This window comes from Scyliorhinus torazame, chromosome 8 (assembly GCF_047496885.1).
Source record: "Scyliorhinus torazame isolate Kashiwa2021f chromosome 8, sScyTor2.1, whole genome shotgun sequence".
NCBI lineage: Eukaryota > Metazoa > Chordata > Chondrichthyes > Carcharhiniformes > Scyliorhinidae > Scyliorhinus > Scyliorhinus torazame.
Window position 1 is genome coordinate 194,784,482 of NC_092714.1, and position 71,938 is coordinate 194,856,419.

General features: G+C 50.4%; 1 protein-coding gene across 2 annotated transcripts; it reads right to left on the minus strand.

Moving 5' to 3' along the window:
* Positions 1-3,490: 3,490 nt before the first annotated feature.
* LOC140428319 (protein-glutamine gamma-glutamyltransferase 2-like) lies at positions 3,491-56,228 on the minus strand. Of its 2 annotated transcripts, none has more exons than XM_072514662.1 (13): positions 56,079-56,228; positions 41,419-41,598; positions 37,534-37,767; positions 34,996-35,114; positions 30,073-30,201; positions 28,441-28,618; positions 19,104-19,239; positions 17,970-18,073; positions 15,831-16,073; positions 15,126-15,398; positions 8,874-9,034; positions 7,142-7,275; positions 3,491-4,558 (listed from the first exon to the last, which is right to left on the minus strand). In XM_072514662.1, exons 1-13 carry the CDS (start codon positions 56,152-56,154, stop codon positions 4,402-4,404), a joined length of 2,124 nt encoding a protein of 707 aa, XP_072370763.1. In that variant the 5' UTR covers positions 56,155-56,228; the 3' UTR covers positions 3,491-4,401. The 2 variants fall into 2 exon arrangements, with proteins under 2 accessions (XP_072370763.1, XP_072370764.1); XM_072514663.1 differs by lacking the exon at positions 56,079-56,228 and adding an exon at positions 47,749-47,840.
* Positions 56,229-71,938: the final 15,710 nt, after the last annotated feature.

Genomic DNA, 71,938 nt, shown 5'->3' on the forward strand with positions numbered 1-71,938 from the left:
CAGGCCGTCACTCACCTCCTCGCTGGTCGGCGTGAGCCTGGAGCACCGGGTCACGCCGATGAAAAGGAGGTTTGATTCACGTCGACGTGAACGGTCATCACGTCGACGGGACTTCGGCCCATCCGGAAGGGAGAATATCGGCAGGCCGAAAATCGGCTGCCTTGCGCAGACCCGTGACATTCTCCGCGGCAGCGGCGCCATTAACGCCCCGCCGACTTTTCTCCCTTCGGAGACTTCGGCGGGGGCGGGGGCGGGATTCACGGCGGCCAACGGCCATTCTCCGACCCGGCGGGGGGTCGGAGAATGACGCCCCCCGTCTCCGCTGTCCTCCCAATTCTCCCGCCCCCCCAAAAAACCGGCCCGGCGGGACTTGCGCCACCCGCCTCGGAGAATGGCGGTATCCGGTGCGACTCAATGGGCCCCAGGGCTGTCCGGATTCTCCGGCCCACGATGTGACAATATGTGGCTGTCCGGATTCTCCGGCCCATTATGCTGGTCCCGCCGGCATAAATTAGAATTTGTCCCTTACCGGCAGGACCTGGCGGCGCGGGCGGGCTCCGGGGTTCTTGGGGTGGATCTGGCCCCAGGAGGTGCCCCACCCCACGGTCGGGGCCCATCGTCCGCGGGCGGGCCTGTGCCGTGGGGGCACTATATTCCTTCCGCACCAGAGGCTGTGGTCATCCGCCATTCCCGGTGCGGAAGTGAATCTCTCTGTGCATGCGCAGGGATGATGCCAACGCGCCAACATTGATGCCGGCAGCCCTTCAGCGCAGCGCCAGGCCCCTATCCCGCCAGCCGGTGGGTCGCCAAGCATTCCAGGGTGGGCCTAGCCCCTGAAGGTGCAGAGGACTCTGCATCTTTGGGGCGGCCCGACGCCAGATTGGTTCACGCCACTCTGTCCCGCCGGGACCCCCCGCCCCACCAGGTACGGGAGAATCCCACCCCAGATTTTTCTTTTATTGAATTCAAACTTCACCATCAGCCATGGTGGGATTTGAACCTGGGTCTCCAGAGCATTACCCTTGGTCTCAAGGCTTATTGTCCAGTGAAATCCCACTATCCCATCACCATCTTCATTTAGGGTTCCAATAATTGGCAGTGAACTTCAGCTCTGCATATTTCATTGACACAATTGACTTGACAATGAAGGGTAGACTAGCATATCAAGCAAATAACTGCTTCTTCTGAGGCACAGCTGATAACAGTGAACCCTGTAATTAGCATGACAAGCCCATATCTAAAGGACACCCTCAATCTCCCATTTCACAGCCCGACACACTAATTCCTGAGAAACAAACCTCCTAGACAAGTGGTATTGAAATTCAATACAGCTTAACCCCTTGGTCCTCAGAGTGCTGCCTGAGTGTGGGGTTCCACTCACAGTTCAGTTGTGCTTCCCCAAGTGTGAGAGGCTTCATTCCTCATGAATGAAGGCAGAGTTGCTACCCAGTGCTGCGAACCCCACACTGCCCTTGCAGTCTGGCCTCTAATGAGACCCTCCCAGGAACCTCACAGTCGCCCCAGTGCTGGCCCTCAGTATTCACATCCTCTTATCCATTTTCCAGCTTCCACTATTGACGGGCGCTCTTTCAGCTGTGAGTTGAGTATAAGCCCAACAAGGAGGACACAGGAAGCAATGCCTAAATGCCAGCCTCCAGACCCCCTTAAATCAAGGAATGCCCCAAAATGAATGGAAGGTAAGGGCCTCTAGCACCCACCCCCCAAGATTAATGACTGACCCCCAGCGTTGGCCCCAAGTTGAACTTTCTGTGTCCCTAACATCCTCTCAGGTGCACTCTGAGTGTAAAGACCCTAGGAAAGCATGGCTGACTGAGCGCTCATCTCCGATATCTCCCCCGGAGGTGAGGCTGCTAGGTTAACATTTATGTAGACCTGTTGCAAATAATGTCAGTGTGACATCATGCCGGGGCCAGGTAAATATTCCGTGAAGGGGAAGGTCTGGAAAGAATGCTCGCAGATGACATACTAATGCATTAAAAGGAGGTTCCTGAATTCCCGCGTCACGATTCGCCCTACTCCACTGAAGAAGGGGGTGGAAATTGCAAAGCCCAATCACATGGAATGTTGGCATTTAGAGCTAAAGGAGTAGAGTAGAAACGTAAGGAAGCATTGTTGCAACTGCACAAGGCATTGGTGAGGCCACACCTGGTGTATTGTGCAGTTTCCGTCCCCTTATTTGAGGAAAGATGTAGTGGCATTTAGAGGTAGTTCCGAGGAGGTTTGTTAGGTTTGTGGTAGCATTTATTTGTTTAGAGATAGTTGACTAATGGAATATTGTTTTGGTTGGAGGTCCTTGATAACTAATGAGACCTATTGTAACCAGGTTAACCAGGTCCTGCGGCATCTTGTGGGGGGAGACAGAAGAATGCCTTATGTTTTGGGTACATATTACGCAATTAAGGGGAGGAGTCAGGTCTCAGTGTAGTTTCAGTTTGCCATAGGATTTTAGTCTGCCAAGTAGTGTCTTTCAGTTTGCTCCTGAAAGGTTCTCTCCAAGAGCTCTGCACAGAGAAAAGCAAGTAAACCTGACTGTTAAATTATTTATAAGTAGTATCTGAACTACATTGGTTTGCTTAATTGGCATATATAGTGACAGATGTAGGGAGTAAGTTAAAGTTTGCCATTTTACTGAAGTACTGTTGTAACTGTTACGTGTAAAGCTATTTTTTTTTGCAAATGAAATTAATTCTGTGTTTAAAATAAAGTTTGTTTTAACATAAATGATAGCTATTGGTCAGTGTTATCACTCCTGTGGTGCAGTCACTTTTCCTTGCAATTATACAAATTGTAAATAGTTGCGTTCTCATCTGAGATCCTAACACTCTTTTTACTTATTTTTCGTTACTTTTTCGATTCTCTCTGGATTTGGAGCCCGTGCCAAGTTTCTCATGGATGGCGCCCGCAGGCTCAAAATCGCTCCCTTCATCTTTGTTTCCCATTTCTCAAGCTAGAATACTAAAATAAATTGTTTTTTGTTTAGCAGGTCATGTTTTTCTTGCATTAAGTGACCCTTGTGATGAATGTAAGGAATTCACCTACCCTGCACATCTTTTTGGGTTGTGGGGGTGAACATGGGGAGAATGTGCAAACTCCACATGGACAGTGGCCAGGATCGAACCCAGGTCATCAGTGCCATGAGGCAGCAGTGCTAACCACAGCACCATCGTGCTACCCCTCTTTTTTAATATTATCAATTATACATTTTTTTAATAGTATAATTATTTGTCAATGTTCAATAAAATTGTTGTTTTGACACATTACTTCTCAAAGTCATTCATTCCGGTTACATCCAGAGTACAGTTCTGTACCTAAGTGAGACTCCAAAAGGGGCTCCTTACAACTTGGGATATTCTTTCCATATTGCAGGTGTTATCTAAATGCAAATGGTTGTTGATTCTCGGATTGTTCTCCAGTTCAACTATATAATTAATGCAAGAAATTGAACCTGATTAATGCAGTTAATCCAGAATTCATTCATGAACATCCGCTTTATTTTCTTCACCAACATATCCATACAATGCCCAGTACCCAGACATCAATAAGTAGTACATATATCAGGAGTAAGCTTTCTGTAAAATGTTCTGTGCAAGTAGGTTTTAAAAATGTAGCCAAGAAATTGCTCCCTCGTTCAAAAGACAATAAACATGACACAACATAGAAAGTGCGCCTGAAAGTGAAGGTTCCCAGAAATTGGGCATTGGTCGTCAATTTTAGGATAGGACATTGGTGAGCTGCAGATGCCAACTCACCAGCTAGGCCTGCTCAAATTGACTGGCTCAGGCATCTGCAGATAAAGCCTGAACAGGATGACAAACAGAGATGGGAAGAATCCCAGCCAGCATTGGTCCACAGGACTGATGTGGAGGGAGGAGGAGAACTCATTCTCCTCTGGCTCCTCAGCAAGGTACATTTGAAAGCAAAAATGTACACTTTCATTCAGTTGCTTGCCTCCAGCAGTCCCCTTTAAGGACTGCTGATTAAGCTGCTGTAAACCATTGAGATAAGAATGCAAAATTCAGTTTTTGCCTACTTTGATATCAGTTTATAAACGTTGGACCACTGATCGGAATATTCAAGAGACCTAATGCCTGTTTTAGACCAAAACATTCTAAAATCACTGGCTGCCTTCTTGGAAATGGGCTACCCTGAATATAAATGGCTTTTGTCCAGATATCGGCCAGGATGGCGCCAAATTCTGCCCAATTAGCCATCTTAATAGAGTACAATCACAATGATTATAATAGACCTAGGCATGTATACAATTTCCACAGCCTGAGTAACTTTGATTAAAAAGTATTTCCAAGTGCGCAGGATACAATACTAAAGCACGGTTATATCATGTAATGGCATAAGTATGAGATGCAGTAGGTAAGAGGTAAATCAGAGTTTAAAACCCTGGACAGTGATGTTCTTGAATCCTTTCACATCCGTCATTTCCTTGCAGTCAAAATCCACCATTAACTTCCGTGGGCCTGTTTTGCTGGGAATAAATTCAACGGGCATTTTTATCGTTTGGTTTGCATCTATCCTGTTGATCCTGAAACAATGTGAGAGAAATGTCAATGTACATAGAAAACGATCTCTCAGTAGATTTTAGAGATCTTCAAAAAAAATTAAATGAATACAAAAAGCAAACCAAAATCGTCCTCAGCTTCCCTAATGGCTGATTTGATAATGTCAGCTTGTATTTTACTCTGCGTGTTTCAGGTCCTCTGTGTGTGCTCATTTGGTTCTGTTGGCCAATTCTGACCACTTCTCAGAATTTATTAATCCAAGAGAGCTTTAGCTTTATTTATCTGTCATGTCTAATGAACAGAGCTATCTTTCCCTTGCTTCTGTTTTGTTCTTCAAAGAACAGGGGAGCTCATGTAGAGAAGCCCACATGCACATTGCACAGAAGCACACATTTAGGTCATTGGTAACTGTTGAAAATAAAGAAATCATCTGAAAAGGAAGAGCAGGGACTTTCCTTTCTGTTGTGCCCACTCAGTTCACTGACATAGGCATAAGGAAGTTACGGCCAGTTAATGTCAGATCTATGCTTCCTCGGGATTTCAGGAGCTGCCTAAATTGTTGTAACTTGGTCAACCTGTAATAGTAAGAAGTCTTACAACATCAGGTTAAAGTCCAACAGGTTTGTTTTGAATCACTAGCTTTCGGAGCACTGCTCCTTCCTCAGGGAATTCACCTGAGGAAGGAACAGTGCTCCGAAAGCTAGTGATTCGAAACAAACCTGTTCGACTTTAACCTGGTGTTATAAGGCTTCTTGCTGTGCTCACCCCAGTCCAACACTGGCATCTCCACATCATGGCAACCTGTAATAGCTGTTGGCCCAGTGTCAGCCTCTCATTATTCCAGTTTCTCATCCCAGGGACAAGTCGAGTGAACTTTTGCTGCACTGCCTCCAATGCAAGTATATCTGCCTTCAGTATCAATACCAATAATGCACACACTATCCCAGGTGTGGGCTCACCAATAGCCCCAATCTTCATTCTTGTACTCCAATCCCTTTGCAATAAAAGGAGAAGAAGTCTGCGAGGAGGTTTGATAGAGATGTTTCAAATCATGAGGGGGCTGGACAAAGTAGATAGGGAGAAACTATTCCCCCTTGAAAATGGATCAAGAACGAAAGTGCACAGATTTAAGGTGATTTGCAAAAGAAGCAAATGTGAAAAATCTTTCTCACACAATGAGTGGTTCAGGTCTGGAGCACTGCCTGGAAGTGTGGTGCAGGCAGGTTTAATAGGAAGCATTCAAGAGGGCAGAAGATGATTATTTGAATGGAAACAATATGCAGGGCTATAGGGAAGGCAGGGGAATGACACTAAGCCATAATGCTTGTTTGGAGTGCCAGTACACACACGATGTGCTAAATGGCCTCCGTCTGCACCGTAACAATTCTGTGATTCTGTCTGATAAAGGTCAACATGCTACTTGCTTTCCTAATTACTGTATTTGCATGCAAACTTTCAGTGTTCCTTACACAAATACATCTAAGTCCTTCTGATCATCAACGTCTTCAAGTTCTACACCTTTTCAAAAATGTTCTGCTTTTCTATTCTAAATACCATAACATTTCCCACATTATACTCCATTTGTTACCTTGTTGCCCACTCACTTAACCTGACTATATTTGTTTCCCTGACTGCTGAAGGCAGAAGAGTGAATATTTCAATGAACTGGATCTCTGGCTTTAAATCGCCATGCTTCAACTATTTAATCGAGGCAAAGGAAATGTTTATTAATATCGCCTAAACACAAGTATAACTTCCAATCAAACATATATTCAAATAAAGCACAAAATAATTGCCTTCAAAACAGTCAGGGTTTTCTTGTAGGTAAATTTGTTTTCTTAATTCTATATGTGTAGTTGTAGAAAGGAACAGGGATTAATGTGTGAAGGAATTCAAGTAATGGAGATTTATGTATGCTAGAAATTAATAATTTGTTTGTCCTGTTGTGTGAATTTTATATTTTTAACAATCTTGGGCTGGATTCTCCATTATTGGGACTATATCCCCATGCCAGCGTCAAAACTCCTGAAAATCCTGGATCAAAGGGATAGGAATTCCCAGCCCTGCAGCGGGCTAGCAAGGACACAAAGTAAATCTCGCAGATTTTGCTGCAGATACGGGCCCCCGCACTTCCGGATCAGAGGCCGCGCACGCGCACGGCGGCGGCCTCCAGCAGCCGCGCCGTGCTCCATGGTGGACTCGGACCGCGGAGCCAGACCCAAGAAAAAGTCCCCCGATCAGCTGCACGCCCAACCCTCAACCCCCGCACGAACATTCCCCGGCTGCCTATAAGGTCCCCCCTGGCCTCCGATCGGCCCGCCCCTGACCAGGGCGGTCATGGACTGAGTCCGCAGCCGCCACGCGAGTATCCCAGCTGGAGCACATTAGTTCCATGCCGTCGGGACTTCGGCCGATCGGGGGTGGAGGATGTCGGAGCGGGCCTCTGGCAATGGCCCCAGGCAGCGCGGTGTACTCCCTGAGTATAGGAAAATCGGTGAACCGGAGCCGGTCCCGATTTCTGCGTAAAACTGGATTCTCAGCCCCGGCACCTGCTGCGATTTCGGCGTCGGGGTGCGGAGAATCCAGCCCCATGTCTTTGTACTTACCTGAATGTTTTCATCCCATGAATTAGATGTGTTCCTTCCACAGTGAAGACACAATCGTTCAGTGGCACTCGCAAAGAGTTTGTATACTGGATTTCTGCTATCAATGGAAGGTGTATGACAGGATCACCACGGATCTAAGGAAATAAATCAGTGTTAATGCTCTAATTCACCCTTATTATCCCTGACTGTTGAAATCAGTCAGACTTATGTTTATTAAAGGGTTGGAGCTCAACATTTGCTGATTTCATGTTGTACAAAATCCCATCGAAACTTCCCCTAAGGTGAAAACTTTCCTATTCTACTTCTCCCTTTCACGGAGTCTTGACTATTATTCTGTCATTAATTTGAGAGCTCAAGACTCTTACCTTGATGTCAACAATTGGCCTTTCAGGTTGGCAGCCATAGTTTGTGGCTCATTTCAGTGTTTTACAACGAACATCATTGCTATCCTTCTCACCTGTTCATGTCTGAGACATGCTGCTAACTTGAAGTGATTCTGGCCGCCATTTTATATTGTAGTTAGGTATTCGTGCAAGAACTGAAACTTCTACATTTAGTAGAAAGTAACCCAGATTTAAGATTGGATCCTGGTAGGAATAGCACTGAGGGGAGATAGAAAGGAGTAAGAAAGGGAAATGGAGGAAAAGAACAAAGAAGGGGGTCACAGGTTTAGCCAGTACATTGAAGAGAGGAAGAAGGGGAGAAGCTAGGAGTACATTAGGGTGAAGGAAGGATCGCTTTAATATTAACTGAGGGTGAAAGGAGAGATTGAAGCTTAAAGATCAGCTTGAACCATGTTGGAAGTAGAGAAGAATGCTACATTGAATTATGGGAACAATGGAAAAGAGTATCAATGCAAACTGAAAAATTGGAGGAAATAAATCACTGAAAATTAGTTGCAGCTCCTCCTGCTCTACTGGAATCCTATTTAAGTTCAGTTTGTTTCCAAGTGTTGAGGGTTTTCTAATACCGCCTTATTCTAGTTCCATTTAGTTATTAATTAAAATAATTCAATTTAACATTATAATTGTTCTAGCGCACGATCTAACCAAATTGCAAAGAAGTCCTGTGTCAAGCGCGTTTAGTTGATGTTTTCCAGCGCTCACAGCACCGAGAAACACCATGCTATCTAACGGGACCTTGTCTAACGGGAACTCCCGCTGGGCCAGGGTGTCACCCTGTCCAGAGGGCAACCACCTGGGTGCCTCCTATCCCCTGGGAGACAGCACCACACCAGCCCCCCCCCCCCCCCCCCCCCCCCCCGAATGCCTTTCAGCCTGGTTCCCTTTTGTGGAGACCAGCCCTGAACAGTGCTCGTCTGACGTCGCATGGCGAAAGGGGCTAGATCTTAGGGCTTTGGTAGATAAGGCGCGCACATATAAGAGTGAGCTGCCTCGCTCTTGATTTACACCTGGATTGAGATCGTGTCATCTTGCGAGATCCTGTTAGATCTCACGAGGCGTGGAGAGCAGGGTAGATCGCAGAAGAGAGATTTCCCGGCATCTACCAGCTATGACATGCCCCCGTTCGGGTGCAATGCCGCCACCACATTGCACCCCAAATGTTATATTGTGTTGGAAGGGAACGTTGAAAAGTCATTCTGGCTACAAATAGAGGGTAGGTGCATGGGGTCACTGAATGTATCAAAAAGTAAAACATCTCCAGAGATTGGCAGTTCAATTAATGGTTTCAATAGTAAGATGCAGTTGATGGAGTTGCTGCAGTTTATTACCTGAATTGTGATTTGAGGATTAATCACAGAAAGATCATTCACTGCCAATGCAATTTGTTTTGTCACTATATCAACTACTGAAGCAGTCAGCTTGATCAAGTGATGGTGTCCAAGGTAATTGCCATAGTCTGAGTAAGGCACGGCAAGAGTCATGGTCTCATCTGAAAAGACAAGAGCAAGGAAATAAAATGTTTAAAAAATCACCATAAATCTCAATGAGATACTGTTTTCTTATACGTCTTGTCCCGGAGCAGTCTATAAAGGGAGAAGGGCCTGGAGTTGGATGGGGCGGTAACCAGGGCAAGGTTGAAAGGATTGGTGGGGATTGATTGAAAGGCCAGTGATGGCTAAAAGCATTGTCACCAGAGATGGTATGAGGAGGACGATTGGGTGGGGGATGGGCATGAGTGTGAGTAGGGAGAATTCATGTTCTAAAAAGTGTAGAACAAAAGGTGAAGTAAGTTGCAAAGATAAGGTGGAGTGAAGCTGTGGAGGGATGTGTAGCAAGGATTTTGAATTCAATGCACTGCAGCAATAGATCTGCCTGATGTATAAAATTGACTTACAATGGGATAAGATGTTAGAGATCTGGATGAGTAATTTCTGTAAAGTGGACATCTAGAGGAAAGATAATGCGGAATTGGCTATAAAACCTAGTTTAAAGACATGGGGCGAAATTCTCCCCAAACGGCGCGATGTCTGCCGACTGGTGCCCAAAACGGCGCCAATCAGACAGGCATCGCGCCGCCCCAAAGGTGCGGAATGCTCCGCATCTTTGGGGGCCGAGCCCCAACATTGAGGGGTGAGGCCGATGCCGGAGGGATTTCCGCCCCGCCAGCTGGCGGAAACGGCCTTTGTTGCCCCGCCAGCTGGCGCGGAAATGACATCTCCGCGCATGCGCAGTGGAGGGAGTCTCTTCCGCCTCCGCCATGGTGGAGACCGTGGCGGAGGCAGAAGGGAAAGAGTGCCCCACGGCACAGGCCCGCCCGCAGATCGGTGGGCCCCGATCGCGGGCCAGGCCACCGTGGGGGCACCCCCCGGGGCCAGATCGCCCCGCGCCCCCCCCCAGGACCCCGGAGCCCGCCCACGCCGCCTTGTCCCGCCGTTCAAAAGGTGGTTTAATCCACGTCGGCGGGACAGGCAATTTATCGGTGGGACTTCGGCCCATCCAGGCCGGAGAATACAGCGGCGGGGCCCGCCAACTGGCGCAGCCCGATTCCCGCCCCCGCCGAATATCCGGTACCGGAGACTTTGGCAACCGGCGGGGGCGGGATTCACGGCAGCCCCCAGCGATTCTCCAACCCGGCGGGGGGTCGGAGAATGACGCCCATGAAGACCACTCCCACCTGATATAGTCACTATTCCAACTTCTTCCATCGAGCAGGAGATACAAAAGTCTGCGAACACGCACTAACAGGTTCAAAAACAGCTTCTTCCCTGCTTTTACCAGACTCCTGAATGACCCTCTTCTGGACTGAACTGATCTCTTCACGCATCTTCTTTACTTTTTTTTATTCGCTCATGGTACATGTGCATCGCAGGCTTTGTCATAAGGGGGCATTTAAGAGTCAACCACATTGCTGTGAGTCTGGAGTCACATGTAGGCCAGACCAGGTAAGGATGACAGACTTCCTTTCCTAAAGGACATTTGTGAACCAGATGGGTTTTCATGACAATCGACAACAGTTTCATGGTCATCATTAGACTTTTAATTCCAGATTTTTATTGAATTCAAATCATCTGCAGTGGTGGGATTTGAACCTGGGTCCCAGTGCATTACTCTGGATCTCTGGATAATTAGTGCAGGGAAAATACTAGTACACCACCGCCTCCCCTATTCTACTGAGAAGTACTGCACTCCTGTATGCTTCAACCGATGCCTGTGCCTATGTATCTACATTGTATATTTATGTATGCCCTATGATTTTCTCATGTATGGAATGTCTGTCTGGACTGTATGCAGAACAATGGGCTGGATTCTCCGATTCTGGGGCTATGTCCCCATGCGAGCCTGGGAACGGTGGCGTTTTACACCAGAAGAAATGGTGTCAAACGGCCACCGATTCCCCATTTTGCTGGGGGCTAGCATGCCGGCAGCTTACAGCACCCAGCTCTAGCTGCCGATACACCCCGGAGAATTGACCATGCATGCGCACGGTAGCAGCCTGCAGCAGCCGCGCCGTGCTACACAGCGGAGGTCGCTTGCCGACCCGGCCTGCAAAATAGTGCCCCCCCCCCCCCTTTGCCTGGACCACCCCCACAGTTCCCCCAGCCCCTGGCAAACCCCCCTTGCCAGCGGATTGATCTTTCCGGACTGTGGCGGTGCTGGACTGAGTTCGCAGTTACCACGCTGAGTTCCCAACGGATGAGACCACACCCGATCGATGCCGTCGGGATCTTGACCGGTCGGGGACAGATCATCGGGGGGGTGGGCCTTAGGCAATGTCCTCAGGCCGTCGATATGTGGCATGCTGTCGGAGTATGCCGTTTTAAAGGGGCAGAGCATCGCGAAAGCGTCACTACCCCCGATTTGGTCCGGAACTCTGATTCTCCGGCCGATCACCGAACGCGATTCCAGCATTGGCGACCGGAGAATCATGCCCAATATTTTTCACTGTACCTCGGCACACTTAACAATAAACCAATCCAAATCCAAATACATAAATACTGCAGCAAAGGTGGAGGTAAGGTAAAGAGAAGAATGATGATTTGCATAAATAAAACAAATTCTGGTTTCTTTGACTGTCTTAGAAATGGTCTCCTGGAGAATCTCAGTCATTATTGTTACTGCTTACAAATATAAAGGACAGGATTTTCCACGCACGATTGGGGTGTGTGTGTTCAGGGTGGTGTTGAGTGGAGATAATGGTGAGTATTATGGTTGCCAGTTGAACAAGACAGTTCAAATATGAGATTTTAACCTCTCAGGAGATTTACATATAAGTTAGTGTAATATTTGGGAGAATGATGGATGTCTATCCGGCTATCTGACAAAAATACACAGAGAGATATGAATTCATGACACATAAGTCAAGCTGCTCTTAGTTTCTAAGTTATATAATTTATTAAGTCTGACAATGCCAGCAGATCACATATAAACATCTTTGCTGAAAGTTTCTGGCTGTTCCCGCTGGTGGGATCTTCCAGACACGCCGATGGTGACGCCCTTAGCGGGTTCCCTGGTGGCGAACAATGGGAAAACCCGTTGACCGTGGCGGGACCGGACAATCTCACCGCAGGCCAATGGTGGGCTGTCTCCTCAAACACGCTGCGGAGTGGGCAGGAAATCTAGTCCAGGTTTCCGTCATCATGGCAGGTATGGCCAGATCATGATGAAAGGCCAGGGAGGAGAAATTTCTACTTGGTTTGTCTCTCCTCAGATGCTACCTGACCTGCATATTTCCAACATTTTCTGTGGGGGTTTTTTTCTTTTTAAATATTTTATTCAGCATGTTCATAAAAAAGAAACCAAAGCAGAAGTAAAACTATACAACATTATAAATTATCAAGACTGACTCCCCACCTGCTTCCCAGTCAGGCCCCCTCCTCCCATCCTGCCTTCCCCATTTTAACCCCCTTACCCCCCCTCCCATTTTGTTGACTCCTCAATCCTCCTTAAAGAAGTCTAAGTGCGGCTTCCACCTCCGAGCGAAACCATCAACCGAACTGCTCAGGAGGAATTTGACCTTCTCCAGCCTCAGGAATTCTGTCAGGCTGCTCACCCACATCCCTGCTTTCGGCGGCTCTGAGTCCCTCCATCCAAGTAAGATCCGTCACCGGGCTTTCAGGAAGGCAAAGGCCAAAACGTCGGCCTCTTTCGTCCCAGGAATCCCGGATCTTCCGACACCCCAAATATCGCTACCTCTGGATCGCTACCTCTGGCCGGTACCGGTTCACCCGTCGGCGTGGGGACTTAGTCCCCAGAAGGGAGAATCCCACTTTACACCCGCAAACCCCAGCCAAAATCCCTTTAGTTTCGGACATGCCCAAAACATGTGGACATTATTCATGGGCCTCCCCGCGCACCACCCACACCTATCCTCTACTCCCTCAAAAATTCTTTTCAGCCGCGCAGCGTTCATATGTGCCCTGTGAAGTACTTCAAACTGAATAAGGAAGCAGGGGTCCTGAAGGACAGGCAGAGGCTCCAGATGAAGTTCGGATTAGTATCCACGGGAAAGGCAATGGGGTAGCTGTGGAGGGCTAGAGGGGCAGTATATGAGAATGGGGAGAAGGTGAGTAGGATGCCAGCCCACCAGCTGAGGAAGCAGCAGGCGGTGAGGAAGATTGGCAGAGTAAAGGACGAGATGGGAAAGGCGATGTTGCACCCGGTGGGGGTGAATGGGGTGTTTGAGAATTTTTACAGGAGATTGTATGAGTCAGAGCCCCCAGCTGGAGGGGGTGGGGGGGGGGGGGGGTGGGGGGGGGGCTAAATGCAGTAGCTTCTGGATGGAGTTTCCCAGGGTGGGCGAGCAGTTGGTACAGAAATTGGGGGCCCCTATCAGGTTGAGGGAGGTAATGGAGAGTATGGGGTGAAGGTAGGGAAGGCCCCAGGCCCGGATGGCCCGCATGACTTTCCAGTGGAATTTTATAAAAAGTATGGAGGGGAGCTGGGGCCGCTGCTGGTGAGGGAATACAATGAGGCTAGGGAGAGGGGGGAGCACCCCCTAGTCTGTCGGAGGCATCCATTTGTTTGATATTGAAAAAGGACAAGGATCCGGAGCAGTGTGGATCATACTGCCTGATATCACTGTTGAATGTGGACGACAAGTTGTTGGCAAAGGTATTGGCTTTGCGAATTGAGGACTGTGTCCCTGGGGTGATAGGCGAGGACCTAATGGGGTTTGTAAAAAGGAGACAGTTGTCGGCAAGTATGAGGAGGCTGCTTAATGTGATTATGATGCCTCAGAATGTTTTCCACCAGCCTTGCCATCTCTGTTAACTAGCCCGCCCAACGAGCATGGCAGCCCCTGTCCAAGGCCTGTAAACCACCTACCCGTCCCAGACGCCTGTCATGCCCCCCGCCTGTGCTCTTCCCCCCCAAAAAGACAGAAAATGTGCACTGACCCTCCAAACACCCTGCCATCAAAACCAAAGGAACATTACAAGGGGAAAGGTTTCCCAAGAACAAAGAAATCTCCTCACAAACTCCTCCAAAGTTCAATGTCCTCCTTCTCCTGCCAGTCCATCGTCCCTCAGAAATTCCATTACCTCTTCTGGAAAGTCACCCAGAGGTGGACCAGGTACTGCACTCCAAACATCACCCCCTTCTTGAAGAAGGCAGCCTTGACCCGATTGAATCAGGCCCTCCTCTTCACCCATTCTGCACCCAGGAGTCTTGATACACTGCAGCTCGTTCCCTTCCTAGGTGTACTTCCTTGTCTGTCTCGCCCACCGAAGAATCTTCTCTTCATCCAGAAAGCGGTGCAACCGCGCCACCACCGCCCTTGGTGGTTCGCCAGCTTGCGGCCTCATCAGCATTCTGTGCGCTCTGTTGACCTCCAGGGGCTGGTCAAAGCCCCCCACCCCCCATCAACTGCTCCAACATTTTGGCCACCTCTGTACCGTCCTCCCCACCTCCGATGCCTTGGGCATCCCCACAATCCTCAAATTTTGCTTTCTGGAGTGATTCTCCAGATCCTGCACCTTGTCCTTCAGCCGCTTCTGGGTCTCCCACCTCACCCTCACCTCGGCCATCAACGAGGCAAACTGTTCCTTGTGCTTCCCCACCATCCTCCTCCACTTTCTGGATCGACCAGCCCTGGGATTCCAGCCTCTGCTCCACTTTCTCAATACCTGCTTTAACTGGCTCCATCACCTTAGCCAGGTCCTCCAGGGCCTCCTTCCTCTGCTGGCTGAACTTGGCATTTGGAAATCCCATCAGCTGCTCCGTTGACCACTGGACAGGCAGAACAGGCCCTTTGCCCTCCGCCATCTTAGCCTGGGTGCACCACAAAGACTCTGCTGCTCCAACAATTCCTGTCTTCTCAACCCACATCCACCAACCACACCAGAGGAGTTACACCTTCTCCTGGTACTCCTAGACCTCTTTCCATCCAAAACCTCTTCCCTCAGACGGGTAAAGGACTGAAAAGTACCACCTTGAGCAGGAGCTACCAAATGTGTGACCACTCACTCCATGGCTGCCCCAGAAGTCCCCTGTGGACTTTTTGTGACCAAATCATAACAGGTTGTCCGTTACAACAGAAAATGGAGACAAGAAAAATAGAAGATCAATAACTGTTCCATTACCTCCATTGGCTCTGACAGCAATTTGTTCCAGATCCTTTGTTGTAATTTGGTTCACTAGATTTCCGTTGTAGCTCTTTACATGAGCACTGAAGTTAAGATTGCAGACCATGTTCAATGAACTGCGGTTGGAGATGGTTACATGAACTTGGGCATCAGACCCATTGTTTATTGATTTCTCGGCCTTCATGTGGAGATGGAGTTTCTTTTCTGGCACGCAACCCAGTCTATTTATGAGATCAGCTTCAGAAACAATTGCTCTTTCTTTATTGGAGCCTAAATAGGTTGAAAAATAGGGTTGCATAAAATAACAGTGGTATATTTAGTTTTCTGCTCTCTTTAGTTGGATAAATTCTATGAATGGTTTCTTAATCCACATATAGATAGTTAGGTTCTTGATTATTAAGGGAATCAGGGATTATGGGGAGAAGGCAGGAGAATGGGGATGAGAAACATATCAGCCATGATTGAATGGTGGAGCAGACTTGATGGGCTGAATGGCCTCACTCTGCTCCTGTGTCTTATGGTCTTACATGTAGCTATAAACACGCACTATACCAGCAGTTCACTAGAGTTATAAAATAGGATATGGGTGGTAAATCCATTGCTATTAAGCTGGATTGACAAAACTAGAATCAAGATATAAGCAAGACCAATATTAAAGTTTTTTAAAAATCGCATTTCCAAATGTCTGTTTCTTTTCCTTACCCTCAGGATATTTGTAATTATGTGTGATGTCATCACGATCATTTCTACCACAACTCTTGGTGCTGATGTTCTGACCCACATGCTGAGTTTCGATGTTTATCTTTTCTTTTGTGCCATCTCTATGCAAGAGCCAAGATACTTGATCTGCATTGACCTCAGCAAAGACAAAGGGAACGTCATACTTCATGTGCACTGCTCCTTCTTTGATTGCATTGACTGGAGCTGGTCCACAGCAATAAATGCCTAAAAAGAAAAATGAAGAAATAATTGAGAATAAACTTGAATCAACTTAAAGGATCCATACCATGATTCAAGGTTAACAAAAGCTTTCAGAATCCCTTACAGCCATCTCGCATCAGTCTATTCAAGTATTAAACACTTTTATTAAAATATTCCAATTCCAATTCTCTTCCTGCATCCAGAGTTGCACTGAGGCAAACTTTCATCTATTTCCATAATTATATGGAACTTGGCTAGTTATTCCTGCAAAATGTTGCTAGCCTGTTTCCAAAGGCTTATAGCTTGAGGGGTGCCACTCGGCATCAAGTGTGATTGACCAGGAGTCACTCCCGCTCAAAACATTTTTTTTTAAAAAATCATTTTTTTCCAAATGAGGGGCAATTTAGCCAAGCCACCTACCCTGCACAACTTTGGGTTGCGGGGGTGAGACCCACTCAGACATAGGGAGAATGTGCAAACTCCATACGGACAGTGACCCGGGGCCGGGAATGAACCTGGGCCCTCGGCGCCGTGAGGCAGCAGTGCTGACCACTGCACCACCGTGCCACTCTCACTCCAGCTCTTACCGACATCCATTGGCATGTTTGGATGAATTTGTAGGTTGATACTCAACCTGTTCGACCGCATTATGAACGCACCTTCCTTGGCCATAAAATCCTGAGATGGGACATGAACCTGGAGCTCTAGCTCACAGGCAGAGATGCAGATTTGCTTCTGCCATGCAATCTTGTTAAAATAGTGTTACTTTAGATAGATTACCTCATGGGAGGAAACACTGAATGTAGTGTGATTAAATAATGCTGTTACGACACCTTGGGCTAGTACGCAGTCAACTCCAACTCCACTTGACCCGGAGTGGCAATGCAGGTGAAATTAGATTTTATATTAATATCCGGAGCTTTGGTTGAGTTACATTGACTACGGTCACAAGGTTTTCAAATTTTCACACAAGTAACCTTTTATTATTCAGCGTAATTGTAATTAAATAGGCAGAAAATACATCTGGTTATCTGCTATCTGATTCCCAACCCCTCCCCCTCCCCACTGTCTGACTACCCTAACTTTCTCTACACATCCCCGCAAACCACACAGAGGGAAAAGGGTGGTTGAGAGGTAAAGAAAATATTTTCCTGCAACATGTCGCTACCCTGCGCATCTTTGGGTCATGGGGTGAGACCCTCACAAGCATGGGGAGATAAAATAAAAGGATAAGAATCTTTGATTCTCAAGGTTATGCCTTCAGTTGGGTACTTTCTTTTCCTTCAGCTTATGATGATCTTCACTGCAGACTTACGGAGATGGTAGGCAACAGGCAGGAGACAGAGGGAGAAAACACAACTCCTCTTCTTTCGAAGGCCTAGAGGCTTTTGGCAGGTTCTCTTTGAAAAACCAACTGGCAGGAGCCAATCACTGACTGTTGTTAGGCAGAACATAGTCCCTGGCCAACCTACCAGTTACCAGTTATTCAATCGAAACAACATCCTCCAAAACCGGTTCCTAAGTTTCACTCGGTGGCGACAAGTCTGGTTTCTCCTCGTCAAAATACAAAACTTAAGAACACACTGTCCTGGCTTGCACTCTTCTGCTACAAGGCACATTCCGATTATGGGTCCATGGACCAAAAATAATAAAATAAATGAGAACAAAGGAAATAAACAGGAAGGACTTTTGCAATGCTTAATAATTTATTCCACTATCTCTATTGATCAGAAGACATTTCCACCTGAGATACAGATGCTGCCCAACTGCTTGACCTATGTTGGCCCAGTAGAACATCAGTCCATGACACAGCACTATTTATAATCAATACAGCAGCGATTAAGTCATGACTATGAGAAAAGGTGTGAACTGGTTGAGGTGCACTATTCCCAATTGTGGTTTTGGAATTGTTCTCCGTACCTTCGCTTTTCTCCTGTGGGGTTGGGTCTAGTACCTGCCAACCATCATAACCGGGCCTCAGATCATTTCGTGCCATCCAACCCTCTACCCAGACATGAAAGTTCCTAGGATGCAGCAACAGTGAAAATTCTCCACGTTACTCAAATTCTCACAGAAATCATTTTGTTACATTTATGTGCTTAATCAGGGAAACAAAAACAGATGAGCACTTGGCTGATTGATATCAGTATTAATGATTAAGTGAACATTTAGTTTCATAAGATCAGTTATGATTTATCTGCACATGATCACAATATATATAAGTAATTACTATTAAAAAGCTTTTGCTGTTATATTTTGACATTTAATTAAATAATCCATTATATATTCCAACTATTAGAAAATAATATAATTAGGTTTGATATAAGAATTTAAAAAGGAGAGGAACAATCAAAGATTATTTTAAAACTGTTCTCCTTTCAAGCATCCTCTAAACAAAACGCAGAAAGAAATAATAGTTCAAAAAAAGACCCAATCAAAGTCACAGATTACACGAACGGCACGGTAGCACAGTGGGTAGCACTGTTGCTTCACAGTGCCAGAGTCCCAGGTTTGATTCCCGCTTGGGTCACTGTCTGTGCAGAGTCTGCACGTTCTCCCTGTGTTTCCGTGGGTTTCCTCCGGGTGCTCCGCTTTCCTCCCACAAGTCCCGAAAGACGTGCTGTTAGGTGAATTGGTCATTCTGAATTCTTCCTCCGTGTACCCAAACAGGCGCTGGAATGTGGTGACTAGGGGCTTTTCACAGTTACTTCATTGCAGTGTTAATGTAAGCTGACTTGTGACAATAAAGATTATTGTTATTATTATTACATTCCCTGTAATTGTAATTATGCTTCATTATTACTGCTGGTTCACCCCAATCCCTCTGGAATCTGTGACATGGTCCTAATATCCCTTCTCCATTGACCTGCTCAGTTACTCTGTGCTCATTTCATCCTCTGACTTTGCTGATGATTGCCAGAGTACCTCCAGCAATGGCTTCTCTTCTCAGATGTGCACCTTGACAATTCCGCAAGGATTTATTCCTGGCCTTCTCCTCTTCCTCATCTATATGCTGCACTCGTAAATTTTTATTTTTAAACTGATTTGACTCACCAAACGCTGTCGCCTTCTCCGCCACATTTTCTCCCGTATTCATCAAAGAATTCATCAATCGTTAAATTCCCATTGCTGTCATGAGCAGAATTAAAGTTGGTGACAACACGAGTAGGAATTCCTAAGCATCTCAAAACTAAAGGATTAATAAAAGAAAACAATGAATTCATAATAACTTAACAACTGTGGCAGAATGTGATATGTGAGCAAACTGCCAGGATCTTAATACAGTATATGTGATTTAGGATTTTTTTCCAGAAAAAAAAGAATATTAGTTACTCTAAAATATTTTTTATTCAATGAATCTCGAATCAATACAAGAAATAACTTTTGTTTATACAATGCTATTCACAATCTCAGTGAGACTCACAGCCAATTAAGTGCTCATGCATTGTAGTTTTAATGTTTTAATGTAGGGCTCCAAAGGAACCTATCTGCAGCCTCGTACAACTAGAAATGAGTGACAGGAGTGAAAATTCTTTTATACTCTTGGTTGAGGGATGTGTGGTAGTCAGGATATCAGGAGAACTGATGTTCTGCAGCGTCTTTCTAAAGAACCATTGATGCCAAGCTTGAGCTGGCAGACCTAATTCAACAACTCAACTGTTAGGCAGGATCGCCAGCAGTGCAGCATTCCCTCAGTATTGTTTAGAATACCTGCTTTAATCTCTGGCTTGGAGCTTGAACCGAGGACCTTGAGCTTTTGGTGAGAATTTGACCAATTAGCTAAGGCTGGCATCAAAGAAACAGCCACTCTTCTCACCAAGATCTGACATGAGAAATATCAGAGTCTTAAATTTTTAAGTCTTTTATTGCCTAGTTCACCACAAAAGGTACATTGTGTTTGTGTCCGCTTGCGGTGCAGGTTTACTAAACAGCAGTGCTGTTAGACAGTGTAACATTATTAGCCCAATTTTAAAACTCACATCCCATCTAATGAAGTGTTGAGCCAAGAGCAGAACTTTCAAGCTTAACATTGAAAAATGTTCTACAGTCTGCCTGTTTCTCAGCAGAATTAAAATTTGTGACAACTTAATTGAGAATTGTGGGAGATGGTGCTGCAATGGTAAATTTACTAGCCTAATAACCCTGGGGATACGGGTACAGATCCCACCATGGCAGCTGGTGGTTCCACGAGGGTCACTTGATGATTACTTGAAAAGAGACAATGTGTATGGGGGAAAGGCAGGGGAAAGCTCATTTAGAGAGCCAGTGCAGATTCGAGGAGCCAAGTGGCCTCCTACTGCACCAGAACAATTCTGTGATTTAGTACAGCTAAATAGTACAGCGGAGTTTTTAGCAGATTGTACAGACTGGCGTATGGGAGATGATAGGCACACTGACGGCCAACAGGACCAAATCTGGACTTGTAAGTAATGAGCCATTTTGAGCACTCAATTAGGAGTAGTGGACATGAGGGGCAGTCAGAATCCTGATTGAGGACACTGCATTTAAAGACAAACTAGCTGCAAGCGCAGGGGCTGCATAAAACATTTTGAACAACAAATTGTTGGAGACAAGGGGCAAAATTCTCCGACCCCCCACCGGGTCGGAGAATCGCTGGGGGCTGGCGTGAATCCCGCTCCCGCCGGTTGCTGAAGTCTCCGGCACCTGAGATTCGTCGGGGGCGGGAATCGCGCCGCGCCGGTTGGCGGGCCCCCCCGCTCGATTCTCCGGCCCGGATGGGCCGAAGTTCCGCCGCTAAAATGCCTGCCCCGCCGTCGTAAATTAAACCACCTACCTTACCGGCGGGACAAGGCGGCGCGGGCGGGCTCCGGGGTCCTGGGGGGGCGCGGGGCGATCTGGCCACGGGGGGTGCCGCCACGGTGGCCTGGCCCGCGATCGGGGCCCAACGATCCACGGGCGGGCCTGTGCCGTGGGGGCACTCTTTCACTTCCGCCTCCGCCACGGTCTCCACCATGGCAGAGGCGGAAGAGACTCCCTCCACTGCGCATGCGCAGGAATGCCGTCAGCGGCCGCTAACGCTCCCGCGCATGCGCCGACCGGAGATGTCATTTCCGCGCCAGCTGGCGGGGCACCAAAGGCCTTGGGCGAGATTCTCTGACGACCCGCCGGGTCGGAGAATCGCCGGGGGCTGGCGTGAATCCCGCCCCCGCCGGTTGCCGAAGTCTCCGGCACCGGATATTCGGCGGGGGCGGGAATCGCGCCGCGCCAGCTGGCGGGGCACCAAAGGCCTTTTCCGCCAGCTGGCGGGGCGGAAATTCGTCCGGCGCCGACCTAGCCCCTCAAGGTTGGGGCTCGGCCCCCAAAGGTGCGGAGCATTCCGCACCTTTGGGGCGGCACGATGCCCGTCTGATTTGCGAAGTTTTGGGCGCCAGTCGGCGGACATCGTGCCGTTTCCAGAGAATTTCGCCCAAGGAGTGGAAGATGGATGATAGAAGAGGAAAGACAGTTCAATAATTTGTGGAGCAGTACTGAAGGGAATGCTGGAGCTGGGCAAAGGAGGGGAATGCTCTTTCCAGAGAATGGCAGGATGATGTCGGTTGGCCTGGCCAAACTTAGAAAATATGAGCGGGCACAATGCGATGCAGAGGACGGTGATACACTTACGAAGGAGCTGTCTTTTGTATGAGACATTAAAATGAGGCCCCCAATCCAATTTTCTGGTGAATGTGAAAGATCGCATGGCACTATTTTGAGGGAGAACAGTGGAATTCTCCCCAGTGTCCAAGGCAACATATACCCTCAACTAGCATCATAAAAACAAATGATTTCATTATTATAGAAGTGATGTTGGTGGGAGCTAACGGTGTGCAAAATTGGATGCTGCCATTCCCACGTGATAACACATTAAAAATACTACAATGACTGTAAAGGGCTTTGGGGGGGGTGGTTTCTGGGCCCGTTCACCACAGGCACAAATCCTGTTATGGCTGCTAACTCTCGTGAAAGGGTTTGCACCGGGGAGATCTCAGAATGAAATCTTTCGCACCCTCTGCTGCCAATGTAACCAGGTTCATGCCCAATGAGGGCGTGACCTGATTAGCATCAAGTTGCATTCATTTAAATATGCTTAAACGACATAAGGGCGTGTCTTCCGGCGCTGTGAAATGATCCCCCACTCCCCGCCGCTGGCTTGATGTCATGCTGGGAGGAATCACTACTCAGTTGAGATGACCGTGCCAGGGAGGCAGAGGCAGTGTAGCCCTTGGGCATCAGGGATATGGCTGAACAATGCCCTAGCATTGACCCATGGCACCCTGGCAGTGCTAACCTGTGGAATGTTCCGGGATATGGGGATGTCGGCAATGGTGGTTGGTGGGAGGGCACGCGAGCCCTGATATGGTGATGGTGGTGGGGTGGGGGGGGCACTGAAGTCCGATACCTGCGATAGTGGTGGGGTGGGTGGCACTGAAGCCTCGATGTCGCTGATGATGGGCGGGGCAGGGAGGGTTGTCTTCGCTTTCACTTTGTGATTTGGGCGCCCTAGTCGCTATAGAGCCGGGCTTGCCAGTTCCATGAGCCCCCGCCCTGCCAGACTGATGGTGTAAAGCTCACCCCCATTTTTGTTTTGACAAAGTGTCAGAAGATCTGATGAGAAAATCTGGCTGTTTCTCTGAGGAGAAACTCACGGTTTTCAGACAGAGCCTGACACTCTGCCATTCTTTGGCAAAATTCAACCCCACCTTGCGGAATTCTCCCAAAAATTGACTAAGGCCAGAATTCTCTGGATATTCATGCTGGCGGCGGGATCCCCTGCTCCCGCTGATGGCACGACCTGTGCTGCAGGCTTCCAAAAGCGTGGGATAGATTCAATGGGAAATCATATTGACAGCGGCAGGATCAGGAGATTCCACTGCTGAGAAACACGTGGCCGGGAGGCCCAATGTGTCATTTCCACTGAAACATAGAAGCCTTGCGGTGCAGAAGGAGTCCGTTCGACCCATCGAGTCTGCACTGACCCTCTGAAAGAGCACCCTACCCAGGCCCACTTCCCCGCCCTTTCCCCTATCCCCACTGAACTTGCACATCCCTGGACACTAAGGGGCAATTTTATCATGGCCGATACACCTAACCCACACATCTTTGGACTGTGGGAGGAAACCGGAGCACCCGGAAGAAACCCACACAGACACGGGGAGAAAATGCAAACTCCAGATACACAGTCACCTATGCCGGAATTGAACCCGTGTCCCTGGCGCTGTGAAGCAGCAGTGCTGACCATTGTGCCACTGTGTCATCCACAGTGTGGATGGGAGACCTGGTGAATTACACTGGCTGTTCTGGTATGATTTCCATCGCAATCCACCTACACTATGGGGGGAATCTTGCCAGAATTTGGGAAACTGTCAGGCTCACACAGGAAACTGGCGTGGAATTTTCCAGTTCACCAGAATGGTTTTCTCACTGAATCTTGAACCTCTTTGCAAAAAAGAAAGTGAGTGGGCATGGTTTATGCCATCACTTTGGTGGGGCGGGAACTCTTAGCACTGGGAACCGGCTCCACACAGATGGGGCTCCATATTTAAAGGGTGCACCAACCAGTGCTGCAATACTATGGTCCCCAGCACACATAACGGAGGACTCGGGGGCTGCCCCCCCCCCACCCCCCCGACATTCATTCCCTAAACCTGCTCTACCCCTGACATTCATTACCAGCAAACCACCCACCCTCTAACCCTCCACCCCCCCGCGACACTAATTCTGGAAAACACCCCCAACCCCACCGACATTCATTGCTGTAACCACCCCCAATTGCTGCTCTCTCATCCCTGCCAGCCACACATCAAGGCACCACCTCCCATTGGTCTCCCACCAGGGTTCATCTCTGCCATTGCCTCCTGGCACAGATTGGCACTGCCAGGTCGGCATTACCAAGGTGCCAGTGCCCCACCATGTTCCTAACTGCCTGGGGGCTTCAATGGCCGCCAAGCCCCCCCAATATGGTCACCATGTCTAGTCTCCTGTGGTATAGACTAATAGTGATTCCTGTCGGCCTCATTCTGCGCCCCATAAAGGGGACAAATACCACACTTGCAGAGCTTTGCCAAAATTGCTTCTAAGGATAATCTTTGAACATGTTCCTTGTATTTGAAAGGAATTCATGCGTAACAATTTCAGTGCTTGACATTTCTGTCACACTGCCAACGTAGTGAAAGTGCAGATGATGTCTTCGCAAGAGATTGAATGGCTTTGAGAATTTGTTTGGAGAGATTGGGAGAACAATGCACTCTTTGAAAATACATTGTTCTTGTTTGTAATCTAGGTTCGTATCTGTTCTTCACAGTAGCTGTTTATGTAGTCACTTCTTTAAATAAAACCACTGCACAGAAGATCTATGGCTTTAGTCCGCTTAAAGAGACCCATATTCTGATATTAAATGGCTTCTAGATTAACTAGAGACATAGTGGAGATGCTGATTGACCTCTAGCTAAATATATAGGATTATTTAGTTGATGAAAGAGTGAAAAAAGATTTTGGTACTTTGTTGGGGCAGAGGTCATGTGGAATGAAACAAATCATTGGTTAGACTTCAGTTAGACTAATATCTTCCTGCTATAAATCCAAAGATGTACACGCTCGGTGGACTGTCCATGCTAAATCGCTCCTTAGCGTCCAGGTGGGGTTATGGGGACAGGGTGCACAGTCAGGTACTCTTTCAGAGGGTCGGTGCAGATTCGATGGGCCAAATTACCTCCTTCTGCACTGCAGGGATTCTATGATAAAACTTGGACAGACTGGTTTGGAAAGCAATGGGGGAGATCTTGTGGAGCAGTGGGTAGATTCCTGCCTCTGAGCCGGAAGCTGTGGGTTTGAGTCCCAGCCCAGAATATGATGACCAAATGTGGGCAAAGTGGCACTAAAATAATTTAAATATACATTCACATCAGCGGGACTGGAAGATCCTGCTGGCGTGAAGGGCTGTAAAATTCCTGGGTGGTATTCTCTGGTTCAGCGATTGGCCGGAGAACCGTACTTTGTGGGAGTACGCCGCATGTCGTATGGACGGCCTCAGGACATCAGCTGAGGCCCTCCCCCGATGCTCCGCCCTCGATGGGCCGAGTTCCCGATGGCGCTGAACACTTATGGTATTTTTTTCCATGGACCACTTGTGGCGACTGTGGACTGTGTCCAGCGCCACCAAGATCGGGGGGGGTTCGGTGAGGGCTGGTAGGAATGGTGAGGGGTGATCCGGGGGTGGCAAGAGGGGTTACTCGGGGGCCTTATTTGGCAGGCCGTGCCCACATGTTGCACGGCGCGGCTGCCGCAGATAACCGGTGTGTGCATGCGCAGCCACGGACCCGGCCATTCTCCAGCCATATCCTCAGGTAAAGCCGGATGGAGGATCGGTGCACCTATTGTGCCGTTTGTTCTGGCATAATGCGCCACTGTTTCTAAGCCGGTGTCAGCACTTAGTCTTCAAATCAGAGAATCCAGCCCCTGTCTTTGGGTCGGTGTTTAGGGGGAAAGCTATATGGGCTGGATTCTCCGATCCCCGACGGCGAAATCGCGTTCGGCGATGGGGCGCAGAATTCCCAATGATGCCGAAATAGGGGGACGGCGGTGCTTTTGTGATGCTCCTCCCCTGAAAAGCGGTGTACTGATCATATCCACGCCCTCCTTGCGTTGGCTGAGGCCCGCTCCGCGATGCTCCATCCCCGACCGGCTGAGTTCCCAACGGCGTGGGACACATGTAGTCTCAGCCGTCGGGAACTCAGCATGGTGGCTGCGGACTCAGTCCACTGCCGCCACGATCGGGGGAGGGTCGACCCGTGGGCAGGGAGGGCATTATTCGGGGTTGGGGACACGGTGGGGGGCGGTCCGGGGCATGCGAGCCGGTCGAAGGGGAGGACTATATTTACGGGCCTGGTCCACCATGAAGCACGGCGTGGCCATTGCAGGCCGGCGTCGTGCGCAAGCGCGGCAACGGACCCGGCAATGCTCTGGGCCGTATCGACAGGCAAAGCCAGGGGTTTACGCTGCGTGGCTGTTGCCCCTCACCGGATGGAGGATCGGTGCAGCTATTACGCTGGGAGCTCTATGCTCCCTCCCTGCTAGTTCCCACTGGAGCATGGAACCGGTGGCCGTTTCGCGCCAGTTTTCCTAGCGTAAAACACCACCCAAACGGAGAATCCAGCCCATGGTGTGTCTCCTCAATCAATCAGGATGAAAATCCTTCTTGAACCATGGACTGGAATTTTATTCCCCTCCCCCAAGTAGCTGGCAGGCATGTGAGAGATGTAAAAAATTGGGTAGGAGAGAAGAGGGTGTCTGTCATACGTGCCATCTACCCACCTCTGCTGCTACCTCACCAGTGTAGATTGGGTATTAATTTTCCCACCTGCCCTTGGGACAATGAGGCTCTTAAGTGGAAAATCAATAGTAAAGTAAGACTGTCTTCCCACCATGACATGGTGGTATTGCCATACCCCCAGAAGCTTGGCTGCAGACAGGGGAAGGGGAGTTCTTCTGTGCTCTCCGAGGGTCCTCTCAGTAGAAAGCTGTCTCCATTTGATCACGGTGCACCCTGGCTTCCCAATCATCAAGTCCCTCTTTGCCTTTTCCCTAGAGCCTGCCTAACTGACACTGGAAAGCCCGATCCACTTGCCAAGCCTCCATTGTATCTGATCCAGGGACTGACTCCAATTCCAGCAGTGGCCACCATTCCTGGTGATGCTGCGGTGAGCGAAGAGTTGGTGGCCCTCTGATTGGCTGATTGCTCTTGGAGGGATGACGCCCTGCCGCATGGGGGCTTCAGCCAATGGATCATCTGAGCCCATGTGAAATGTCATCATGGCTTCCAGGGCCAGCAGAGGCAGATTCGCCACTATCTCCAAGCCAAATCTTGAACATAAAGTGGCGAAAAACATGTTTGCAAAACACAGCACCAAGTAGCACAGACTACAGGTGTGATTTTCCAATCCCGGTAATGCTGAGCATAATTATGGGTCGGATCAGAAAATATGGAGAAAGCTCAAAAGTTGGTTTTATGCCCAAAACACATTGCAATTGTCCGTTCCCGACTTTAATGCTGATGTGCATCTCCCTCAAAGCCGTATCAGGAATGGCATTCACATTCATTAGAATATCATAAATGCTTATTATGATGGGAACTCATCAGCATCAGGGCCCCACTCAAGATCAAAAGACCATGCCAGCTTCTAATTAGACCAACATGATTCACGATTGGGTATAAGTGACATACACCTAGTGAACTGCATTCACTCGTGATCTGTTTTTTAAAACAATTTTCCAATTAAGGGGCAATTTAGCGTGGCCAATCCACCTACCCTGCACATCTTTGGGTTGTGGAGGTGAGACCCACGCAGACATGGGGAGAATGTGCAAACTCCACACGGAAAGTAACCCGGGGCTGGGATTGAACCTAGGTCTTTGGCGCCGTGAGGCAGCAGTGCTAGCCACTGCACCACCGTGCTGCCCATCACTCGAGACTTCAAGGTACTTAACTTTGATCAGGCTGCACTTGCTCCGAAATGTGGGCAATGGGGCACACTGTAGATACCTATTGGCAACAGCACCTCCAAACTTTGCAGCTGGCAGTTTCAGAGATGGGACTGCCCACCCCCCCCCACCTCATCACCTCTCAAAACTCTCATTTTCTCACTGCACATTTGCCGTCCTGTGAAATCTAGAGGACGTAGTCCTAGAGTGCACTCCATAAGTCTTCCATTGCATGGCAGAACTGTTGCACATCCAACCACCTGCCCAAAGCACTGCCATTGCAGTTTGGCCTATTGCGCTGGGATTGTGGGGGTGGAGGGAGCTTTCCTGAGTCCTTCTGTGATCCTAGACATTGGAATAGCACCGCCAAGTGAATAAGTGAGGATGTAATGCCTGGAGTGAAACTAACCCTTCGCCCCCACAGTCAATCACTCGTTGGCTATAGGGACATGACCCTTGGTCCACTGACATTCGGCTGGCCTGGACAATCCTGGTAGCAGGCGGAACCCAGAAATTTTCACCTATTAAATTAAATTTGTGTTTCTAGTACATGCTACTGGTTATAAATTGGAAATCTAATCTTAACAATCAAAATGTCAGTGAATCCCTCACTCTGCAATTAACATATATTCAATAACATGCCAGTGAGTCGAAGGCAGGATTTTCCATTGGTGGGAGTGAACATTCCCACCCAAAGTCAACAGAATTTTTGGCCGCTCTCCCAGAATTGTCTGGTCCCACCTACAATTATTCCTACCATGGAAGGGACTGAAGGATCCTAGCCGAAGTGTCTGAACCTGTCGTACAAATATATTTCAACACTTTAGGGCATACTTCACTGCAGCAACATGCAGAAATTTAAAATTAGCTTCCATTTCAGAATAAAATCCCTTTTCCCTCTTCCCCTTTGTACCTGAGCAGGCCACCGCTGCAAACACCCAGCACTGTCCAAACTGAACCCGCTGACTGCCACAATTCTCCCACTGGTGAAGGATGGCAACGCTTCCATTCCAATGCCATGGGCATGTCCCTCCAGTATATGGGCTCGACCATTTACCTTGAAGTACCCCACTGTCATCACAACAATTCACCTGTAAAAGTTAGAACAGTGAATCAATGTTAACACTGTGGCGTAGGTTTTGTTCCTGAGACTAACAGTACAATCTATTGCATGATGTGGTCATAAAGTTATGCAATAGAAAGAATACCGCCTTTCATTACACTTTTATTGAAGCAACTAGATTTTCCTTCATTTACCCCAAGGGATAAAGGGAAAACCACATATTTCTTCACTTGATAGGTTTATGGCTCCCTTGTAAGACCATCAATTAATCCACCATGACACAAGCTAAGGATCGAGGTTGCTGTTATCTGAAAGAGTGACAGTAAACCTCGTTATTGACAGCATGGAAGCACAGTGGTTAGCACAGTTGCTTCACAGCTCCAGGGTCCCAGGTTCAATTCCCGGCTTGGGTCACTGTCTGTGCGGAGTCTGCATGTTCTCCCCGTGTCTGCGTGGGTTTCCTCCGGGTGCTCCGGGTCCAAAGATGTGCAGGTTAGGTGGATTGGCCATGCTAAATTACCCTTAGTGTCCAAAAAGGTTGGGTGGGGTTACTGGGTTATTGGAATAGGGTGGAGGTGTGGGCTTGGGCAGGGTGCTCTTTCCAAGGGCTGGTGCAGACTTGATGGGCTGAATGGCCTCCTTCTGCACTGTAAATTCTATGATTCTATGATAAGATTTAATGGTGCTGAATTACTGTTGAATGACTATTTCATTATTTTTTTATTAAAACGTAGGTTACACGCAGTCACACAACATGCCAGGTTGCTACAGCTTACTTAGTAAAGCGAGCTTAATTGTCTGAGTGACCAGTTCCACCTCAGATTTTCTCTTCTTTTTAATAATAAGAATAATCTTAATAATCTTTGACATCGAAACAAACCTGTTGGACTTTAACCTGGTGTTCTTACTGTGCTCACCCCAGTCCAACGACGGCATCTCCACATCATTAATAATCTTTATCAGTGTCACAAGTAGGCTTACATTAACACTGCAATGAAGTTACTGTGAAAATCCCCTAGTCATCACACTCCGGTGCTTTTTTGGGTACACACAGGGAGAATTCAGAATGTCCAATTCACTTAACAGCACGTCTTTCATGACTTGTGGGAGGAAACTGGAGCACCGAGAGGAAACCACGAAGACACGGGGAGAACGTGCAGACTCCGCACAGACAGTGACCCAAGTGCGGGAATCTAACCTGGGACCCTGGCGCTGCGAAGCAACAGTGCTAACCACTGTGCTACCGGGCTGCCCAGTAAATATGTGGCTGTTGAAAGGCTTGAGCAAGCACAAAAGAACCAAAATCATAAAACATAAATAGAAACAAAGGAATATGAAAGGATGTATCAATCTCACAATGCTTGTTGTTATTAAGCCAGGGAGCACAAGAAAACTTAACATAACCCGGAGTGAAGTACATCACATTGCTATCTACGAATTATTACTCTCATCACGATCAGCTGTAATGTTAACAGTGCTCACCATAGCTGTCACCACTCTGCTGATGTATACAGGGTCATTTCTGCGTATATAGTCCTTCTCTGGGCATTTCTGGCATTTGAGATTCTTGTCCAATAACGTAAGACAAATATCTATGATTTTATCTTCAAACTGAAAAAGAAAGATCATGACCTTTAACTCCACGAATACCGTTGAAGAATTGTACAGTGATAATAGTGGGTAGAATTGGGGCGGGTGTGGAAAAGGCGGTGAGCCGGTTAAAACGCCATTGTATCCGGTCGGAGTGGAAGATCCCACTGGTGGGAGGGGCCATAAATTCTATCCAGTGGGTGAGATTTTATGCACCCCGCCACGACGTGTTTCGCAGCCAGGAAGGTGGTCCACCACTTGCCGGTGGTGGGATATTTTGGTCCCACTGTTGTCAATGGGATTTCCCATTGTGTGGACCCCCCTCCACTGGGAAACCCATGGCGACGTTAACCGTCGGCAGGATCGGAAGATCCCGCCGGAGGGAATGGATGGAAAATTCCTGCCATTAATATATTTTATAATTACTATTGTTAGATCCAATTATCACAGTAGCAGAGATATGAAGATATGGCTACTTTCAATGTTATGTTGATTTTCAGTTGCTACGACATTCAGTAATGTGGCTTTGAAGTTCTCCTTGCAGGACTGGGCTAGCTTGACCAAGTGGTTCCACTGAGGTGTCTACACTACTGGAAGTGTGATGAGGCAGGTTTTGTACTCTCCCTTTAGCCATGAACTAATGCCAGGAGACTTTCTACAATCTACTCTTTTAAATGAATTTTGGTTGTTTTTTTGTCAGAAATTGCTATGTGCCAAATAGCCCACTCAGCTGGACACATTGATATGTCTATTGCACAGTACACAACTAATACTTTCCTCAAAACAGTGCATGCTCATGACGTGAGACAATTTTCCTCTTCAGTATTTGGGTGTAAAACATTACACAGTTAGAAGTTAGAAATTAGGTTTGAAGTATCATAGGCTGGAAATACAGCCAAGGGGTTTTGGACCTGTTTTGGACAGGTGCAGTTTAGTTGGATAAAATATATTATACCAGTCTCTCTTAGGTTTTGTTTCAACACTTGCTTCACTACTTAAGAACCCAAAAAACAAATTTTGAAAACTATAGCTTCTTATGTACAAACACAAGGTGGAAATTACTGAAGGATCTAAAACAAGAGAAGGTAATCAGAAATCAATGAGGTGTGGGGCCTGTAGATTAATAACCAGCATAGCTGTTAAACTGAGGGAAATATGGCTGAAGTGACGAACATTGACAGTGCAAAATCATTCAACTTTTGAGTATGAATCCAGTTTCTTAGCTTCACCAAACATCTTTTCTCTGTGACAAATGTACTAATTTGTTCCTGAAGGAATACAATAAAGACATTCTTTTAGCACAGGCAACCACGTCGGCTAAAAGTATGAGATTAATTCACCAGAGAATTTGAGGAGTGTAAGGTTAGGAATGGCAACAATGGTGTCTACGTTATCAATGGTGGAGATGATCTTGTGCAGAAGGACCACGAAGCACAGAAATTTAATTCTGATTGCCCTATATTCCAGGCATGAGCTAGAGTTAGAAATGTTATAGTTTGTGGAAGTATACGTGACATTAAGAGAAAAATGTATAATATTGTAAGTGCAAAAACAAGATCATAGAAGACCTGATGATATTACCATGAAAAACCTGGCAAAACCAAAGGTGGGGGGGGGGGTGATTCTCCGATATGGAGGCCAAGGGCGTCATTCTCCGACCCCCCGCTGGGTCGGAGAATGGCCGTTGGCCGCCGTGAATCCCGCCCCCGCCCCAGCCGAAGTCTCCGCTCCCGGAGATTGGGCGGGGGCGGGAATCCGGCCGCGCCGGTTGGTGGGACCCCCCGCTGGATTCTCCGGCCCGGATGGGCCGAAGTCCCGCCCAGGAATGGCCTGTCCCGCCGACGTAAATCAAACCTGGTATTTACCGGCGGGACCAGGCGGCTGGGCGGGCTACGGGGTCCTGGGGGGGGGCGCGGGGCGATCTGACCCCGGGGGGTGCCCCCACGGTGGCCTGGCCCGTGATCGGGGCCCACCGATCCGTGGGCGGGCCTGTGCCGTGGGGGCACTCTTTCCCTTCCGCCTCCGCTACGGCCTCCACCATGGCGGAGGCGGAAGAGACTCTCCCCACTGCGCATGCGCGGGAAACTGACAGTGGCCGCTGACGCTCCCGCGCATGCGCTGGGAAACTGACAGCGGCCGCTGACGCTCCCGCGCATGCACCGCATTTCCGCGCCAGCTGGCGGGGAAACAAACGGCATTTCCGCCAGCTGGCGGGGCGGAAATCCCTCCTGCGTCGGCCTAGCCCCTCAATGTTGGAGCTAGGCCACCAAAGATGCGGAGCCTTCCGCACCTTTGGGCCGGCGCGATGCCCGTCTGATTGGCGCCGGCTTTGGCGCCAGTCGGCGGACATCCCGCCGTTGGGGGAGAATTTCGCCCCAAGTGTTCGCGGGTGTCATGGCGCGGTTGCTCCGATTCTCCGGCCCGGCGCGGGGCTCGGAGAATCACCCCCAGGGATGTAGATCTGAGTCAAAGCAAAACTTTTATCTTTCCTCTGAGCCTGACCCCATCACAGTTCCAGAACATAGGGGGCGGGATCCTCTCAGCCCACGCCGGGTCGGAGAATCGCTGGGCCGGGCGGGAATTGCGTGACGCCGCCCCAACACCAGTCCGCCGATTCTTCGGTGAGCGGAGAATCGGTGCCGCCGGGGCGGTCGGCACGCCACCGGTTGGGGGCCACTCAACCCCCCCCCCCACACCCCCCCCCCCCCCCCCCTGCGGCGATTCTCCGCCCGGGATGGGCCGAGTGGCTGCAAAAAATATCTGAGTCCCACTGGCACCGTCCATGTGTGGTCTTACCTGGCGGGGCCTCGCCGTGCATCCTTTCGGGGGTGGCCTGATGTGGGGGGGGGGGGGGAGGGAGGTCGACCTGGGGGGGGTCCTCCGTTGTGGCCTGGCTCGCGATCGGGGCCGACCGATTTGGCGGGCCGGCCTCGGGCTGTTGCCCTTTTTTGCGCTGCACTGGCCCCTGGAGTCCTACACCATGTTGCGTCGGAGCCGGCATGAGGAAGGAGGCCACCGCGCATGTGCGGCAATCGTGCCGGTCGCAGTGCACATGCGCGCATGCGCAGACCTGCGGCATGCATTTGTGGCCAGTATCGGCAGCTGGAGCGGCGTGGGTCGCTCCAGTGCCATGCTGGCCTCCTGTAGGGCTCAGAATACCTGCTCCTGGGGGCGACGGCGTTTACGACGTCGTCAACACTTAGCCTCAGGATCAGAGAATCTCGCCCAGGGCGGGGGATTCTCCAGTACCCCAATCGCGTGTTTCTCAGCTGTGGGACGTTTGCTGGTGGCGGGATTCTATCTTCCCACTGCTGGTCAATGGGATTTCCCATTGCAACCCACCTTTCTGCAAAACCCGCGGGCAGTGATGCCTTGCTGGCGGCAAAGTGAGTCACAACGACTGGAGAATTCCAGTCAGGGTCCTTTCAGTATCTTGGCCAAAATTTTTCTTTTTAAAATTTTGAGTACCCAATTCTTTTTTTCCAATTAAGGGGCAATTTAGCGTGGGCAATTCACCTACCCTGCATATCATTTTGGGTTGCGGGGGTGAGACCTATGCAGACATGGGGAGAATGTTAAAACTCCACACGGACAGCGAACCTGGGACAGGATCGAACCTGGGTCCTCAGTGTCATGAGGCAGTAGTGCTAACCACTGCGCCGCCATGCTGCCCTCTTTGAGAGGAATTTCTAGCATTAATTGGGCACCAGCCTGAACACCTGCTGCCACGTTAATCAACCCATGGGGCCCTTGACAATATCCTAATCGTCCATTTGCTTGCAATGCCTGATTCACAAGGCAATTGATCTTTGCAAAATCAACCGTTGAATGTTGAAACCCCCAATTCCTGCCAAGCCAACCCCACCCCTCAATGCTAGTCATCTCAGCATGTCCTTGAGATCTAGGGCTTCTAATGGAATAAATTATGAAAATTCACCAATGTACATCTGCCCCTGAAATGCCGCGATTTCCGAGGGGAATGAAAAGGAGTGGAACACTGATGGATGCGGGGTCTGTCCAAATCCACTTCAAATGACAATGCAATGCAAACCAGTTCTGGATGACCTCAGGAGTTTTGGGGTTCATACTTCGGTCTTGATCTGTTATAACACTGGATTCTCAACCATAACTGTTATAGTTATTATAGATACAAGGATTCCTGTACACTGCAAAATGTTAACCTTTCTGTTATTGAAATTTTGGTTGCAGAATTCGGGGGGAAAGTCAATGCTTGTTGGTGATATTAATGATCAAAATGTATTGGGATTGCATTCTTTTGTTCACTATTTTGATGTAGGCATCAACTGATTTATTTTAAATAGCTTATTGTCCTTGTTAAAAAAACAGACAAAAGAATGTAATATGAAAGTTTCTAAGTTAAAATCCCCCCCCATCATGTGTTAGAATGCAGTTTTATACTAGAGGGAAGCAAAATTCTATTCACTATATCACCTGCCATATTTACATTCACCTTCAATGCATGCTGCTAATCATTGGTAGGAATCTTGTGTGTATTCGCAATTTGAATTGCACACATTCAAAGATGGACTGCACTGAGTCTGCAGGTGATTTAAGGCTCTTGCATTCATCCACAGGGATGAATATAGCTCACAAGGATGTCAGAGGCTACAGTTTGGACTCAGTACTGTCTAACCATTTTGAAAATTGTAGCATTTTTGGACATGGAGCCAATGTAAATTAGAAACCGTGAGTATTATGAGTGAACAGGAATTGGTGCAAGTTTGAAAACTGACAGAGAATGCAGCTCACTTTTAAACAGAACTCAACAGTAAATTGTTCAAGGATCTCAAATACCTGCCCGAAGTACCATGAGCGACTTTGAATAGATTGATTAGTACCAACAAAGATTATCCCATCTTCATTCAGCACATACTCCTTTCGTTGTTCATCACTATCCAGAAAAACTTCATCCTCTGACATGGAAAAGCACAGATTTAATAACACAACAATCATTTATAATTGGTAAACGTGAAATAAAAGAGCTAACCAATATAACTTCAGGACGATGTCAGCATAAGAACTTTTAATAGCAGGAATAAAATGATACTGTGGCATCTAAGGGGTTTTCACAGTAACTTCATTGCAGTGTTAATATAAGCCTTCTTTTGACACTAATAAAAATTATTATTATTAGGATTTATGGACAGCATATTGATATATTCACAAAGACCCATGTTTATTCTTCAAACACCTAGGGTCCAGAGAGAGAGGATTATGTTTTAGTTTTTAGAGTCATAAAACAAATGCCCAAGAGCTCAAGATGGTGCGCTCATTCACTCTGGGTGTGTGTGTGCCCATTCTGCACTGGGTATGTGTGCTCATTCTACAATGGGTGTGTGTGTGCCCATTCTGCACTGGGTGTGTGTATGCCCATTCTGCACTGGGTATGTGTGCTCATTCTTCACTGGGTGTGTGTGTGTGCCCATTCTGCACTGGGTGTGTGTGCCCATTCTGCAGTGGGTGTGTGTGCCCATTCTGCCCTGGGTGTGTTTGCCCATTCTGCACTGGGTGTGTGTGCCCATTCTGCACTGGGTGTGTGTGCCCATTCTGCCCTGGGTGTGTTTGCCCATTCTGCACTGGGTGTGTGTGCCCATTCTGCACTGGGTGTGTGTGCCCATTCTGCCTTGGGTGTGTTTGCCCATTCTGCACTGGGTGTGTGTGCCCATTCTGCACTGTGTGTGTGTGCCCATTCTGCACTGGGTGTGTGTGCCCATTCTGCCCTGGGTGTGTTTGCCCATTCTGCACTGTGTGTGTGTGCCCATTCTGCCCTGGGTGTGTTTGCCCATTCTGCACTGGGTGTGTGTGCCCATTCTGCACTGCATGTCTGCTGATCGGGCTGCTCCGTAGCAGTCAAAGGTGCGTGCCTGAAACTAGAGTTAGACTAATTGCAAATGCTTAAATCTGGTTTCAGGGTCCCGGTTTGATGCCGGTCAGCCATGTTCCGCCCCCTCCAAAATGGCGTCATCGGGTCGCACGCCATTGCAACGGCATTGGAGCGTCATCGGAAGACGCTCCCGCAATGCTCTGCCCAATGCCGATGGGCCGAGTTTCCGATCGCGTGGGACATGTGTGGTCTCAGCGGTCGAGAATCCGGTGTGGCGGCTGCGGACTGTGTCCAGCGCCTCCACACTCGGCCGGGATCCGTGCCGCCGGCTGGGGGTGCTTCCGCGAGGGCTGGTGGGACTGGTGGGGGGTGGTCAGGGAGTGACATGTGGGGTTGCGGATGGCACATAGCCGGCGTGATGTTGGCGCCGTGTGCATGCGCGGCCAGGGACCTGGCTGTTTTCGGTGCGGGAGCAGGCAGTTTCACCCAGCACCACTGCTGGCCCCTCACAGGTCCCGGAATACGTGAGGCTTCGGCGCCGATTTTGGCGTTGTAAAATGCCTGCAAATTCTCCGTTCAAGCCGGCACTTAGCTGAAACGGAGAATGCAGCCCCAGTTGTCATTAAAGGGATTGCTGGAAGCTGCCACCTGGCAGGAGAGTCAAAAGATTTTCATCTATTGTAGAATTTGGACAAGAACAAATACTCCTGCCTCTTCCACTTCTAACTATTGCCTTCCCCGTCCTACCCCAATTGCACTATTAACGTCCTCTTCCCAGATTCCCCTGACATCCTCAGCTGGCATCTGAGGCAGAGAACTTTGCTGCTCCTTCCACACTGAGCACTAGCTGGCTCTATTCTAATAAGGCCAGAGGTTCAATTTGCCTCCTTAGGCACCCACAGCACATGTTGCACCAGGATTCTGCAACTCCATTAACGTTCTGTTGAATTGGATGATCCTGGTGGTGAACGGGGCCAGAAAATCCCACCCAATGTATCGGTTCGGTGAACTTTCAGCAGAACTAGTTTTATTGACCTTATGTGAATAATGACTGCTGTAAATGATGGTGTATTTGGGAAGTAGTGTTTATAATTAAATATTCGCATTGAGTTACCTGGCTGGAAATTCCGTTGGTTTGTCTACCATCGCCTGCTCTATTTGTGATCCGGGAGACAGAAATTTGGGAAGTATGGAATTATGAACAATTATCTGTTGTTGTGATATACTGAAAATTTCAAAATGAAGGATTCATCAGCATTGCTATCACCCCTACTTCCCTTTCCCATGTCCATGTAGCACCTCCTGACCCTGTTCACCTCCTCATCACCACCACATCATTCAGCTCTGCTTATTTAGATGTCCCTCGGATGCTTAGTCCCAATGAAATACGAGATGACTTAGGAGATGGGGAGGTGGGGATGTTGGCCAGTATTTCAATTAATTTAGTCCCTTTCTCATTTACAACCCAATTCTAAATCTCTCAGAAACTATATTGTAAGGATTCCTACCAGTGCACCATGGATTGAAGAGTAGGATGAACTCCCCAATTTTGGAGCTTTTGAATTCTTTTGTAGTTAGAAGATGTAAGCTGTACCGTCCGATTTTGGCATTTGGAGAGGAAGATATGACCAAGGTCAATCTGGTTCCAGTGCTGGAAGAAACAAATGCACTCCAACCATTCGCACTTGATGAATTTACTGAAAACAGGACTTCGGTTCCAGATGAGGTTGAAGGTTTTAGCCCTAAAGTAAGAAAAATTAAATGAAATCAAACCCAGGCTATAACAAATCAGACAGCTCTACTTACTAAAGAATCACCATCTACTTCAATTTTAACAAAATAAATTACTGAAATATGTTTCAAAAAGTTGTTTAAAGTATATTTTGGATTTCTTTTTAGTAGCCAGATAATCAGTGATATCTGCATAAATCTGACATTTTTATTATCATGATATAATTTTGATTACATTATAAGCATAACAGACTGTACACAACCTTCAGATCGCCATGGTCTATTTCTTTCATATCAATCTTCCGATATGTGATTGTTTGTGTGGAGTTTGCACTTCCTCCCCATGTCTGCGTGGGTTTCCTCCGGGTGCTCTGGTTTCCTCCCGCAGTCCAAAGATGTGCAGGTTAGGTGGATTGGCCATGCTAAATTGCCCCTTCGTGTCCAAAAGGTTAGGTGGGGTTACTGGGTTATGGAGGTTGGGTGGAGCATGGGCTTAAGTAGTGCTCTTTCCAAGCGCCGGTGCAGACTTGATGGGCCAAATGCAATGTAAATTCTATGATACTATGAAATATATGGGGCAGCATGGTAGCACAGTGGTTAGCACAGTAGCTTCACAGCTCCAGGGCCCCAGGTTCAATTCCCGACTTGGGTCACTGTCTGTGCGGAGCACTGTTGCAGACTCGATGGGCCGAATGGCCTCCTTCTGCACTGTAGATGCTATGATTCTATGATTCTTGGCTGGCCCGGTCCACGGGGAAGCGGATGTAGTGGTGCGCCATGGCACAAAGGGCATCTGTCACTGCCCGGATGCACCGGTGCACCGATGTCTGTGATATGCCGGACAGGTCCCCACTCGGTGCCTGGAATGACCCCGTTGCATAAAAGTTCAGGGCCACCGTAACCTTGACGGACACGGGGAGAGGGTGTCCCCCGCCAGTGCCACGCGGTGACAGGTGTGCCAGCAGGTGGCAGATGTGTGCCACGGTTTCCCGGCTCATCCGGAGTCTCCTCCTGCATTCCCGGTCCGTAAAGTCCTGGTATGACCTGCGAAGCCGGTACACACGGGGCGCCCTCGGGTGCCTCCGTTGCCGTGGGGCCGTGACGTCCTCCTCCCCCTCCTCGTCCTGTCGGTCAGGTGTCCCTCCAGCCTGGGCGGCTGCCGCCTGGCCCTCTGCGGCAGCCTGCGCCGCCTCTCTGGCACGCTCCTCCTCCTCCTCATCCAGGGCAACATAGACATGAGCGGCTGCCACCACGGCGGCCAACATCGCTGGATGATCTGAAAACATGACGGCCTGGTGGGGGGGAGGGGAACGACGACATGTCATCATTGCCCATATCCCCTCCTCCCCCCAGCCAGGTGGCATGGACTGCATGGGTCCAACTGTTGGAGGCTGGCACCTGGCCAGGTGGATCAACTCATTTGCCCTCCCATCACCCTCCTCGGCACGGACCCCCTCCCCAACCTCCACCCCAGCACGGTCCCCCTCCAACCTCCACCCCAGCACGGCCTCCCCCCCCAACCTCCACCCCAGCACGGACCCCCCCCAACCTCCACCCCAGCACGGACCCCCCCCCCCAACCTCCACCCCGGCACGGACCCCCTCCAACCCCCAACCTCCACCCCAGCATGGACCCCCTCCCCAACCTCCACCCCAGCACGGACCCCCTCCCCAACCTCCACCCCAGCACGGACCCCCCCCCAACCTCCACCCCGGCACGGACCCCCTCCAACCCCCAACCTCCACCCCAGCATGGACCCCCTCCAACCCCCAACCTCCACCCCAGCACGGACCCCCTCCCCAACCTCCACCCCAGCACGGACCCCCCCCAACATCCACCCCGGCATGGACCCCCTCCAACCCCCAACCTCCACCCCAGCATGGACCCCCTCCCCAACCTCCACCCCAGCACGGACCCCCTCCCCAACCTCCACCCCAGCACAGACCCCCCCCCCAACCTCCACCCCGGCACGGACCCCCTCCAACCCCCAACCTCCACCCCAGCACGGACCCCCTCCCGGCACTCCCCCGGAGCCCAGCCTACTCTAACCACCCCCCCCCCCCCCCCCCGCCGCACACACACACACACAAGCCGAGACACACCTCTCCTCACGCAATCAGTCTGCGGCCACGCCATTTCCTGCCCAGAGCCAACCCCCCCAGGCCGTCACTCACCTCCTCGCTGGTCTGCGTGAGCCTGGAGCACCGGGTCACGCCGATGAAAAGGAGGTTTGATTCACGTCGACGTGAACAGTCATCACGTCGACGGGACTTCGGCCCATCCGGAAGGGAGAATATCGGCAGGCCGAAAATCGGCTGCCTTGCGCAGACCCGTGATATTCTCCGCGGCAGCGGCGCCATTAACGCCCCGCCGACTTTTCTCCCTTCGGAGACTTCGGCGGGGGCGGGGGCGGGATTCACGGCGGCCAACGGCCATTCTCCGACCCGGCGGGGGGTCGGAGAATGACGCCCCTTGTGTGCCGTAGCGATTCTGTGATTCTGTGCCTCATATCTCCCAAAAGCCTCACAGGATCAGTCATCTCTCCTGAACAAATCTAAGGAGTTTCATCAAGTGAACTGGATAGGTGGTGTTGGAAGTAAAGAAAAAGTAGGAACTTGCTGACTGAAAGACTAAATTGTTTTCTAACTTGGGCGAGATTCTCCCCTACCCGGCAGGGCGGGGGTCCCGGCGGGACGGAGTGGCGTGAACCACTCCAGCGTCGGGCCGCCCCAAAGGTGCGGAATCCTCCGCACCTTTGGGGCTAGGCCCGCCCCGGAGTGGTTGGGTGGCCGGCGGGATAGGGGCCAGGCGCCACGCCAACCGGCGCTGAAGGGCCTCCGCCGGCCGGTGCGAGTTGGCGCATGCTCGGGAGCGCCAGCGCATGCTGGCGTCATCCCCGCGCATGCGCACATGGAGTCACTTCCGCACCAGGACCGGCATAGAACGGGCGGAACTTCGGCCCATCACGGGCCGGAGAATCCGGACAGCCCCGGGGCCCATTGAGTCGCGCCTGACCCCGCTATTCTCCAAGGCGGGTGGTGCGACTCACGCACGCCGGTTTTTGGGGTGTGGGAGATTTGGGAGGACGGCGGGTGTGGGATTCACTCCGCCCCCGGCGATTCTCCCACCCGGCGGGAGGTCGGAGAATCACGCCCCATATTTGAGAAGCCAAGCGATTAGACCTCATGGGATTCTCCGCCGGCAGGATTCTCCGTTTTGCCGGCGCCCGGGGGTTTCCCGACGGCGTGGGGCTGCCCCATAATGGGAAACCCCAATAACCGGTAATGGAGAATCCCGGTGGCGGGTCGAGGCAGAAAAGTGGCGCAGCGGCGTCATTGGCTGCATAAAGCATGGGAATATAGCAGATAGGAACAGGAATAAGCAATTATTTTGTGTCCAAATGTGCTTCATGATTTCACTCTTGTGTATAGGAATTACGTTGAGGCGTTTGAATGTCTTCACATTTTAGTCATCATTGCAAGTCTCTACAGGAACCAACAGGACCATCTTACACTGCATTTTGATATGTGGTGATCTCAATGTGTATTACTTGCTGTCATCAAGAAACAGAAACTGTACTATTCACACATATTACAAATAAATAGAGATATGAGTAACTATAGAGATAAATCATTAAACCTCTTCAATTCATGACGGCCTACCTGTCTTGGCAGTGAGTACAATTGTGCTGTGGTCTATATATTCATCGGTGAGGGACTGCAGTATGATGCAGAAGGGCTGTCCCCTCCTGACTATCAGTCGGTTGGTGCCGATCTCAGCCGTCCTGTGATTTTGGTTGTTCACCTCGCATTGAAAGTCAACGGTGAAATTCATTTCAGCAACTGTAACAGAAACCACAGAATATTCAGATTATAAAATAAAACCACTAACTACTGTTTTATTTTGTGCTGAAGTTAGTTGGCTCTCTAAGAATCTTCAATGTCGACATTAGTTATAGACTGATTAAAAGGCTGCCGATTCATTACAACCACTTCACACTATTGCATTAAACAAAATCTGCAAATTAACATAAACTTCCAGATTGAGTTCCAGAACCAAGGACCCTGGAATTAATTCAGAAACAATTATAAGCGTGACTCGGCAGGACGTTTCATTCTTTCTTCTTGGATGTATTAAAATGGGGCGAATGTGTTCGTTGACCACAATCACCTTGTGCTCTCTTAGCACTTCTTTTATAAAGGGTGGCACTCCCTAAATCGTGGCATGTTGGAATTATAAGTACTGCTTACTGTTATCTCTTCAAATTACCCCGAAGTTAAAAAGGTTCTGTTTTCAACATTTTGAATAAGGGTGTGTTGAGCAGATTGCTTCCAGTATGCATTCCAATTTGTCTGCATTACAGGCTGAGATCTTCTGTCGATGGCAACGATTGACAGCAAGTGGGTGTGTACAGTCTGAGATGGTAACTTGATAAAATTTATAGCTTGAATTTACTGGAGTTATTCCATCTAATTTCAGCTGAATTTATTCATTTGAGAATAGGAATAGAATAAACATCTTTACATACATTCACTTCGCAGAAGCATTTAAGCCTAGAATCATATACTGCCCAAAGCAGAATTGGAGTGAATAAATGTTATGTGCTATCAGCGAGCCACCTCCCAGCTTTCATGACATGCCTTTCTTTCACTTAAACTCCTTTAATGCTTCTCTTGATGTTAGGTGGGACTCCACCCACTCGTATTCATTCTTATCTATACAGTCATAGCCAACGAATCACTTGCAACATTTTATCTTCAAATTTAAGCATGGCGTGGAATACGAGAGGTTCCAAGGGAATACCGCTATCGTGCTGCCATCTTGAGTTGGCGGCCGGTTAGTGAGGCCCCACGTCCGGCCATCCCCACTAGCATTTCAAATTAGCCCCAAACCATTCCGCTGCATAGGAGTCTATGTGGGGGATCTCCCTACTACAGGAGAACCTGGAGGGGGAGTCCCTATTACAGGGATCCCTGGAGGGACTCCCTATTACAGTGGTCCTTGGGGGATCTCCCTATTACACGGGACCCTCGGGGGGTCCCCCTATTACAGGGTCCCTTGGGGGGGGGTCTTCCTATTACAGGGGTCCCTGTGGGGGACCCCTATTACGGTGGTCCCTGGGAAGGTCGCCCTATTACAGGGGTCCCTAGGGGAGGCATGGGAGAGATCTGGTAGAGGAGGCATTGGTAGGCAGTGCACTGATGGAGGTGGGAATGGCCCTGCAAAGGGCACGGATGGTCTCTACTAGTGTGGCAGTGATCCACCATGCCAGGGCCACACTGGAAGAGACCACTAATCATCGTGCCCACGTGATTCCTGGCTGCGGGGGCATGAGAATCACAGGAGGCCAGAGTATAGGGCGTTGGGCCCAGTAAATAGATGTGAATGGGTTTTGGCAAAGGACCAGAGCAGTATGTTGACGTCAATCTCGAGTTTCCCCGGAAGCTCCAACTCTCCGTCTCATTGGGGAATGTATTCTTGTGTTCTGGGACGGAGAATCCCGTCCATAGAAAGATACAGAGAAAAGAAAAGTAGGAGGAGGCCATTCAGCCCATCAAGACTGCTCCGTCATTCATTATGTGCCATACCCAGATCCAGCCTTCCCCCCGTAACCCTTGATGCCTTTGAAGTTGGTGGATAAATACAAGTTGTTGGGACATATCCTCTGAAAGATGGCCTCAGGCAGTGCAAAGCTCGTTCAAAACAGTATGGGGTTGTCATCTGTGTTATGTTCACAAGACGTCAGAGTGATGCTACTGAGAAACTACTCACATCATTTTAATTTTAAGAATGGAGGAAACAATCTCACATCAGCAAATTTTGCATCCCTTACATCATTCAATGCAACTATATATACATAATTACATATAGAGGGGACGATTTTCTGGTCATGTTGCGCCAAACGCAAATCCCGCTATGTCGGGGAAATACCAGGAGAGCCTTGAAACGGGATTTGTGCTGGGCATCAAATAGCTCACAATGTTCCCGGGCCATCCCAGCAGATGTAATCTGGTTCATGCCCTCGCTGGGAGACCTTCCCCCACTGCAGTGGCTGCCCATAACTTAGTGCATCCCTCAGCACATAGCCTTGGGCTTTGGAATGTGCCAGTCTGCAACACTTGGTCAGGGACAACCCTGTGCTGGAAGACCAACAAATTTCAGGGAGACCAAAGAGTGCCTTTCACCAAGTTGATGATCATTCAGCCATAGCTGATGTTTGTCTCAGTGTGAGTTCCTGGGAATCACCCGTAGAGCACAGAGTCCTGTGTCACGGAGCTGATCGCGATGAACCTCGACACAAACCACCTCATCTCCAGACTTTCTTTGCAAATGTGCTACCACCACTTCAACCTGTTCATTTTGGGGATCCTCGGGAGAGGTGAAGTTACAGTAGCACAGTTTTAGTCTCCAAGAAGCCACCTATCTATGTTGCTATCTTTAAAGAAAAGGGGCAAGCTGTATTCCCTTAAGCAGATGGCTTCTTGTAAAATGCTGAGTCAGCAGACCTTGACAGATAGTGGGCTGGATTCTCCGATTTTGAGGCAATGACCCTACGCCAGCGTGGAAACGGTGGTGTTTTACAAAAGACAAAGTGGTGTAAAATGGCCACCGATCCTCCATTTGGCTGGGGGCTAACATCAAGGCAGCATGGAGCACACGGCTCTAGCTGCTGATATGGCCCGAAGAATTGCCGGGTCCGTGGCCGCGCATGTGCATGGCGGCGGCCTGCAGGGGCCGCAACATGGCGCTGTCGCTCGCGGACCCGACCTGTGAAATAGTCCCCCCCTTTGGTTGGCTCGGGCGCCCCGGACCACCCCCCACAGTGCCCCCTGCCCCTGGCAAAGTCACCCCTGCCCACGGATCGGCTTTCCCCTGAATGTGGTAGCGCTGCACTGAGTCCGCAGCCGCCACGTCGAGTTCCCAATGGATGTGTCCATGAGAGACCCAAGCCGCCGTGAACTCGGCCGGATGAGGGTGGAGCATCAGGGAGCAGGCCTCAGGCAACGCCCTAAGGCCGTCGCTACGTCGTGTGGCATACTCCTAGACTACGCGGAGCATCACGAAAGCGGCGGCGCCCCCGATTTGTTTGGAAACTTTGATTCTCCGGCCGAACCCGATTTCGGCGCGGTGACCGGAGAATCCCGCCCAGTGTGAGTAATTTTTCTCAAGCTCAATTTCCAGTGTGGAGCCTAAATAGATGGGATTGTAGGTCGGAGGCAGAATTATAATATCGTAGGGCTGATTCTGCAACACTCACTATTGTCTCGCAGTGTTTTACACCGCTTGACCCCTTGCAAAGTTATCCTTAATACCTCTGGGGCGAAATTCTCCCCAAACGGCGCGATGTCCGCCGACTGGCGCCCAAAACGGCGCCAATCAGACGGGCATCGCGCCGCCCCAAAGGTGCGGAATGCTCTGCATCTTTGGGGGCCGAGCCCCAACATTGAGGGGCTAGGCCGACGCCGGAGGGATTTCCGCCCCGCCAGCTGGCGGAAACGGCCTTTGTTGCCCCGCCAGCTGGCGCGGAAATGACATCTCCGGGCGGTGCATGCGCGGGAGCATCAGCGGCCGCTGAAAGTTTCCCGCGCATGCGCAGTGAAGGGAGTCTCTTCCGCCTCCGCCATGATGAAGACCGTAGCGGAGGCGGAAGGGAAAGAGTGCCCCCACGGCACAGGCCCGCCCGCGGATTGGTGGGCCCCGATCGCGGGCCAGGCCACCGTGGGGGCACCCCCGGGGCCAGATCGCCCCGCGCCCCCCCCCAGGACCCCGGAGCCCGCCCACGCCGCCTTGTCCCGCCGTTCAAAAGGTGATTTAATCCACGCCGGCGGGACAGGCAATTTATCGGCGGGACTTCGGCCCATTCGGGCTGGAGAATCCAGCGGGGGGCCCGCCAACCGGCGCCGCCCGATTCTCGCCCCCGCCGAATATCCGGTACCGGAGACTTCGGCAACCGGCGGGGGCGGGATTCACGGCAGCCCTCGGCGATTCTCCAACCCGGCGGGGGGTCGGAGAATGACGCCCCCGATCAGTGAATAGGACCTCTTGTAGCTGAAATAAGCCTCTGAATTTGCTTAGTATGAGGGCCTAAACAGATGTAATTGATTACTTACAGTACAGATTTGCAGCAATGATTTACCAGAATGACCAGCCTTCAAGGAGTAAATTACAAAGACAAACTACACAAGCTAGGGTGGCATTCCCTGGAATTTTAAAGTTCAAATGGTGATTTGATCGAAACTTTTCAAGATATTCAGGGGAAAAGTCAGCGTAGTTAGAAGTAAACTACTTCTGCTGGGTAGGGTGTCTAGGATTAGAGGGCATAATCTAAAAATTACAGCCCAATATTTCCAAAGCGAAATGCTTTGACATTCAAAGCTTGGTAAAAGTTTGGATTAATTTCCTGCAAATGGCAATTGATGCTCGATCGATAGTTCATTTTAAAACTGATTGATCAGGGGCGAGATTCTCCGACCCCCCGCCGGGTCGGAGAATCGCCGGGGGCTGGCGTGAATCCCACCCCCGCCGGTTGCCGAATTCTCCGGCACCGGATATTCAGCAGGGGCGGGAATCCCGCCGCGCCGGCTGGCGGGCCCCCCCCCCGCGATTCTCCGGCCCGGATGGGCCGAACTCCCGCTGCTAAAATGCCTGTCCCGCCGGCGTAGATTAAACCACCTACCTTATCAGCGGGACAAGGCGGCGCGGGCGAGCTCCGGGGTCCTGGGGGGGTGACACCACGGTGGCCTGGCCCGCGATTGGGCCCCACCGATCCTCGGGCGGGCCTGTGCCGTGGGGGAACACTTTCCCTTCCACCTTCGCCACGGTCTCCACCATGGCGCAGGCGGAAGAGACTCCCTCCACTGCGCATGCGCCGGAATGCCGTCAGCGGCCGCTAACGCTCCTGTGCATGCGCCGCCCGGAGATGTCATTTCCGCGCCAGCTGGCTGGGCACCAAAGGCCTTTTCCGCCAGCTGGCGGGGCGGAAATTCGTCCGGCACAGGCCTAGCCCCTTAAGGTTGGGACTCGGCCCCCAAAGATGCGGAGCATTCCGCACCTTTGGGGCGTAGCGATGTCCGACTGATTGGCGCCGTTTTGGGCAGCAGTCGGCGGACATCGCGGCGATACCGGAGAATTTCACCCCAGGTTTTGCTAACCAGGGGCGAGATTCTCCGAACCCCCGCCGGGTCGGAGAATCGCCGGGGGCTGGCGTGGATCCCGCCCCCGCCGGTTGCCGAATTCTCCGGCACCGGAGATTCGGTGGGGGCGGGAATCATGCCGCGCCGGCTGGCGGGCCCCCCCCGCGATTCTCCGGCCCGGATGGGCCGAACTCCCGCTGCTAAAATGCCTGTCCCGCCGGCGTAGATTAAACCACCTACCTTATCAGCGGGACAAGGCGGCGCGGGCGAGCTCCGGGGTCCTGGGGGGGTGCCCCCACGGTGGCCTGGCCCGCGATTGGGGCCCACCGATCTGCGGGCGGGCCTGTGCCGTGGGGGCACTCTTTTCCTTCCGCCTTCGCCATGGTCTCCACCATGGCGGAGGCGGAAGAGACCCCCTCCACTGGGCATGTGCGGGAGCGTCAGCGGCTGCTGACGCTCCCGCGCATGCGCCGCCCGGCAATGTCATTTCCGCGCCAGCTGGCGGGGCACCAAAGGCCTTTCCCGCCAGCTGGCGGGGCTGAAATCAGTCCGGCGCGGGCCTAGCCCCTCAAGGTTAGGACTCGGCTGCTCAAGGTGCGGAGGATTCCGCACCTTTGGGGCGGCGTGATGCCAGACTGATTTGCGCCGTTTTAGGCGCCGTTCGGCGGATATCGCGCCGATTATGGAGAATTTCGCCCATGGAGTTAGGTGAAAGATCAGGCATGATCTAATTGAATGATGAAACAGGCTCAATGAGCTAAGTGGCCTTCTCCTGTTCCTAACTTCAGACACTTAAAAAAAATCACTCAGGAAGCAAAAGCCAGTGTTTCAGGAGACAGTCACATCCCTTAGACTAACCTTGAATTTGGCCAGTGGTCCGGGGCAGGAGGGTGTGACTATAAGTGAGGCAGGTAGAGGGATCCAGGGGCTCGGGTTGCAGGAGCCTCAGCCCTTGCCTTTGAGAATGAAATGAAATGAAAATCACTTATTGTCACCCTTTGTCCAACAGGTTTGAAATTCTTGCTCCCTGTGTGGACGGGAACGGGGACTGCTGGTAGCATGAGCAAACTGACCACAGCACTGCGGTACAGGGTGCCATTCAAGTGGGAGGAGAGAAGAGAAATGTAGTTGTAACTGATGCTAGAATAGTTAGAGGCAGAGACCTTGGTCTCTGTGACTAGGATCGAGTGTTCAAAGGTTGTATTGCCGACCTGGTGCCAGGGTTCAGGTTATCTCATCTCGGCTGCAGAGGAACCTGGAGAGGAATGTTCATAATCCAGTTTGTCATGGTCCACGTAAGTATCAACGACATAGGTAGAACAGAGGTTCTGCTAAGGGAATATGAACAGCTAGGGGCTAAATTAAAAAGCAGAAACGAAAAGATAATAATCTCTGGATTACTACCTGAGCCACGAGATAATTTGCACAGGGTCAATTCAGATTAGGGAGATAAATGCGTGACTTAAAGATTGGTGTGGGAGAAATGGATTTGAAATCCTGGGTCATTGGCACCAGAACTGGGGAGGAGGGACCTGTTCCAATGGATGGTCTTCATCTGAATCATGCTGGGACCAGAGTCTTGTTGAATTGCATAACTAGGGCTGTAGATAGGGCTGTAGATAGGGCTTTAAATTGTTTTGGGGATGGGGGGGGCGGGGCAAAATTAGAAAACCAAATTAAAGGAGATGGTAGGAGTGCAGGTTAGCGATGTGGCGGATAGTTACCAGAAAATAAAGGTGAGGGACAGAATGGGTGAATGTCTATTTGCAATAAGGAAATATAAAACAGGAAACAGGAAGATTTGACAACAGAACAAATTTGAAAGCTTTGTATTGAAACAAGCTAATGAGTTAACAGTGCAAATAGAGATAATAGCGTATGATTAAGTGACGATTACTGAGACATGGTTACAAGGAGACCAGGGGCTGGATTCTCCCCTACCTGGCGGGGCGGGCGGCCCTGCCACCGAGGAGTGGCATGAACCACTCCGGAGTTGAACCGGCCAGAAGGTGTGGAATCCTCTGCACCTTCAGGGGCTAGGACAGTGCTGGCGGGGTTGGTGCCGCGTCAACTGGCGCGGAAGGGGCTTGGCACCGTGCCAACCAGCGCCGAAGGGCCTCTGCCGGCCGGCGCGAGTTGGCACATGCGCGGGAGCACCAGCATGGGCTGGCATCATCCCAGCATATGCGCAGGGGGGTTCTTCTCCGCACCGGCCATGGCGGAGGTCCACAGCAGCCGACGCGGAGGAATAGACTGCCCCCATGGCACAGGCCCGCCGCGGATCAGTGGACTCCAATCGCGGGCCAGGCCACGTGACCCCCCCCGGGGTCAAATCCCCCCGCGCCGCCCTGAGGACCCCGGAGGCCACCCACGCAGCCAGGTCCCGCCGGTAAGTACCTGTTGTAATTTACGCTGGCGGGCCCGGTCGTAAAGAGTGAAAGAGTGCCCCCAAAGCACAGGCCTGCCCACGGATCGGTTGGCCCCGATCGCGGGCCAAGCCACTGTGGGGGCACCCCCGGGGCCAGATCCCCCCGCGACCCCACAAGGACTCCGGAGGCCGCCCGCAGAGCCAGGTCCCGCCGGTAAGTACCATGCCTAATTTACGCCGGCGGGACCAGCCTAAAACGGGCGGCTGCTCAGCCCATCGCAGGCTGGAGAATCGCCGTGGGGGCTGCTGCCAGCGGCCGAGAATTCGGCAGCCGGCGGGGGTTGGAGAATCCCACCCCAGTTCTGGGAATTGAATATCCAAGGGTACTCAGTATTTTGGATATATAGACTGAAAGGAAAAGGAGGTGGTGTGGCTTTGATGGTGAAGAAAGTGCTGTCATGAGAAATGATATAGACACTGGAGGTCAAGATGTGGAATCAGTCTGGGTAGAAATACAAAATAGCAAAGGGAAGAAGTTCTCGGTCAGAGTAACCTATAGGTCTCCAAAGAGTAGTTCCACAGTGGGGCACAGAATAAACCTGGAAATACTGAGGGCTTGTAAAAAAACTTCAGCAATAATCATGGATGATTTTAATGTGCACATAGACTGGATGAGTCAAATTGGAAAGGGTTGCCTTGAGGGAGAGTTCATTGAATGTATTAGACAATGTTTCTTGGAACAATATGTTGTCGAACCAACCAGGGAGCAGGCCACTCTGGATTTGGTATTGTATAATGAGGAGGGATTAATTGATTACTTTATCGTTAAGGATCCTCTAGGGAATAGTGACCATAGTATTACCAATTCAAAATTCAATTTGGGAGTGAGAAAGTGGGGCGGGATTCTCCAAAACCGGCGCGATGGCCCGACGCCGGCGTCAAAGACGGCGTGAATCACTCCGGCGTTGGGCCGACTGGAAGTAGCGGAATTCTCCGCTCTTCCGGGGGCTAGGCTAGCGGCGGAGGGGTTGGCAATGCGCCAGCCTGCGGCGAAGGGACTGGGCGAGTTAGCGCATGCGCAGAACTGCCAGCGTGGTTCTGCGCATGCGCAGACCAGCCAGTGTATTCTGGCGCATGCGCAGGGGGGTATGTTCTGCGCGTCGGCCATGTCGGAGTCCTACAGGGGCCACTGCGGAAGGAAGAACTGCCCCCATGGCACATCCCCGCCTGCAGGTCGGTGGGCCCCGATCGCAGGCCAGGCCATCATTGCCCCCCCGCCCCCCCCAAGGGTCGGATCCCCCCGTGCCCCCCACCGAGGACCGCACCAGCCAACCTACCTGCCAGGTCCCGCCGTGTGGGACCATGTCCAATCCATGCCGGCGGGACTGGCCAAAAACGGGCAGCTGCTCGGCCCCTCAGGGCCTGGACCAGCGTTGCGTGATCCCCGCCCTCGCCTAAAAACCGTCGCCGGAGAATACGGCAGCCGGTGTCGGAGCAGCGGGATGGGATTCACGCCGCCCCCCGGAGATTGTCCGATTCGGCGGGGGGTCGGAGAATCCCACCTGTGGAGTCCCACACTACCGCTCTGGAATTAAACAAAGGTCATTACATAGGAATGAGGACAGATTTGTCCCGGGTAGAGTGCGCAAGAAGACCAAAAGGTAGGACAGCTGATGAGCAGTGGCAGTTGTTTAAGAAGATGCTCAATTTCTCACAACTAAAATATATTCCAGAGAGGAAGAAACATGGTAAGAAGGGTAAAAAATATCCATGGCTAAGCAAGGAGGTTAAGAATAATATAAGGACAAAAACGAAGGTATACTGGGCTGGATTCTCCGCACTCTGATGCCGAAATCGCATTCAGCGACGGGGCGAAAAATCCCTTTTGAAGCCAATATCGGGAGCGGTGCTGGTTTTTGTATTCTCCGACCCCTGAAAAGCGGCGTACTCTATGAGTATGCTGCGCCAATCATCCACGGCCTCAGGCCGTTGCCTGAGGCCCGCCCCTCGATGCTCCGTTCCCGACTGGCCGAGTTCCCGACGCATGGGTTACATGTGCTCACACCGTTCGTGAACTCAGTGGGTAGCTGCAGACTCAGTCCGACGACGCCACAGTCGGAGGAGGGCCAATCCGCAGGCAGGGGGGGCTTCATTAGGGGCTGGGGGGCACTATAGCTGGGCGGTCCAGGGCACGCGAGCAGCCGAGGGGGTCACTACTTTTGCGGTCCGGGTCTGCGGGCTGGGTCTGCCATGGAGCATGGTGTGGCCGCCGTAGGCCGCTGCCATGCGCATACGCAGCCACGGAACCGGAAATGCTCTGGGCCGTATCGGCAGCTAGAGCTACGAGCTCTATGCTGCCTCCCTGCTAGCCCCCAGCATTACGGCGAATCGGTGGCCGTTTTGCGCCAGATTTCCTGGCCTACCTACTTAGGGACTTAGTCTCCAAAATGGAGAATCCAGCCTACCATGTTGCAAAGGCCAGTGGCAGGCTGGAAAATTGGGAAACATTCAAACAGAAACAGAGGGTTACTAAAAAAGTAACAAATGAGCCAAATTTGCCTGGCGTGGAACACTGAATTGCATCCCATTTACGACCACGTGGGGATTGCAAAACTAATGCAATCTGGCGGCAGAACATCGGACTGGATTCTCCATTGGCGGGATTCTCCGTTGCGCTGGCAGCATACCCATACCCGAGAATTTCCCAACGGCGTGGGACTGCCCACGATGGCTGGCTTGCGGGACGGAGAATCCCGCTTCCGGCAGGGGCGCGCCGCACTTGAAAACTGTTGTGGCAGGGGGCTGGATTCTACGATTTCCAGACTGAGTGCTGACGCCGGTGTGGGAACAGTGGCGTTTTTTGCCAGAAAAAACGGGGCAAAACCTGCACCGATTCCGGGACCGTTGGGGGACTAGCAGCCGTCCCAGGTATAGCTCCTGGCTCCTACGCACGGCCATGCCGTGCAACATGGCTCTGGCCGTGCCGTGCAAAATGGCACTGGCCATACACGGATCCGGCCTGCTAAGTAATCACCCCCAGTAACCCCCCTTGCCACCCCCGGACCACACCCCACCAGTCCCCAACCTCTCGCCGAAGCTCCCCTGTCCTGTGCCACCGCTCCCCCCTGACTGTGGCGATGCTGGACACAGATTCGGCCGCCACGCGGGGTCGACGAAAATAAAAAATAGCACAAGTGTTCTGCGCCATCTGGAACTCAGCCCATCGGGGGCGGAGCATTGGGGGAGGGGCTTCTGATGATGCACCAATGCCTTTCCAACAGCGTGTGGCACGCAACACAATGACGCCAATTTTGAGGGGTCGGAGAATAGAAAACCGCCGTCAAACCGGCACCATCCTCGAATTGAGTGTCGGAAGGGATTCTCCGCCCGATCGCCGATTACGATATTAGCATTGGGCAATGGAGAATCCCGCCCATGGTCTCCCAAATTGAGAATCCCGAGGACAAATTACTTTTCCTAAAGGGTCATGAATCTGTGGGAATTTGCTATCCCAGAGTGCAGTGGATGCAGGGATAGTGGGTAAGGAGGAGTTAGACAGATTTTTAATTAGTAATAGGTTGAAGAGGTATGGAGAATGGGCAGGAAAGTGAAGATGAGACCATGATGAAATCAGCCATGATCGTATTGAATTAATCTTAGCACTGCTGCCTCACAGCACCGAGAACCTGGGTTTGATCCCAGCCGCGGGTCACTCTCCATGCGGAGTGTGCACATTCCCCTTGTGTCTGCATGGGTCTCACCCCTACAAACCCAAAGATTTGCTGGTTAGGTAGATTGGCTGGCTAAATTGCCCCTTAATTAGAAAAAAAATTAGGCACTGTAAGCTTAAAAAAAAATGATCACATGGAATGGTGGATCAGACTCGAGACGCTAAATTGCCTACTCCTGCTCCCCGTTCTTAAGTTTTAAGAAGGAACTATTCTGTCTAATTCCACTTCCACTTGTCTGCAGCTCTATCGGAATACCACCTCAAGCATAAATCTGGTGTTCTTGAGTAATAAGGGGATTTCTTGACTAATAAGGGTATCAGGGTTAAGGGCTTTTCACAGTAACTTCATTGAAGCCTACTTGTGACAATAAAGATTATTATTATTAAAAGGCAGGATAATGGGGATGACAAAGATATCAGCCATGATCGAATGGTGGAGCAGACTCGGTGGTCTGAGTGGCCTAATTCTGCTCCCATATTTTATGGTTTTATGGTCCTCTACTACAACGGATAGTTCCTGTATTTGCTGCTTGATGGAACAGAGTGTCAGTGATTTCTTTGATATGCTGTTGCATTGCTAATTAATGTTGCAAATAGCATCGATGACAAACTAGACTGCATCAGTAACAGGACAATTAAAAGGTGGCAACATGCAGTATTGGAGTGTGGCTTGTCCAACCTTTTCATATGGGGAGTGGGTCGCACTACAAAATCATTCTCACTCAAAGGGCCAACCAGCAAATTTCAGAAGGACAACGTTTGACACAACATTAAATGTGATTTAAAAAAGACAGAAGTATGAAACGAAACAACTCACTGAGCAAAACCACAATGAGTAATAAATAAAGATGACCATTAGGGTGTGAAAGGGTTAGTGTGTGTGTCCAGTTCACTCCCAGTCTCGGGGTTTTTACTCATTCACCCTCACCCACTGTGAGAATTGATTAGAGCGCATGTTGGGGTGTGGGAATTAGGGTAAATCAGAACCCGAAGACTGGGAGTGAGCTAGACTCATGCACACACTCTGCTCCCACACACACACGCTCTACCCTTTATACAAACTCTTTCCCCACGTATACTCTCTCTCTCTCCCGCTCACATTCTCTCTCCACTTCCCTCTCACACTCTTCCTCTCCTGTTCTTTCCCCCACACACTCTTCTTCCCTCTCTCCCCCTTGCACTCTCGCTTCCTCCCACACTCTCACGCCCTCTCACACTTTCGCCCCCTCTCCTCCCCCTCACACCCTCTACCCCTCACACGCTCTCTCCACCTCACCTCTCCCATACTCTCTCCTCCTCACATGCTCTTACTCCTTTACACTCTCTCTCCCCCTCACACAGTCTCCCCACTCACATTGTCTCTCCCCTCACTCACATTCTCCTCCTCACACACTCATTCCCACTGTCACACTTTACCTCCGCTACACACTCACTCCCCTTCACTCTCTTTCCCTCCTTCACACTCTCCCACCCCCACACTCTCTCTCCCTCACTCACATTTTTTCAGCCCCCCTCTTACACTCTCTTCCTCCCTAGCACCCTCTCTCCTCCTCACACTCTCTCTCCCCTTCACGAACTGACCCCCCCCACACACACATACATTCTCCCCCTCACAGAATCTTTCACACTTACCTATCTTTTTTTTTACACCGCTCTCCTCCCCTCTGTGTTTGCCTGTCTTGTGTGTGTGTGTATATAGAGGTTGGGGGCAAGTTGAAGCATGGGATTAGGGATTACATAATTGTTGCATATTTCATTACAGTACTTGTTATAAATAAATAGTAATTGGGTTGGATTCTCCGTCCCGCTGTGCCAGATTTCTGGGGCGGAATTCTCCGGCGCCGGGGATTTGGCGGGGGCGGGAATTGCGCCGCGCTGTTTGCCGGCTGCTGGCAGCGCACCCCCCCCTCCCCCCCGCCCGGCGATTCTCCAGCCCACGATGGGCCGAGCGGTGGCCCGTTTACGACCGGGCCCGCCAGCACAAATTACAACGGGTACTTACAGGCGGGACCTGGCTGCGTGGGTGGCCTCCGGGGTCCTCGGGGCGGCATGGGGGGTTCTGGCCCCGGGGGGGGAGGGGCATGGTGGCCTGGCCCGCGATCGGAGTCCACTGATCCGCTGCGGGCCTGTGCCATGGGGGCAGTCTATTCCTCCGCGTCGGCTGCTGTGGACCTCCGCGATGGCCGACGCAGAGATGAACCCCCCTGCGCATGCACTGGGATGACGCCAGCACACGCTGGCGCTCCCACGCATGCGCCAACTCGTGCCGGCCAGTGGAGGCCCTTCGGCGCCGGTTGGCGTGGCGCCAAGCCCTTTCCACGCCGTCCGGTGTGGCGCAAAATGGAGCATCCTGCCGGCGTGCTGAACCAGGGGCGGGACTCTGCGGGAATTGGCCTGACGCCAGAGTGGTTCACGCCACTCCTTCGCGCCGGAGTTGCCCGCCCTGCCGATTCCCGCAGAGTCCCGCCCCTCGTTCAGCATGCCGGCAGGATGCTCCGTTTTGCCGGCTGGTCAATGGGGCTTCCCATTGTGGGGCAGTTCCACGCCATCGGGAAACCCTCGGGCTGCCTGCAAAATGGAGCATCCTGACGGCGGAGAATCCAGCACATTGTGTTTAAATTTACAAACCCAGTGACCCTAATTGTTGCTGGTTGGTGATGCAAAGCGATGTCAGCAGCGTGGGTTCACTTCACTCACTGGCTGAGGTCACTCGTGAAGGCCCTGCGTTCTTAACTTGGTTCCTCGCCTGAGGTGTGGTGATCGTCAGATTAGATAACCATCAGTCAGTTCAAAGGGCAGAGCTGCCTCTGGGACTTTGGCAACATTTATATTTTATGTGCTGCTGTTATTGATAATAAGAGATGATTGCACAGGTCCTACGACATATTAGGCAGTGGGTGTGCCACTTTCTACAATTTCTAAAACACATTTTCTTGTCTGTTTTTACATCTCATTCTTACACTTCAAAAAAGTGTATCTTTTTTCATAAATTTGTTAACTTTCCTAAATGCTTTTTATAAATCTTCCTTCGCTCTGTGCCTCCCACCTCCCCACCATTGTCTCAAAGTAGAATGATTCTACTCAACTCACGTGTCGCCAAGTTTCTTTTGGTGAAGTGATCTCTTCTCTTCGGTGTTCCTCTGTACTTGTTGGAGTCGATCAACATTTATACCATCAGCTTGTTTATAATTGGCTGAAGCATGTCAAAAATTGTCTTTTCTTGTTAAGTAGGACGGCCAAGCATCAAAGTTGCCCAACCTGTTAAACCTACTTTCAAATATGCTAGCTGCTGCCTGTGAGAACATAATGAATCATGTTAGCCCTTGAGGTATGTCGATGCAGCATTTTTAAAACATTTGCCTTTGATTCTCCTCCAGTTGCAGACTAGACACATTTTGCAATTGAGAATGCAAAATAGACACCCTCTCGAGGCACTTGGCTAAATCTCACTTGCAGAGTTCCTTAAAGCAACTGACATCAAGAGTTCAGTCACACTGAAGACAAAACCAAGAACAAAGAAAATTACAGCACAGGAACAGACTCTTCAGCCCTCCAAGCCTGCACTGACCATGCTGCCTGTCTGAACTAAAACTCCCTGTCCTTCCGGGGACCATATTCCTCTATTCCCATCCGATTCATGTATTTGTCAAGGTGTCCCTTAAAAGTCACTATCGTATTCCACTACTTCCCCTGGCAGCAGGTTACAGGCTCCCACTACCCTCTGTGTAAAAATGTTACCTCGTACATCTCCTTTAAACCTTGCCCCTCGCACCTTAAACCTATTCCCCCTAGTAATTGACTCTTCCACCCTGGGAAAAAGCTTCTGACTATCCACTCTGTCCATGCGCCTCATTATCTTGTAGACGTCGATCACGGTAGCAATGTGGATAGCACAATTGCTTCACAGCTCCAGGGTCCCAGGTTCGATTCCGGCTTGGGTCACTGTCTGTGCGGAGTCTGCACGTTCTCCCCGTGTGTGCGTGGGTTTCCTCCGGGTGCTCCGGTTTCCTCCCACAGTCCAACGATGTGCAGGTTAGGTGGATTGGCCATGATAAATTGCCCTTAGTGTCCAAAAGTGCCCTTAGTGTTGGATGGGATTACTGGGTTATGGGGATAGGGTGGAGGTGTTGACCTTGGGTAGGGTGCTCTTTCCAGGAGCCGGTGCAGACTCGATGGGCTGAATGGCCTCCTTCTGCACTGTAAATTCTATGATAATCAGACCACCCCTCAACTTCCGTCGTTCCAGTGAGAACAAACCAAGTTTCTCCAAACTCTCCTGATGGCTAATGCCCTCCATACTAGGCAACATCTTGGTAAATCTTTTTTGCACCCTCTCCAAAGCCTCCACATCCTTCTGGTCGTGTGGCGACCAGAATTGAACACTATATTCCAAGAGCAGCCTAACTGGATTGGATTGGATTTTGTTTATTGTCACGTGTGCCGAGGTACAGTGAAAAGTATTTTTCTGCGAGCAGCGCAACAGATCATTAAAGTACATGGGAAAAAAAGTGAATAAAAGAAAATACATAATAGGGCAACACAAGATATACAATGTAACTACATAAGCACTGGCATCGGATGAAGCATACAGGGGTGTAGTGTTAATGAGGTCAGTCCATAAGAGGGTCATTTAGGAGTCTGGTGACAGTGGGGAAGAAGCTGTTTTTGAGTCTGTTCGTGCGTGTTCTCAGACTTTTGTATCTCCTCCCCGATGGAAGAAGCTGGAAGAGTGAGTAAGCCGGGTAGGGGGGAATCTTTGATTATGCTGCCCGCTTTCCCCTGGCAGCGGGAGGTGTAGATGGAGTCAATGGATGGGAGGCAGGTTTGTGTGATGGACTGGGCGGTGTTCACGACTCTCTGAAGTTTCTTGCGGTCCTGGGCTGAGCAGTTGCCATACCAGGCTGTAATGCAGCCCGATAGGATGTTTTCTATGGTGCACCTGTAAAAGTTGGTAAGAGTTGATGTGGACATGCTGAATTTCCTTAGTTTCCTGAGGAAGTATAGGCGTTGTTGTGCTTTCTTGGTGGTAGCTTCGACGTGGGTGGACCAGGACAGATTTTTGGAGATGTGTACCCCTAGGAATTTGAAACTGCTAACCATCTTCAGTTTTATTGAACTAAGGTTCAATAACGCTGCAACAAGACTTGCCATTTTTAAAATTCAGTGCCCCGGCCGATGAAGGCAAGCATGCCGTATGCCATCTTGACTACCTTCTCCACCTGCGTTGCCACTTTTGGTGACCTGTGTACCAGTACACCCAGACTCCTCTGCCTATCAATACTCTGAAGGGTTCTGCCATTTACTGTACATTTCCCATCTGTAATAGACCTTCCAAAATGCATTACCTCACATTTGTCCGGATTAAACTCCATCTGCCTTTTCTCCTCCCAAGTCTCCAACCGATCTATATCCTGCTGTATCCTCAAAACCTTGATCCCTTCAGAGTGCACAAACGTTAGCTGCTGCTGGTGTAGTCACCTGAGTTGACCACTTTCCGACTTAAAATGGAGAACCGCAAAGGCTGAAGGGAAATTCAGCCAACACAGGCAATAACTAGCAGGTGCAAGTTTACTGTGTATTAGACTCTGCAGAAACCCAGACAGCATCGATACAAGCAGCCATCTGCATAGTAATGTAGCAGCCATCTACATAGTAATGAGCGATCCCCGGGAACAATCAAAACATTTTGAGGTAAACAAGGCCAAGCCAGACTCCTTGGTGCCAGCAGGAGCCAACACTACAGTGGTTAACGGACACTTAAAGACCGCCCAACGATCAGGGAACAGCTCCAGTATTGGAGAAATCGAACCAAGCGATTGGAACAAAGTCCAATCACTTGAAACCAGGTACGGGGTCTGCCCCAAAAGGCAGGAAGCCCCTGGGGACTATAAAGTAAAGCCCCCAAGTTCAAATCGTCCTTCTTGACAGGGTCACTGAGCAACGCGAAGCAACCCTTGACAGTGACCTGTCCAGCGGCCTCCAATAAAGTAAGTCTCAAGTCAACGCTCACTACGAGATAGACGCTCCTAGCTACCAGTCCATACCAGCTTTTGAATCCCGCAGACTCAGAACCAGAACGAAACGCCATTTGTTCCCCTGACCTGGTGGGCCAGTCCAAAGCTAAGTATAGGCCTGTTAGTGATAGAAGTAGCCTAGAAAGTAGAGTTTATGCATGAGTAGCGATTTACTGTGTATAATAAATGTGCTTTGATTTGAATCTTACTAATTGGTGAGTTGAGTTATTGATCATTACTTGAACTTGAACCTCGTGACGGTATCATAAAGATACCTGGCGACTCTAGAGCAAAGGTTATAAAACAGAGCCAATTGAACCAACCAAAAATTAGCAACATATTACTGGCGATATCCTAACGTGACCCGATCTAGAAGTGGCTTAACCACTCCGGGAGGACCCAAAATTTGAATTAGAAATCCAATTGCGAACAGAAAAACCACAAGTGTTCAAGCAGTTCTGTTCAATCCTGATAATTCGGAAGTGTGTTAATGCATGCGTAACTAACAGGGCGATAAGGTAAACTGATAGATTTTTTGTTGCGACAAAACTGTCGGGAGTTTGTAGTACGGAATATAGCGAAAGCCGTACCTGTAATTACAGCACCGCCATAATACCCCTTGTTCCAAATTTTAAGAGAAGTATTCAGAGAGGAAAGATGGCAATGCAGGCAATGCAACGCCTCATGAACCCCGACGAATTTGTGGTCGCAGCGACCAGCAGCAGAGTAGGATAGTGTCCCGATTGGGAAGAGGAAATCAGAAAATACATCAAAGGGAAGGGATGGCCCATTTGGAGCAAATTCTGTGACAATGAGGAAACAGGTCCCGGGAGTATAGGACATACTTGGTGGGAGAACCTGAGCGAAATCCATAAGAAAAGCTTGGGAAAAGCTCGCAAGCCGATGGCAATTGTGTCCTGTTGGGCACAATTGAGAGGCACAGAGGAGGTCGTTAGGACGCTCCGAAAAGAGATAGAAGGCATACATCGAATGAGCAATGTCGATGTCAGTGAGGTAGAGAAAGAGAACCTAGAGTTAAGGAGGCAGTTAGCAGCAAAGGACGGAGAGGTGAACGATGCCAAGCGGGCACACCAGTCTTGTCTGGCACACCTAAGCAGCTTCCAATCCCAGTACAAAAAGGCCTATCAGGACACGCAGCGTACAGTCCTGGTACGAGAGGAAACAGAGAAGCAGGTAGAGGCATTGCAGCGGCAGTGTAGTGACCTGAAGGCAGCGTTAAGAGCACTCCATGCTGCCACCACGGAGCAAAGACAAAGCTCACTAGACCACGCAAAGTGCCGGAAGCAGATTGCAGAACTGCAATCTCTGCTTTCAGTTCAAAAAGGATTCCAGGAAACCTTTGGATCACAGCTAGATGAGGAAGATGGCCCTGATTGGGAAGAATTGAGTGAGACAGCGCAGAGATATGTTTAGCGAACATGTGCGCAGGGAAAGCCCCAGAAGAGAAAAGCGCCCCAACCCCCCACAGAGCAGATAGTTCAGGCTCCAATGAACCCAGTCACCACCCACCGCACAGCCACATCGGACGACACGGAATTTCTGTACACCACCCCCTTACCAGTGACCCAATTACCGGACACATGCGATAAAATCAAACCGTTCCTCCCCACCTCAGACCCCCACCACTTCTTTGCCAGAGTAAAATAGCAGGCTACCATGTACAGCCTGGATGAGCGAGAGCAAGTAAAGCTCACAGTTTTGAGTTCAGACCCTTCGGTCGTAGCAGCCCTTCCCGACCCACAGAATGTAGGAGGAGGCACCCTTGCAGAAATGCATACCGCGATCCTAGACGCGACCGGGTATAACCGGGGTGACCCCGTAGAAGGTCTCAATATGTGCAGGCAAAAGAAAACGAGCACCCCACAGCGTTTGCTGGACGCCTTGGATCCATTTCGCAGCAGTTTTCGGAGACTTAGACCGCGCCCATTTGTCCCCAGACAACATGGCCAAATGGACCCGCACCCTTATCTCCCATGCCATGGAAACAGGACAAAAAGCTTGTGCCAATTATAATCCCTCAGAGGAGGCTCATAATGAGAAATGGGTTGTAAAAAGATTGTCCCGCACCTGGGAGCAATCTGTTCAAAACAAACCCACGAATAAAAATCCGGAAGAAGAGCAGGCAGAAGCAGACATACACACAGTTAAGGCACACCAGAACCCCGCATGGGTAAATGAAGGCAAGAACAGCCCCCCACAAAAGTCACAGGAGTGTTACAACTGTGGACAGTTGGGACACTTTGCAAGAGAATGCAATGCCCCACGAAAGCCACAGAGAGCCCAGCAGGCAGGCACTCTGAATAAAAATAGGACAGAGCCCATACATAGTGTGAGCACCCGTTCAGATCAGACGGACCTGAACGGAACGGACTGACGGTGTTCGGGCTCCCCCAGTTGGGTCTGCGTCACCCTTTGGGATAGGTCCGGCCGACCAGTAGTTGCAGCAAAGATACGGGGACAGCCCATCGAGTTTCTCTGGGACACAGGAGGGTCCCTCACCACAATCAATTCCTCCACCATATTCCAGAAAGACATGTGGCCCACTACAGCCAACATCACCCTCAGCGGTTTCACAGGCCACTCACAGCAGGGATACATCACAGCCCCTGTGATGCACAATCAATTACTCGTGAGACAAGGAGAGTCATACTAATCGGCTTTAATCAACTAGAACTGTATCCAGCAGCTTCGATACAGAACGTGAAGGCTCCTGGGACGGCATGGGTTCTTATACCCCGCCTCTCAGTGCGGAGCTATGAGGTCTAGCCAATGGGCATCCACCTCTCAGGTACTGCAATACCTGGCATTACCACATTTGCCCCCTGTTAAAAAAGGACCCAGCGGGGTGATGGCCAGTGTTACTGTCTCCTTTTGCATGGTAGGACCAGGTATTGCAGGTACTGTGATGTCGAGGGTAACAGAGAAAGTTTTTATTGTTTTTTGGTGCAGCAATCAGACAATCGTGTGGCCTGGTCGTCCTTCTGGAGTGTCTGGGCTTCGGTGATGATCCTGGTGTAGGCCCCGGCGGTTGTGGCTCCGGGGACGAGGTGTCTTCCTCCCTGGCAGCTTCGTCACCCCTAGGCGGCGCTGTTGGGGTGAAATGTGGGCAGGGGGGAGGGGCGCCTGTAGGGGGCGTCGGTGCCTGTTCGGCGCTGAGTAGGGGCGGCGGCAGTACTGACCCTCCAGTCAGGTGCTGCGGGGAGGGTGGGGGTGGGGGAAATGGTGCGGGTGCGCGTGGGGCTCCGGCGGGCGCCAGGTCCTGAAGGGAGACCGTGTCTTGGCGGCCGTCAGGGAACGCTACGTAGGCGTACTGGGGGTTGGCATGCAGCAGGTGGACCCTCTCGACCAACGGGTCCGACTTGTGTGCCCTCACATGTTTCCGCATCAGGACGGGTCCGGGTGTCGCTAGCCAGGTTGGGAGCGAGGTCCCGGAGGAGGACTTCCTGGGGAAGACAAGGAGACGTTCATGAGGTGTCTGACTGGTAGTTGTACAGAGCAGCGACCGAATGGAGTGAAGGGCCACTGGGAGGACTTCTTGCCAGCGGGAGACTGGGAGGTTCCTGGACCGAAGGGCCAGCAGGATGGTCTTCCAGACCGTTCTGTTCTCCCTCTCTACCTGCCCGTTTCCCCGGGGGTTGTAACTGGCCGTCCTGCTGGAGGCGATGCCTTTGCTGAGCAGGAATTGACACAGTTTGTCGCTCATGAAGGAGGACCCCCTATCACTGTGTATGTACGCGGGGAAACTGAACAGTGTGAAGATACACTGGAGGGCCTTGATGACGGTGGTTGTGGTCATGTCTGGGCAGGGGATGGCAAATGGGAACCGGGAATATTCGTCAATCACGTTAAAGAAGTACGTGTTGCGGTCGGTGGAGGGGAGGTGGCCTTTGAAATCCATGCTGAGGCGTTCAAAGGGACGGGAAGCCTTTATCAGGTGCGCCCTCGCTGGCCGGTAGAAGTGCGGTTTGCATTCCGCGCAGATTTGGCAGCCCCTGGTGACGGTCCTGACCTCCTCTATTGAGTAGGGCAGGTTGCGGGTCTTGATAAAATGGAAAAAGCGAGTGACCCCCGGGTGGCAGAGGTCCTTGTGGAGGGATCGGAGGCGGTCCACTTGCTGTGGCACAAGTGCCGCGGGACAGGGCATCAGGAGGCTCATTTAGCTTCCCGGGACGATCCAAGATCTCGTAATTGAAGGTGGAGAGTTCTATCCTCCACCGCAAGATCTTGTCGTTCTTAATCTTGCCCCGCTGTGCATTGTCGAACATGAACGCCACCGACCGTTGGTCCGTGAGGAGAGTGAATCTCCTGCCGGCCAGGAAATGCCTCCAGTGTCGCACAGCTTCTACTATGGCCTGGGCCTCCTTTTTTACCGAGGAGTGGCGAATTTCGGAAGCATGGAGAGTGCGGGAGAAGAAAGCCAGGGGCCTGCCCGCTTGGTTGAGGGTGGCCGCCAGAGCTACGTCGGACGCAGCGCTCTCGACCTGGAAGGGGAGGGACTCGTCGATGGCGCGCATCGTGGCTTTTGTGATGTCCGCTTTGATGCGGCAGAAGGCCTGGCCGGCCTCCGTCGACAGGGGGATGGTTGTGGACTGGATCAGGGGTCGAGCCTTGTCTGCGTAATTAGGGACCCATTGTGCACAATAGCTAAAGAAGCCGAGGCAGCGCTTTAGGGCCTTGGGGCAGTGAGGGAGGGGGAACTCCATGAGGGTTGCATGCGTTCAGGGTCGGGGCATATGACTCCATTTCGCACTACGTAACCTAGGATGGCTAGACGGTCGGTGCTAAATACGCATTTCTCCTTATTGTAGGTCAGATTAAGGAGGTTCACGGTCTGGAGAAATTTTCGGAGGTTGGTGTCGTGGTCCTGCTGGTCATGGCCGCAGATGGTGACGTTATCAAGATACGGGAACGTTGCGCGTAAGCCGTACTGGTCAACTATTCGGTCCATCTCACGCTGGAAGACCGAGACCCCGTTTGTGATACCGAAGGGAACCCTTAAAAAGTGATAGAGCCGCCCATCTGCTTCGAAGGCAGTGTACTGGCGGTCCCCATGACGGAGGGGCAGCTGGTGGTAGGCAGACTTGAGATCCACCGTGGAGAAGACCTTGTATTGCGCAATCCTGTTTACCAGGTCGGCTATACGGGGAGAGGGTACGCGTCCAGCTGCGTAAACCGGTTGATGGTCTGGCTATAGTCGATGACCATCCTATGTTTCTCCACGGTCTTTACCACCACTACTTGAGCCCTCCAGGGGCTGTTGCTTGCTTCGATGACCCCTTCCTTCAGCAGCCATTGGACCTCGGATCTGATGAAGGTCCAGTCCTGGGCACTGTACCATCTGCTCCTGGTGGCGACGGGTTTGCAATCCGGGGTGAGGTTCGCAAACAGGGAAGGCGGGTCAACCTTAAGTGTCGCTAGGCCGCAGACAGTAAGGGGGGAAATAGGGCCGCCAAATTTAAAAGTCAGGCTTTTCAGATGGCACTGGAAATCCAGCCCAAGGAGGGTGGCTGCGCAGAGGTGCGGCAGGACGTACAGGCGGAAATTGCGGAATTCCCTGCCTTGAACAGTGAGGTTCGCTAGGCAGAACCCCTTTATCTCCACTGCGGGTGACCCGGAGGCCAGGGAGATCCGTTGGTTTACGGGATGGGTGACAAGGGAACAGCGCCTTACCGTGTCGGGGTGGACGAAGCTTTCTGTGCTCCCGGAGTCGATCAGGCACGACGTCACATGGCCGTTGACAGCGATCGTTGTGGTGACTTTTGCTAGCGTCCGGGGAAGACTCTGGTCCAGGGTCACGGGGGCCAGCTGCAGCAAGGGGAAGGTCTGGTCAGACAGCGTGGAGTCGGTAGTGCTGGGGGCCTGAGGCCAGTTCCGGGTAACGGAGGCCAGCTGCAGCAAGGAGGAGTTCTGGTCAGGCAGCGTGGAGTCAGCGGTGCTGGGGGTTGAGGCCCCATCCAAGATGGCGTCAGTCACGGGTTGCACATGGAGTCCGTGGATACAGAAGATGGCATCGGCGAGGGACAAAATGGCGGCGCCCATCCACCCAGCGTGGTGGCCGGGGGGTAAAATGGACGCGCCCGTGGGTCGCACGTTGCCGGTGGGTAGGAGGGCGACGGTGGGCCTTGGACGGCTGGGACCTGGAAGAACGGCTGTTGATAGTCGCTGGCGACCGCTGCCACGGCGCGGGCCTGGCAGACCGCGACATAGTGGCCTTTCTTGCCGCACCCTTTGCAGGTGACGGTACGGGCCGGGCAGCGCGCGCGCGGATGATTCGTTTGGCCACAGAAGAAGCAGCGTTGGCCGGCGGTGAAAACGAGCCGTCTAGTGGCGCAGGCCTGCGGGGTTAGCGGGAAAGTCTGGGGGGCTGCCGCGACGGGGTGCCATACAGCCCAGGGGGGTGCCGTGCGCCCGGGAGCAAAAGCCAGTGCGTTTTTGTACGCAACGTCCATAGATCCTGCCAGGGCCCGTGCCTCAGTGAGGCCCAGCGTGTCCATTTCAAGGAGCCTTCTGCGGATGTCGGGAGAAGACATACCTGCCACGAAAGCGTCCCGAATTAAAAGTTCCGTGTGCTCATTCCCCGTGACTGGTGGGCAGCCGCAGTTCCGGCCCAGCACTAGTAGAGCCCGATAGAAGTCCTCCAGTGTTTCTTCAGGGCTCTGCCTTCTAGTTGCCAACAGGTGACAGGCGTAGACCTGGTTCAGGGGACGGATGTAATGTCCTTCTAGATGCATGATAGCTGCAGCATAATTCTCCGCCTCCTCGATCAGAGGGTAGATTGCAGGGCTGACTCGGGAGCGTAGAAGGTGCATCTTCTGCCTTTCCGTGGGGGTGTCGGCGGCTGTGTCGATGAAGCTCTCAAAACACGCCAGCCAGTGCTTAAAAATACCAGCGGAGTTGTCTGCATGGGGACTGAGCTGAAGGCACTCTGGCTTGATGCGGAGGTCCATCCTTTCAGAAGTAATAGCTGATTAAATTGATGCACAATCAATTACTCGTGAGACAAGGAGAGTGATACTAATTGGCTTTAATCAGCTAGAACTGTACCCAGCAGCTTCGATACAGAAAGTGAAGGCTGCTGGGACGGCATGGGTTCTTATACCCCACTTTTCAGGGTGGGGCTATGTGCGTTAGCCAATGGTAGACTCCTAGGTCTAGCCAAAGGGCATCCACCTCTCAGGTACTGCAATACCTGGTATTACCACACCCTGTACCCATTCAAATCGGCAACATCACCACCAAGCACCCCATAGTCTTAGTCGATCTTCCCACGCAGCAGAACACATTTTAGGCATAGATTTATGAATTCCCACAACCTGTCCTTTGATCCAGTCAACCAATGTGTCTGGAGAATGGTAAAATCCGCAAGAGCTCCCGCAACGCTCACTATAGGAGAATATGCAAACAAGATTAGCGCAGTAGGCGAATTTTGGTTTGACCCGACCACAATTAGCACAGACAAGCAGGTTAGGGCAGTTCTGCAGAAGCACAGGACAGCATTCGCGACCCACAAACACGACTGTGGCCAGGTGACTGGTTCCGTTCAAATCACAGGACCTAACCCTAGACCCCAAAAGCAATACAGATTTCCCCAAGAGGCAGAGGGAGAAATCGCAAAAGTTATCAACAGCTTATTAGAGCAGGGCGTACTCAGATCAGTAGCCTCCACTAATAATGCCCCGATTTGGCCAGTGAGAAAGCCCGATGGATCATCGCGACTGACCATCGATTACCGGGAACTCAACAAAGTCACCCCCGCAGCACCCCCACGGCAGCCACAAGTCCCGAGACCATGCTCAAACAGGGACTCAACTCACAATACTTTACGGTTTTGGACGTCAGTAATGGATTCTGGTCCATTCCATTGGCAAAAGCATGCCAATACAAATTTGCCTTCACTTTTAAAAATCAGCAGTACACGTGGACATGCCTGCCACAAGGATTCTACAACTCCCCCTCCATTTTCCACCGACAGCTGGCAAATGGTTTGTCAAAATCTTCTCGCCCCGAATGTCTGGTCCAGTATGTGGACGACCTATTGCTGCAGACAGACACCAAGGCAGAGCACACAGAGATTCTGGCCGAACTCCTGGAACGCCAACAGAAAATTGGTTGCAAAGTAAACCCCAAAAAGGCCCAGATTTGGAAAACAAAGTGATATATTTGAGTACAATTATCACGCACGGTAAACACGAGATTAAGCACAAAAGAATTGACTCGATTGCCAAATTGCCCCTTCCCCAGAATTTTTCAGCCCTCCTGTCGTTTTTAGGACTGGTTGGCTACTGCCGAAACCACATTAACGGTTTCGCCAGCAAGGCAGCACCCCTCTCGGAACTCCTAAAGAAAGGAGCCCCCTGGGAATGGCTTCCGCAGCATACGGATGCTGTGGATGCTGTGAAAAGTGCCTTCATTGCAGCCCCCACACTACAGGTTCCAGACCCGCTTTCCCCCTACGCTATAGAGATAGCTAGCACAGACCGCACTCTTTCGGCCGTGCTCCTCTAGGAACGGCACGAACAGTTAAGGCCCATGGCTTATGCCTCCAGAGTCTTAGATGCTGTGGAGCAGGGATTTTCTGCCAGTGAAAGGCACCTGATTGCAGTTTTTTGGGGCAGTACAATATTTTTCATACATAACCGGACTGAACCCCATCACAATCCTGATGGAACACCCCCCCACCCAACTTTTACTGGACGGACGACTTAAGGACGGTATAGTCAGTCAAATAAGAGCAGCCAGATGGACCCTTCTTTTGCAGGGACGGATCATCACTATTAAAAGGACCAAGACCCACACTTTCTTAGCAGATAACCTACAGTACCCAGGCACCACCCATGAATGTGAAATCATCTCACCACACCACAACACAGGCCCCTTTATTGCAAAAACATGGAGAACCACAAAGGCTGAAGGGAAATTCAGCCAACACAGGCAAAAACTAGCAAGTGCAAGTTTACTGTGTATTAGACTCTGCAGAAACCCAGACAGCATCGATACAAGCAGCCATCTGCATAGTAATGTAGCAGCCATCTACATAGTAATGAGCGATCCCCGGGAACAATCGAAACATTTTGAGGTAAACAAGGCCAAGCCAGACTCCTCGGCGCCAGCAGGAGCCAACACAAAAGAGGTTAACGGACACTTAAAGACCGACCAACGATCAAGGAACAGCTCCAGTATTGGAGAAATCGAACCAAGCGATTGGAACGAAGTCCAATCACTTGAAACCAGGTACGGGGTCCGCCCCGAAAGGCGGGAAGCCCCTGGGGACCATAAAGTAAAGCCCCCAAGTTCAAATCGTCCTTCTTGACAGGGTCACTGAGCAACGCAAAGCAACCCTTGACAGTGACCTGTCCAGCGGCCTCCAAGAAAGTAAGTCTCAAGTCAATGCTCGCTACGAGATAGGCGCTCCTAGCTACCAGTCCATACCAGCTTTTGAATCCCGCAGACTTAGAACCCGAACGAAAGGCCATTTGTTCCCCTGACCTGGTGGGCCAGTCCAAAGCTACGTATAGGACTGTTAGTGATAGAAATAGCCTTGAAAGTAGAGTTTATGCATGAGTAGTGATTTACTGTGTATAATAAATGTGCTTTGATTTGAATCTTACTAATTGGGGTGTTGAGTTATTGATCATTACTTGAACTTGAACCTCATGGCGGTATCATAAAGATACCTGGCGAATCTAGAGCAAAGGTTATAAAACAGAGCCAATTGAACCAACCAAAAGGTAGCAACACTGGAGGATCATCAACTCAATGAAAGGCGCTCTTTTGTCTGCCTGAAACTTGATGATCGTCCAGTGCAAAGAATTGTCCTTGACTGAGTGTTGCAGACTGGCACATTCGTGCTGAGGGATGCACTCAAGCTTGGGGCTGCTGCTGCCAAGGCACAATGAGGAAAGACCACTGTCTAAGACTTTCCAGCTAATGTAGACTGAGGTGCTGGTAACAGGGTAAAACCCCTCAGACTGTGTGCTTAATCCTAACCTGACGTAACTGTATTGAAGCACCGCAGTGTGCAACGTGACTGGTGTATCGAGTTTGAACCGAATTGTACTCTCTGTAATGAAAATATTGAAATGTTTGTAATGTTCTCATGACATTTAGAGTACCCAATTAATTTTTTCCAATTAAGGGGCAATTTAACATGGCCAATTCCCCTACCCTGCACATCTTTGAGTTGTGGGAGCGAAACCCACACAAACACGGGGAGAATGTGCAAACTCCACACAGACAGTGACCCAGAGCCGGGATCGAACCTGGGACCACGGTGCTGTGAGGCAGCAGCACTAACCACTGCGCCACAGTGCTGACCTACTCATTACTGAATTGAAGCTCTTCAGGGTGCATCTTGAACTCTGGAGAAAGTATAATGGGCGGGATTCTCCAGTGATGCCAGAAATGCGAATCACGAACGAGCTGAGAATCGTGCGTTAACTGAAAATCGAGGTTGGTGCCCGGCGCCCAACGCCCGTATCTCCATTATTGATGGGACCACCCTTTCCAGAAGGGTTAGACCCGTCTGGACGGCAGCTGGTCCCTGGGGTCGGGCCATCCTCCGACCATCCACCCCCTTGGGGGTGCCTACTTCCACCTGATGCACCGCTGCATCTGTGTGTTGTGCACCAGATAGTGTCCCAGGAGCCTCTTCACTAAAGTGCCCAACCAAGATGAGCATCTCTGGGATGGTGGAGGGTTACTTTGTCCACAACACACTCCCTACTTAAACTAGAATACCACATCTGAAAAGCAACCAAAATATGCTCACCCCTCACAACCTTTAAGTTCACTAAGCCAATCCAATAGATAGACTTTTATCCGACTCGAACCCCCAATTTGTTATGGGCCAGGGTTTAGAGAACTCTAAAGTGTTCCATGGAGTTCACCTAACCCACAACTTTTAATAGATTGTGGTATGGGGAGCACACGGCCCACTCTACAAGTGTGGTTCAGCAGAAATGGACAAAGTTTTTTTTAAAGCAAAACAATGTTTATTCTATGAACTCAAGTTAACCTTTTAAAAACATACAGTGAACATCTTAGCAACCATTAATTCAAATACAACCCCCAAAGAATACAACACTAAGTAATCCTTAAGCTGTCCTTTTAACATCCATAAGACTTTAAAAAGAACTTGGAACAGAAGCACATCAGGTTAAAGTCACTACTGAGGGCAGTTATTAGTTTTAAATCACCAAAGGATCGATTTATATTCTTTAGATTACAGAGAGAGAGACTAATACCCCTTCTGGCTGTGACTGCAGCTATCCAGCTCTGAAAACGAAATTAAAACACACCCTGCAGCAAACAGCCTAAAATGAAAGTAAAAAGCTGACAGACAGCCCAGCTCCATCCACACTCTGAAATCACTGATAACACCCATTTCTTCAAGGTGCATTTCTTAAACACCCATTTCTTAAAGGTACTCTCACATGACACCTCCCCCAAGAAAAAAAAACCCATCAACTTCAAGATGGTTTCATTTTTCACCTTCTCACTTTCCTTTAAGAAATGCACACAGTAAATATACTTTTTCATTTAAAAAAACAACACACGCAAACAGGTATAATAATATAGTCCATTTTTTTTTTGTTCTTCTTCCTCCAACTGAAACTGCTTCCGTTAATCACATTCGTGACAAAGCATCGGCTATCACATTTTCTCATCCTGCCACATGTACTATTTTAAAATGAAAATAAAACTCTGCTGTGAACTGGAATTTGTTACGCTTCTTGAGCAAGTTCGTCAGTGGAGTGACCACACTGCTGAAATTTGGTACAAATTTCTGGTAAAATCCACTCATACCAAGAAATCACATTATTTCCTGTTGTGTCGAGGGTATCGGAAACTCCCCAATAACTTTTGTTTTCACATCCCGTGGGACCATTCTACCCTGTCCTATTGCATGGCCAAGGAAAGTGACTTGGGCCTTTCCAAATTCACTTTTGGCTAGGTTTATCACCAAACCCACCTTCTGAAGTCGATCGAATAACTCCATCAGATGTTTTAAATGTTCTTTCCATGTCTGGCTGAAAATTACCAGATCGTCGATGAATACCGCACAATTGGGTAATCCTGAAACAACTTTGTTAGTTAACCGTTGAAATGTGGGTTGTGCGTTTTTCATGCCAAATGGCATAACATTGAATTGTTATATACCATCTGGAGTCACAATAGCTGAAATCTCCTTTGCCCTTTCGGATAAAGGTATCTGCCAGTAACCTTTAAGTAAATCCAGTTTGGAAATAAAAGCTGATTGTCCCACTTTCGTGCAGCACGGTAGCATGGTGGTTAGCACAATTGCTTCACAGCTCCAGGGACCCATGTTTGATTCCCGGCTTGGTTCACTGTCTGTGCGGAGTCTGCACGTTCTCCCCGTGTCTGCGTGGGTTTCCTCCGGGCTCTCCGGTTTCCTCCCACAATCCAAAGATGTGCAGGTTAGGTGGATTGGTCATGCTAAATTGCGCTGAGTGTCCAAAATTGCCCTTAGTGTTGGGTCGGGTTACCGGGTTATGGGGATAGGGTGGAAGTGTGGGCTTGGGTAGGGTGCTCTTTCCAAGAGCCAGTGCAGACTCGATGAGCCAAATGGCCTCCTTCTGCACTGTAAATTCTATGAAAAGTTTCTCAATGCAATCCTCCAAACGTGGGATAGGATAAGAGTCCATTCTTGTCACTGCATTAACATTTCTATAGTCCACTCACAACCGTTGGGTACCGTCTAGTTTAGGCACCATCACTATGGGTGAGCTCCATTGGCTGCAACCCACTTCAATTGTGCCATTTTTAAGCATACTCTCAATCCCTTTGTTAACCTGTGCCAATTTTAAAAGATTAAGTCTATATGGATGTTGTTTGATTGGAACAGCATTTCCCACATCTACATCATGTACAGCCATTTTAGTACTTCCCAATTTA

What these genes read in the sequence shown, in the direction of transcription:
- LOC140428319 (XM_072514662.1), bottom strand. Translation starts at nt 56,154, where the DNA reads ATGTTGATCGACTCCAACAAGTACAGAGGAACACCGAAGAGAAGAGAT. An exon ending in TGTACTCACTGCCAAGACAG is followed by an intron (nt 37,768 to 41,418) that starts GTAGGCCGTCAT and finishes TTCTTACTTTAG; the next exon opens with GGCTAAAACCTTCAACCTCA. An exon ending in CCCACAGGAGAAAAGCGAAG is followed by an intron (nt 16,074 to 17,969) that starts GTACGGAGAACA and finishes TTTTCTTTTTAG; the next exon opens with GCATTTATTGCTGTGGACCA.